The sequence below is a fragment of the Talpa europaea genome (assembly GCF_964194135.1).
Source record: "Talpa europaea genome assembly, chromosome: 15".
Taxonomy (NCBI): domain Eukaryota; kingdom Metazoa; phylum Chordata; class Mammalia; order Eulipotyphla; family Talpidae; genus Talpa; species Talpa europaea.
In genome coordinates, this window is record NC_140083.1 from 68,583,171 (window position 1) to 68,655,259 (window position 72,089).

The 72,089-nt window shown below is 43.8% G+C and overlaps 2 protein-coding genes across 2 annotated transcripts; one reads left to right on the forward strand and one right to left on the reverse strand.

Annotated features, from left to right (window-relative positions):
* Window positions 1-14,785: 14,785 nt before the first annotated feature.
* NANOG (Nanog homeobox) lies at window positions 14,786-37,446 on the forward strand (the record flags this gene model as incomplete). The annotated part of the gene is made up of 5 exons (XM_084256081.1): window positions 14,786-14,936; window positions 17,272-17,537; window positions 21,261-21,341; window positions 21,477-21,622; window positions 37,437-37,446. 5 exons carry the CDS (start codon window positions 14,786-14,788, stop codon window positions 37,444-37,446), a joined length of 654 nt encoding a protein of 217 aa, XP_084112207.1.
* A 332-nt stretch (window positions 37,447-37,778) lies between these two features.
* On the reverse strand, window positions 37,779-46,254 carry LOC311185163 (solute carrier family 2, facilitated glucose transporter member 3; the record flags this gene model as incomplete). The annotated part of the gene is made up of 8 exons (XM_084255659.1): window positions 46,193-46,254; window positions 43,788-44,028; window positions 43,345-43,507; window positions 42,319-42,506; window positions 40,508-40,612; window positions 40,072-40,173; window positions 39,447-39,650; window positions 37,779-37,997 (listed from the first exon to the last, which is right to left on the reverse strand). The coding sequence occupies exons 1-8, from the start codon at window positions 46,237-46,239 to the stop codon at window positions 37,779-37,781; spliced, it is 1,269 nt and encodes a 422-aa protein (XP_084111785.1). The 5' UTR covers window positions 46,240-46,254.
* Between the last annotated feature and the right edge of the window lie 25,835 nt (window positions 46,255-72,089).

Sequence of the window (72,089 nt, forward strand, 5' to 3'; positions counted from 1 at the left end):
TACACCCTATGGACAAAATTCAAGTTAAGCAAATATCTCACAATGGGAGATAGACTATCACTTGCATTTGAATTCAGCTTGACAGATAAACAGGTATGAAAACCTATTTTTTTTTTATTAACAGTCACTTATATAGTATTATTTATATCCTTATTCTGTATTTCTGGATAAATCACCTCCCTTCCCTCGTTTTTTTTTGTAGATAAATCATTGGTTTTGTGAAAAGAGAGAGAAATATAAGGAAGAAATGTACAAGCAGAAATATAAGAAACAGCGTAACAAGTAAGAATGTTCTAGTAATAATGTATGTAGATGTATTATGCTAAGTTGTAATATGTTAAGTATAAGGAAGTGAGAAACAACATTTGGAGTCAGACTGGACACCCAATAAACTACTTTCATATTACAGTCAGTGGTACAAAGAACCCTTTACTGCCCTGTTGGTTTTTTTGTTGTTGTTGTTAACTATTTATTTATTTATGCATACAAGGGGTACAGGCCAGAGGTATGTGGGCTGAGAGGATTCACCAGAGACAGAGTGGGGAACGGAACAGGCAGATTGACTGAAACACACTGCGGAGGGGAGCAGAGGGCTAGTCAGGAGAGATCTGCTGTGGCATGTGTGTTGCTCCCTGGCCTACTGGGGATCGAATTCATGCTGCAGAGGCTGCAGATGGCTTCATAGTGCCTATGCTTAACCCCTTGCGCCACCAGGGAGGCCCTTCTGCCCTGTTTTTCACTCTGGTCAACACGCTAAAATGCAGATGCATGTGCAGACACGGCCTCATTTACCGTGAAGTCTTATTACCAAATGTAGAGCTGTCACCATTAGATTTTATTGATTGCAATATAGAATTAGTAATTTTGTCCTTTTTGTTCCTTAGATGTTGAATATATTTAAAGGTTGTCTTTTCTTTCTATTGACAGAACCTAAAGTGATTGCAAAGAATTAAAATAAGAATAGTATCAACAGTTTTATTTTTTTTTATTTTTTTTTTATTTTTTTTTTTTTAGAGGCATGCTTTATTTATTTATTTTGTTTGTTTTGGTTTTTGTTTATACATGCACTGGGTACAGTCAGAAGCACGGGAGGGCGAGAGAATTCACCAGAGCCAGAGCGGGGAGCAGAGCAGGCAGAAGGACCAAAGTACACTGCTGAGGGGAGCAGCGGGCGGCAGGAGGGGTCTGCGCCATGTGGGACCCTCCTCCGGCGGCCGGGGAGCAGCCGGGGATCGAACCAGCACCGCAGAGGCTGCGGGCAGCTTCGCAACCGAGCGCTCAACCGCTGCGCCACCGGGGAGGCCCAGTATCAACAGTTTTAATAGCACTAGACTCTATATAGAATTTTATATATTATTTATGTGCATTTATGTTTAATTTTTTATGGATGACTTCACTTCAGCATCACCCTAAACTATAAATGAAGGAACTGGATTGCTGGGAAATAATATGATTTCATTTCAACATGTACTACTACCTAAAATGCCTAAGTTTGAATTTGTACTTTTATTTCTCAGCTACAAATGCTATGTATTTTCAGTTGTAACCTGGGAAATATCCTACGCCATCTCAGTTGTGTTTCTTTTCTTTTTTTTTTTTTAAAGATTTATTTATTTATTTATGCATACGACAACTGGGGTACAGGCCAGAGGCGTGGGGGGTGAGAGGATTCACCAGAGACAGAGTGGGGAACAGGACAGGTAGACTGCTGAAATACACTGCTGAGGGAAGCAGCAGGCGAGGCAGGAGAGGTCCCCTGTGCCACGTGGGCAGCATCTTGGCCGGGGATCGAACTCATGCTGTAGTGCCTGCGGACAGCCCCATAGGTTGTGTCTCAACCCTTTGCGCCACCAGGGAGGCCCTCAGTTTGTATTTCATAACTAATGTGTGTATACTCTAGTGTTCTCTATTAAAATTCCAATGTGAAAGTATTTAAAATTTCTTGCATTCTCTTTGCCTCGGTAAACTCTTTACTCCTTTGTAATGTTTAAATGTGTTTTAGGAGGATTCTCTTGTTCTTCAGTGGAAATTGTTTTCCAGATTTAAGATATTTTGACTTAGGTTGAATATAGGGACAGTGTTGTGAAGCATTTTACATGATGGCATTTTCATGGGTTACTGGAGTGCTGAAAGGACAAAAAAATATTAATAATTGTCCACTCTGTGGAGCCAAACTGGATGAGAGGCATGCAAAGGAGTTCCTGAACATTCTATTTTGACTTCACTGTGGACTGGAAGTTTTTATAAGTTCATTGATCTTATTTATAAAAAAAAAATCAATGAAGAAAGTACAATCCTGTGTTGAACTGTTCAGAGACTGAGAAGAGAAATCACAGTAGAATCTAATATGTTTAGTGCATCCTACCTCTCAACAAGCCTTCTCTGCCTTTTCTCTACAAACCTCACTCTGCTCCAGGAAAGATGATTTTTATTTGGTGTGTTTGTCTTACGGAAAGGAGGAAGGTTATTTAGGTCTTGCAAGAGGGATTTCATGGATGGGCCATGAAGGAGGAAAGGAAGGCAGGAAGATGACACAGTGGATGTGAGAATAAGAGATAATGAATTGAGGCCTCCCTAGTGGTGCAAGGGGTTAAGTCTCAGCCTCCCTGGTGGCACAAGGGGTTAAGAACTACACTATGAAGCAATCTGCAGCCTCTGTAGCACTAGTTCCATCTCTGGTGGCCAGAGAGAGACCCACATGGCGAAGCAGACCTCTCCTGTCTCGCCCGCTTCTCCCCTCAGCAGTGTTTTTCAGTCAGTCTGCTGTTCTGTTCCCCACTCTGTCTGTTACAGGGTAGGGAGAGGGGCAGCCCAGACCCCGCAAACCTGCCTGCTCTAAATAGGTTCTGCCATTTGCTGTATCAACACAAAACATATGAGACTTTAATGGGAATTAAATACAATTAGGAAACAATACAGGAAATGCAAAGAATCTAGTTTCTAAATCAAGCACCCAAAATTACCTGATTCCTCATGGGTAACAGTCCATTCAAATGGGACTGGCCCAGAGCAAGGCCCCAAAGCCTGCCACAAGTCTAAAGCATCTTTCAGTGGGGACCCACAGAAAAGGATCAGAAACAACCAAACCAAGTCTGGGAGGAAAGAGCAAAATCAAAATCAAGACAAACACCGCCACTGTCACCTCCCCGGGGTCTCTTACCCACATTTGTGTCAACCGGTTCAAGACCAAAAGGCAAGTGCAGTTTTTTACATGTCTTTCTTTTGCATGTGTCTCCTCCAGGTCTCCTTCCCGCTCTCCATCCTGTGTTTTTTTTTTTTTTTTTTTCTTTTTCAGTCTCCTCTGCAGCTTTTTAATCTCTGCTCAGCTCCACCCTCCCTTGGGTGGGACAAAAAACCTAAAACCTCCCCCTTTACTGGGGACCACCCTGTTACATGTCTCTGGTGAATCCTCTCGCCCCAATCATCTCTGGCCTGTACTCCAGCTCTTGTATGCATAAATAAATAAATCTTAAAATAAATAAATAAATAAAAAGGAGATTAAATCTCTCTCTCTCACACACACACACATCAATAACAAAAACTTACAATTCCTAATGGTAATCTGAATGAATAAGAGATTAGAACTAAGGATGTCTGAGTATTGGGAATTTATTTGGCACTAAGAATAACTTCCATTTTAAATATTTCTGAAGAAAGATATTCCAAAAAGTGGCAAAACTTGCTCAAGGTAGGGATCACAATACTCAATAATATTTTACTATACTCAATATTTTACTACACGAGAGAAAGTTAAATGTTTAATGAATGTTAATGTGTTAGGAATTTTACATATGCCACTTAATTTAAACTTCACGTTAACCCTGTGTGCTGAGCAAAATAAGCCAGTCCAAAAGAGGATGACCATGGGAGATGGAATACCAGAATATATGAAGAGACAGATAAAATGGAACTGCTTAAATAAAACAGACCAACTGTTACAGCCAAGAGTAGCAGAAGGAACTATAATGACTACATGTAATGCAGTATCCTATCAATAGATGGGATTCTGAAACACAAAAAAAAGAAACCGAAGCGCCACTCAAACAAGAGAGAGGCAGCAGGCAGCGGGTAACAAAGCGGAACCCAGACGCGCTAGTGCTGCTGCTTCCGGCGGGCACAGAACGCGATGCACCGCTGGAGTCCCTTACTGCGCAAAGAGCGCGATTCTGAGGTCAGCCGGTTGGCCGTGCGTGTGCGCCTGCGCCAACTCGGAGTCGGAGAACTCTGCAGTGGGCACCCACCCTAAGTAGTTTTAAATGATGGTGTAACATACGTATAGGAGATGGCATCCAAGCTTATATAGCATTCTTGGTTCACCAGAGAGGCCACCCTTTTTTTTTTTTTTTAAGATTTATTTATTTATGCATACAGTAACTGGGGTACAGGCCAGAGGAGTGGAGAGTGAGAGGATTCACCAGAGACAGAGTGGGGAGCAGAACAGGCAGACTGACTGAAACACACTGCTGAGGGGAGCAGCGGGCGAGTCAGGAGAGATCTGCTGCTCCATGTGGGTTGCTCCTGGATGGCTGAGGTTGGAATTCATGCTGCAGAGGCTATGAATTGCTTCATAGTGCGGTGCTTAACCCCTTGTGCCACCAGGGAAGCCCAAGAGTCAGAGATTCTTAAACATGATCCCCAGGCCCCACACCCAGAGAGTCTGATTCAGAGGGGCAGGGGCAATACCCAGCCAGGGAATATGCATTTGCTCACAAGTTCACAAGTGATCCTAACATTGGTTCAGTTTGTATAAGATTTACTGGAAATATAAGGTTCTGGTCTAACGATTTTACCTCAATCCAATGTAAAAGGAGTGGTATTGAACATCCAGGAAGAGATAGGAGAAATGTTAGGAAATAAAATTATAAGTTTTAGCAAATGAAAAAATATATATAAGGTTTTTTCCAAGATTTATTTTTATTATTTATGCATACACGTAGGTCAGAGGTGCAGGGAGTGAGAGGATTCACCAGAGACAGAGTGGGGCGCAGAACAGGCAGATTGACTGAAATACACTGCTGAGGGGAGTAGGTGGCGAGACGAGAGGTCTCCTGAGCCATGTGGGTTAGTTCTCTGGCCTGGGATCTAACTCAGGCCACAGTGGCTGGGATAACTTGACAGTGCTGAGATTTTAACCCCTGTGCCACCAGGAAGGCCCCTATAAGATAAGAATTAATTGACTAAAAAAGATTTATTTATTTTTGCATACAAGAACTGGTGTGTAGGCCAGATGTGTGGTGGAGTGAGGATTCACCAGAGACAGACTGGGGAGCAGAACAGGGGGATCTGCTGAAATACACTGCTGAGGGGAGCAGCTGGCAAGACAAGAGAGGTCTGCTGTGCCTTGCGGGTTAGCTCCCGGGCAAGAGATCAAACTCATTGCTTCAGTGGCTGCGATAGTGTCATAGTGCTGAGACTTAACACCTTGCACCACCAGGGAGACCCCTGATCAATATTCTTTAAATCTTCAACATCATCTTCTCAAGTCTCCTACTCCCACTTGCTTTTTCTTCATAGTATTTAATCACCACCTTCTTAATATATTCTATCTATCTATCTATCTATCTATCTATCTATCTATCTATCTACCTACCTACCTGCCTTCATCATCAACTCTGTGTACTGTCATTGGAATATTTTTATCTCATGCTGTTTTGTTTAGTGTAGTCTTCCCAGCCTAGATAGGGTGGTCTGTAAGCCAGCATCCTTATCCCAGGGAGCTTCTGAGGGATACTAATAGATGAGCTTGACCACACAGTAGCGATAGTAATTTTTGATGGCAGTGACCAGGAATCTGTGCTTAAAAAGTTCTCTAGGTGATTCTTTCCCATACTATTTGAGAACTATTGATCTAGAGCAGTACCAGGCAAATAGGAGATGCTTGACTGTTTGTTGATGAAGGAATGGGTTTGAGATCTAGGGTTTTAAAGACTTATTTTTATTTATTTATGCATACAAGAACTGGGGTATAGGCCAGGTGTAGGGGGTGAAAGGATTCACTGGAGACAGAGTGGGGAGCAGGAGAGGTCTGCTAAGCCATGTGCGTTACCTCCCTACCCTTGATTGAACTCAAGCTGCAATGGCTGGCAATAGCTTGATAGTGTTAGGGGGAAGTGAACCTGTTTGCCTTGTTTGTAGGGTTCCAGAGACCTCCAAAGAAGGTGAGGAAGCTTGCCTCCATTGGCAGGACTGGACAACCCGGCCAACGAAAATGCCCTGGTACCCTCGAGAAGAGGAAAGCCCAGGTGGAGTCTGATAAGACTAACTTTGTACCTGAAGCCTACATCGACCGCATGCCAATGGTTCGCTCTGATCCTATATGGAGTATTTCAACAAAGCCAGCTAAAATTGCTTCTTAGTTATTCTGCCCTGTGATTTTATGCAAAAATAGACAAAATGGTTTAAAAGTAGACTTAATTGCAAACTTTTGCTATGCTGTTAAAGTTTGGGATCAAGGTTGAGAAAATTCATTTTTGCATAAGTTGAACCATTTTAACATTTTTTTTTTTCCTGTGATTTTGACATATCTGCTGTCTTGTTCTGGCTAATGCCTCCAGATGTTTTCTTTCGGCTGGGACTGATGAACTGTTTTTCCAGGAATGGAGGACTTTTGCTTTCCACAATGGACAATACCTGGAGGGATTCGTTTTCTTTCAGACTGAAACCCTGGAAAACTTTCATCTGAGACTGTATCCCAGCATCCATATGTTTGATCTTCATCACCATGGAAATGGTGGCAAAAAGTGAAAGGGGAGAATTGTTAGGGGGAAGTGATGTCCTGAGTTAATCCCATACAGGCTTTGTGGACTCCACCCCCACTCCAGACTAAAACCATCAGGACATTGGGAAAGACAAATCCCATCACCACCAAGGGGAGGGTGGCTGGGACCTGAGGGTGGAGTTGGGCAGCCAGGTTGGATATAAAAAACCAAACACGTGGGCCTTGGGCTCTCTCTCTGGCTCGCGATCGCTCGCCTCCCGGCTTCACCGCTCCTGGCTGGCGGCCAGCTCTCAGAGCGCCATTTTGGGATTCCTGATCGGCGGATCGGGTAGGACTCATTTAAAACTTTGTCTCCCAATTTTCTCCCAGAGCTGTACATTTCCTCATTTCCCCTTCCCTTGTAAATAAACCTTTTATTAACCTTTCACGTGTGCCTGCAGTAGAACATTGATAAGTCCTTTTAAGCGCGCGGGTGAGGACCCACAGTCAGGCACCCCGTTTTGTATCGGGGTTGCTCTACAACAATAGTGTTGAGATTTTAACCCCTGTGCCACCAGGGAAGCCAGAGATCTAGGGTTTTGTAAGCAACTAAAAGGTAGGAGTCATTTCCTTACATTTAAATATTAAATTGCATTTCAATGTGATACCAAATAGCTTTTCAAAAGCAGCAATGCTCTTTGCCTGGGGGCTTCTAAACTGAGTCTGCTGGGTGTGGAGCCCTTCTGAAAGACTATTTTGCAACAAATAATCAATCCTTCTGGCCTTTTGAGGAGATAGATTACCTTCATATTACCAGCTAAACTGAATCACACAAGCACCAAAATGGCTGGTTTAGAGACTACAAATGGAATTACACACATATTACCACTTACTTTGGCTGGTAACAACTGTTAAATGCCCAAGCACATTTTTCTTCTCTATGAGTATTTTCTTTTTTTTTTTTAAAGATTTATTTTATACAAGAATTGGGGTACAGGCCAGATATGTGTGGGAGGGTGAGAGGATTCACCAGAGACAGAGTGGGGAACAGAACAGGTAGACGGACCAAAGTACACTACTGAGGGAAGCAGCGGGCAAGACAGGAGAGGTCTGTCTGCTATGTGGGTTTCTCCCTGGCCGGCTGGGAATCGAACTCGTTCTGAAGTGGCTGAGGATTGCTTCATATGTTGCGTCTTAACCCCTGCACCACCAGGGAGGCCCCTACAAGTACTTTCTTATTTCAAACTTACACAGTGGATAGGATAACCTGCCATAACATACCTATCACATAGTTTCAGTAATTTACTCATGGCCAATCAATGACTTGTTCATTAATGACCTTGCCATCAGACATGTTTTGAAGTCTAATAAAAGAGTCACCCAACAGGGAAGTATGACTCATTGACCCTTTCCCCACCATCCAAACCTTTACTTAGTCAATCAATACTTATCTTACAGGGGTCTCCCTGGTGGCACAAGGGTTAAAGTCTCAGCATTGTCAAGCTATCCCTGGGAGGTCCCTGCAGACCCACTTTAAAATGGCTCCAGTAATGACAATTTTCCACACTCTCCATCTGAGAAAGAAAAAGGGGGATTTTGAGTAGGAATAAGTTGATGTGACATCTTAAAAAAAAAATTCATTCTGGCCAATACATTGAGACTAGGTTAGGTCTAAGATGCAAACACAGAGAGCAGTTGGGAGACTGCTGGGATAATCCGAGAGACAGATGGTGGTTTGGGAAGGGTAGTACTTTGGAGATATTTAAAAAGGCCAGCACAGCCTGGGTTGGCACACTTGCCAATGTCAGTTTGCACTTTTGCCAGAGTGTTATAGAACAACCCCGATGTTAAAACGGGTTCCTGGCTGTGGGTCCTCACCCGCACGCTTTAAAGGGACTTATGGGGCCTCCCCGGTGGCGCAGCGGTTGAGCGCTGGGTTGCGAAGCTGCCCGCAGGCCTCTGCAGCGCCGGTTCGATCCCCGGCTGCTCCCCGGCCACCAGAGGAGGGTCCCACATGGCGCGCAGACCTCTCCTGCTGCCCGCTGCTCCCCTCAGCAGTGTACTTCGGTCCTTCTGCCTGCTCTGCTCCCCGCTCTGGCTCTGGTGAATTCTCTCACCCTCCCGTGCTTCTGACTGTACCCAGTGCTTGTATAAACAAAACAAACGAACAAACGAATAAATAAATAAAAAAAAATAAAGGGACTTATGAATACTCTACTACACACACACACAAAAGGTTAATAAAAGGTTTATTTACAAGAGAAAAGGAAATAAGGAAAATGTACAACTCAGGGAGAAAATAAGGAAATAAAGTCTTTAATGCGTCCTACCCGATCCGACGACCTGGAAACCCAAAATCACTCTCAGAGCTGGCCGGAGCACTGCGAGCTGGCCGAAAGCCAAAAATGGGGGCCCCCAAAGCCCACGTGTCTGCCTTTTATATCCACCTGGCTGCTTAACCCCACCCTCAGGTCCCAGCCACCTTCCTTTGGTGATGATGGGATTTGGAGTTCCCAGTGTCTTTGACTTTGACCTAGGGTGGGGGTGGAGTCCACAAAGCCTATGTGGAATTAGCTTTGGGACATCCTTTTCCCCCTAACAATTGGACACAGGTTACTACAAGCCCTCTGCTCTCCTATGACACAGGCAGTAATAAAATGAACAACTGCTCTTTATTTATTTATGAAATTTTTAAAAAGATTTATTTATTTATGCATACAAGAGCTGGGGTACAGGCCAGAGATGCAGGGGGTGAGAGGACTCACCAGAGACAGAGCAGGGAACAGAACAGACAGACTGACTGATATACACTGCAGAGGGGACCAGCAGACAAGATAGGAGAGGTCTGGTACATCATGTGGGTATCTCCCTGGATGGTCAGGGATGGAATGCATATTGCAGAGACTGTGGATTGCTTCGTAGTGCGGTGCTTAACCCCTTGTGCCACCAGGGAGGCCCAACACCTGCTCTTTAAAAGAAATAATCCTTTCTTGCTGGCTTGCTGGTTCTCCATGCCCTAGTTCATAGGATAATCAAAACTCACTCAAACAGTGGGGGGGGGAAGGTGGAGGGAAAAAATTAAAAGTCAGAAGCAACTGGGTTCTAGCTGTATTTTGTAGGCACAGTCAACTGTAAGATTTGGGGCTGAACAACTAGGAAGGTGGATGGTCACATACTAAAATGGATGACTCGAGGAGGTCTGGTTTGGTCTTTTTGGTCTATTTTGATCTTTGTTATAAATTGTTAGCTTGTCAAAAGCAGAGATGATTTTTTTTTTCTCTCAGGCATATGATAGGCATTTATTAACTATTAGTTGAAAGGCAATAGCCAGATAGTTCCTGGCCAAAAAATGTTTGTTAAATCACTAAGTAAATCTAAATATGTGTACATGTCAACAGAACGATGACTTACAGAAAGGGTTTAGTAGGTTGAGTAAGACAATATAAAAAGTTATACTCAAGTAAATTCAAGTGATAAGTCAATAGTAAATTCAATAATTCTACCTCTGTTTGATGTATATCCTGTGCTTGAGAATTAAGGGCTAATAACATCCATATTACATTTTCCTCTTTACCTTGATAAATAAGCAAAATCTGATGGAAAGTTGGGAGCTCTGTGCTCATAAAGGGAATGACCTAAAGTGCCTATAAATGATGCATATATCTTATCTGAACAATTATTGCTATTTCTAATATTCAGCTTTCTTTTTTCTTCTTCCCAGGTGATGTTCTCACGAAAATAAAGTATAACATCACAATCTGGGTGAGGGGGTAAATGGAATTAAAGGTGACAATGGTCTGTTGAAGATAGAACTGGACTTATTAGTGCCCTCCAGGGACTATATGCACATATGGATTCTCAACAATGAACACCTGAAGCTTTTAGACTGTTATAATGCAATGTTACTTCAATAAAAAAATTTTAATTAAAAACAAAAAGATAATCTGAAACTATATTTGTCATAATGTCACTTCAATTAAAAAATAATAATAAATAAAAGCAAAACTTTTTTCTAATTGAAAAAAGTAAAATCAAGATTTCTCAGAATCATTTTTGCATTTGTGGCCCTAGACTCAAGCCCATTCCAACCTCCCCCTCCACCACTTGCACAGGCAACCCCAACAAGCCCGAAACATTCTCAACCTTATTCAAATTGCTTTCCTGGGTAAAGAATGTAGTAAGTCTGCCTCTGGCTACCAGCCCCCTTCCCTGCAGTCTTTCAGCCTGGGGGCTCTTACCCCAGATACAATGGGACAATGGTGGGGGGATGGGGTGAATTCATCCCAGGCTTTCAAGCAAAGACCCCGGCTGTAAAGAACAAGGCCTTTCTACCTGCAGTTTGGAAAGATGCAAGGGAACTAAGGTATTTGGTGGCCTTGTCTGCCTCATTTATCAAACTGTTAAATGAGAGCCAGAAAGACAAGTTTTTCCCTTTTTTAATTAATTTTTTTAAAGATTTATTTATTTATTTATACAAGAACTGGCCTCTGGTGTAGGCCAGAGTTGTGGGTGGGGGTGTGAGAGGACCCACCCAAGACAGAGGGGGAACAGAACAGGCAGACTGACTGAACACTGCTGAGGGGAGCAGCTGGCAAGACAGGAGAGGTCTGCTGCACCCTGTGGGCCACTTCCCTGGCTTCCCTTTTCAAATTTATTTCTCCCTAACTTTATTAAGACATAGTTGACATATAATGTTGTGTTCATTTAAGGTCTAGTAGGTGGGTATGTTACAGAGCAGCCCCGATATAAAACGGGTTGCCTGGCTGTGGGTCCTCACCCACGCTCTTAAAAGGGACTTATTAACAGGTATACTGTGAAGTTATCATCACAGTAAGTTTAGTTAGCATCCATTGCCTCACATTCCTTCTTCAAAAGAAACCATGCTCGGGCCTCCCCGGTGGCGCAGTGGTTGAGCACTGGGTTGCGAAGCTGCCCGCGGCCTCGGCGGAGCCGGTTCGATCCCCCGCTGCTCCCCGGCCACCGGCGGAGGGTCCCACATGGTGCGCAGACCTCTCCTGCCGCCCGCTGCTCCCCTCAGCAGTGTACCTCGGTCCTTCTGCCTGCTCTGCTCCCCGCTCTGGCTCTGGTGAATTCTCTCACCCTCCCGCGCTTCTGACTGTACCCAGTGCATGTATAAACAAAACAAACAAACAAGCAAACAAATAAAGAAAAACATGCCTCTATTAAAAAAAAAAATCTTTAAAAAAAAAAAAAAGAAACCATGCTCTCTGAGGAGCAGAGACTGCCTGAAGCACAGTGTAGTTCTGCCCTCCTTGTCTTCCTGGGTGCTCCTATTCCTACTCTTTCCCCATTCAGAATGACTGGTCTTGGTAGGGGGAAAAGTATGGCTGCTCCGTAACAGTCTGAGGAGAAAAAGAAAAGGTTACATAGGTTTACATTCCCCATTTTTGGATGGGCTCTCCTCCCTGTGCTCACAACTTGGTCTTTGTGGGGGGGACAAAAATCATATGGCGGGCCTCCCTGGTGGCACAGGTGGTTGAGCACAGTGCTGTGAAGCTGACCGCAGCCTCTGCAGTGTGGGTTCGATTCCAGCCGGCCAGGGAGATACCCACACGGCGGGGCAGACCTCACCTGTCTTGCCGGCTGCTCCCTTCAGCAGTGTATTTCAGTATTTCAGTGTACTTCAGCAGTGTATTTCTGGCATGTACCCCAGTCCTTGTATAAATAAATAAATAAATCTTTTTAAAAAATCATCTGGCAGGGGAGCAAAGCTAGCAGCCCCACTGGGGACCCAGGCAGCAAAATGCCTGGTAGGATTAGTCAAGGGTCGTATCTCAGAAACATAATTGGAGTTTGCTAAGAGTTGGCTCTTTATTTATTTATTTATTTATTAATTTTTATTTATTTTATAGAGGCATGCTTTTATTTATTTATTTATTTGTTTGTTTGTTTGTTTTGTTTATACAAGCACTGGGTACAGTCAGAAGTGAGGGAGGGTGAGAGAATTCACCAGAGCCAGAGCGGGGAGCAGAGCAGGCAGAAGGACCGAAGTACACTGCTGAGGGGAGCAGCGGAGGCAGGAAAGGTCTGCTCGCCATGTGGGACCCTCCTCTGGTGGCCTGGGAGCAGCCGGGGATCGAACCGGTGCCGCAGAGGCTGCGGGCAGCTTCGCAACCCAGAGCTCAACCACTGCGCCACCGGGGAGGCCCCAAGAGTTGGCTCTTTAGAGGTAGGAGAGTGGACAAGAAGTTACTTTGGATGCTGAATTTGGGAATGGGGAGGAAAATCAAAGTGTTGTAGACTGTTCTTTGTCCATAAATACATTGGTGCTGGAACCTGGCTCTAAAATCAGTTACTTTTGGGGCCTCCCCGGTGGCGCAGCGGTTGAGCGCTGGGTTGCGAAGCTGCCCGCAGCCTCTGCAGCGCCGGTTCGATCCTCAGCTGCTCCCCGGCCACCGGAGGAGGGTCCCACATGGCGCGCAGACCTCTCCTGCCGCCCGCCACTCCCCTCAGCAGTGTACTTCGGTCCTTCTGCCTGCTCTGCTCCCGCTCTGGCTCTGGTGAATTCTCTCACCCTCCCGTGCTTCTGACTGTTCTGACTGTACCCAGTGCTTGTATAAATAAATAAATAAAATTTAAAAAAAATTAAAACAAATCAATTACTTTTGAAAACATATCAAAAAAAAATTGGCAAAGTGGGAATGGTGTGAGGTAGGACAGGACAGCATTGCCAAGCTCAGAGAAAGAAAAACTAATTAGAGAAAGGAGCCAGAGGGGAGAAAGCCAGAAAAAGATGACTGCTTGAGAGGGACAGATTGACAGGGGGCCAAACACAGATCCTGAAAATAACCTCTCAAAAGCACTTTGGCAAGTCCATTTACAGTAGTGTGATTTGCCTGGAGGATTTCCTTTCCTCTCTGTTAGGTTGAGTTTAAAGGTCAATAAATTTCATTATTTTGCGTGTAGCTATATCCCTGGTGAAATTAGAAGGTGGTGCTTTCATTTTAGCCTGCTGTTGGCTGGATTAAGATAACAATCACAACAAATAGGTAACTTCAGAGTTGGAAGTCATAGACATAGGATCCTGACAGAATTTCTACTAACTACTACTGTTTGTAGACCATTGGTGTTTTAAGATATTGTGAACAACACATTCATAATATTTGACACTTTAATTTTTACTATGTAGTGAAGGTATTTTCATCCTTATCTACAGATGAGGAGCCTGGGATTCATTCAAGTGGCTGAGTCTAGATTCTCATCCAATGTGCTGAGTCTAAAATCTAATTTTATATCTTCCATAGTAGTGGTATATTAAAATTATTCCCAGGGCACTGCAGTGTCTTTGGTTAGAGGACTGCAGTTCCTTTTCTCTGCTTTTGTTAAAAAGAAAGCCCACAGTTCTAGTGGAAAGATTTGCCTGGCTTTCAAAAGCAGCAAGAAAGAACTGAAGTGCGAGGAGGTGGAATTCAGTTCTATTTCTAACATCCGCCGATGCCTTAGGTACATGCAATATGTGTTTTATTGTGCTCTTAAGGTGAATCAAAGAGCAAAGGGGAACGAGTTGAAGTTTCTATCACAGCTAGAGATTGCAACTCTCTGGGGTCTTCAACCAAGCATTGATCATCTTAATGGAAATTTCCATCGCCCCCACGAAATGGAGGAGCATCTTTTATTTTTAAAGTGGAAACATGGCGAACCCAGAAGTTCTCTGGGTTTATTCTGTCCCCAGGTTCTGAGGTCCCAGTTTTTTAGTACCCCACCCAGTCTGGGTTACCCGGCAGCTACCTTTTCCATTACAATGGCCTTGGGGAGGCTGGCAGACAGGATTAACTGAGAATTTGAAAGGGTGTGTGTGGGCGTGGGGCAGCCCGGAGGGGTGGGCCTAAGGATAGCTGAATCTTATTTATAAATCTAGAGACTCCAAAACTTCCATCTTTTGCTACATTAGGTTTCTTGGCTCCTCTTACTGCTGTGTGGGCTCACTTCACCCCCTCTTTTTTGAATGTTTTTACACCTATAGAAGTTGTGATATTTCTCTTAAGCTCTTCCTCCTAGACACTTAAACCTGGGTCTTTCAGACAATCTAGCTCTTTGGTTTTTTCCCCTCTCCTTCAACTCTACAACATGAGCATGGATCCAGTTAGTCCCCAAAGCCTGCCTTGCCCAGAAACATCCAATTCTGGAGAGTCTTCGCCAATGCCTGAGGTTTATGAATCTGAAGAAAATTATTCATCCTTGCTTCAGCCCTCCACTGAGATGCCCCACATGGAGAATGGTAAGACAAAATTGAGTCCTTGAAAGCCTAAGTTCCTTAAAAGAAAGGAGGAAAAAGGGGGTGGGGGGAGCTAAGGGCCTTCCACTTATTTTGAGCAATTAAAGCCCATTAACATAAGCAAGTGTCTACTAACCCTCAATTCCTCTCTCACTTGTAACTTGGTGAGTGTCCCAGGTCGGGAGCTGTGGACTGAGAGACTAGAGACAGGGACCGTTCCATCATGAGTTAACATGTGTAGGCACTGTAGAAACACGATGCGTTATGATGATTGAGTTGATGTGTAAATCTTAGAATGTTGCTGGGCACACAAACGCAGTACTAGGAAATGTTACTGTTAAGCCAGAAGACATCATCACAGCTTGGGAGGGGCGTGTGTGAGCATCACCTTTTGGTTTGCCCATTACTCTAGGAGTACCAGAAACGCATGACTCACGGTATGAATCTCACGTTGTTGAAATGTTAACCTTTCTACAAAATTAGCCATAGATTCTTCTCACACCCTGTGAATGTGTGGGTGTTCCTGGGCACCTCTGAGTTTGTAAGCAGCTGCTACACTCAAGTGTCCTTTAAGTCCTAAGGCATCTCCCCATTTTATGGTAAAGATAATTACAGGAGGTATTATCTGCTGACAGCCCGTGGCAAAAGTTCAGATTTGAAACCCAGTTTGACTTAAACCCATACCCTAGTAATTAGGCTTCTAAAGTGGCGTGTGTGGGATGTTGGAATACTGTAAAATTGGTACCACTTTATATAAAAAAAAAACCAACTTAGTAATTGTTAAGGTTAGATGGTCAAAAGGTATAAACTTACAGTTACAAGTCATGGATGTGCAATGTATTATATGTAGTATAGCGACTGTAGTAAGTACTGCATTGCATGTTTGGAAATTGTTACAAAATGGATCTTAAACATTTTCATGGCAGGAAAAATATAACTATGGTAACTGATGTTAACTAGATTTGATGTGATCGTTTCGTAATCAATACAAATACTGAATATGTTGTTTACTTGAAGTTAATGTTAATTCTAAAATAAAAGTATGAAAAAGTCAAATTTAAACCAAGAATACTAATTTTTAATATTTATGGTATAAAATAACTAAAAATGATTTGATTCCAATTGTGGAGAAGGAATACATAAGCACAATAAGTGCTAAGTTCAAATGCTTCAAGTACAGCTTGGATTGGCAATGAGCAAGTGGGACATGCCTACTTCAGCAAGTCAAATGCAAGTTTATAGATTGCCTGTTTTTATGCTATAAACCCCATTACAGTCATTAGTAGAGGTATTTTTTTCTTCCTTAGATTTCTTTCAAGAAGCATGTGGTGACTTTTGCTTTTTGAAGGCTGTCCATTTATTCTATGACTAGAAAGGAATTGGAGGTGGGAATACCTGTGCAGATAAGAATGTAAGTGGCTAAGTCTAGACAGTATAGGAAATTAATTTTTTACGAGTTGCAAAAACAATGTATGCCCAGTCCCAGGCTAGACAACTTCTAGCTCTTAAGTCAGTAAAATTACATGAGGGAGGAATAATTTTGAAGAGAGATCACAGATGAATAAAGTCTCAGAATATCAGTAGGTAGGCAACTTCTCTGCCTGCCTGTGGCTATGCAGTTGCTCCTCTTTTCCTAATAGAGTGTCTTTTTAAAATGCTAAAAAAAAAAAAAAAAAGGGCAAAGATTTAAAGATTTATTTATTTATGCATACAAGAACTGGGGTGTAAGCAGAGGTATGGGGGTTGAGAAGATTCACCAGAGAGAGTGGGGAGCAGAACAGGTATATCTACTGAAATACACTATTGAGTGGAGCAGCAGTCAAGACAGGAGAGTTCTGCCCCAGGTGGGTTAGTTCCCTAGCCGGGGATAGCACTCCAGTCCCCTTCCCCACTCATAATTTAGAACTTGGGAGTAAATGTGACTTTATATGCTCCCCAGAATCTGTTTAGCGTGTAGTTTAACATAATCTGGAGGTGATGATTAACCCCACAAAAAGGAGGTTTTGGGAGGGACACAGGTGTGGGAGTCAAGCAATCATTCTGATCTTTATGAATTGCCAAGGTGTGGGCTCTGCTTAAAATGCAGTTGTCGGAAGAGACTGGGATCTATCCTGATTCCCAACAATTTATGACATTAGCTTGTCTGTCAAATTGGTGAGGTTGATCATTTTTTAGATTGGCATTGTACACAGATTTTCAGGGTTCAGGGTCACTTAAGGGTGAAATTGTTACCACCCAGCTGTGAGGACTTCATAAGTGCTTTGGAAACAGTAAAGCTTGTCAATATAATTTAATACCTGAGAAGTTTTAGAGAAAAGTGTCATTTTATTCCCAACAGTCTCTCCTCTTCCTTCCTCCATGGATCTGCTTATTCAGGACAGCCCTGATTCTTCCACCAGTCCCAGAGTCAAACTCCTCTCCACTTCTGGAGAGAACAACACAGGGAAGAGGGAAGATAGGGTCCCGGTCAAGAAACAGAAGAGCAGAACTGTGTTCTCACAGACCCAGCTGTGTGTGCTCAATGACAGATTTCAAAGACAGAAATACCTCAGCCTTCAGCAGATGCAAGAACTTTCCAGTCTCCTGAACCTCAGTTACAAACAGGTGGGTTTGTGCTGCTGTTGTTATTGCAATAAGGCAACTTTGCAGGTGAGGGTTGCTAGTACCTTTCTATGTATTATGTGTTGATGTAACCCTTAATAATTTTATTTTTATTTTTAAGTTTTTTAAATATTTATTTATTTATGCATACAAGAGCTGGGGTACAAGGCCAGAGATGCGGGGGGGTGAGAGAATTCACCAGAGACAGAGTGGGGAGCAGAGCAGGCAGATTGACTGAAATAACACTGCTGAGGGGAGACAGGAGAGGTCTGCTGCACCTTGTGGGTAGCTCCCTCCCCGGGATCTGCTGCAGAGGCTGTGGATTGCTTCACAGTGCGGTGCTTAACCCCCTGCACCACCAGGGAGGCCCTCTTTTTTATTTTTTTTTAAAGATTTATTTTATTTATGTACGCATACAAGAGCTGGGGTGTAGGCCAGAGGTGCAGGGGGTGTGGTGCCACGTTGGTGAGAGGATTCACCAGAGACAAGAGTGGGGAGCAGGGCAGGACAGGCTGATCTACTGAAATACATTGCTGAGGAGGATAGCGAGGGAGACAGAAGTCTGCTGCACCAGGTGGGTTAGCTCCCTGGCCAGGATTGAACTCTTGCTGCAGTGGCTGCTCATAGCTTCATAGTGCTGAAACTTAACCCCTTGTACCACCAGGGAGGCCCCACTAATAATTTTAATATAAAAATATCATCTTTGTAACATTTCATGATCATCTTTCATTCAGTATTGTGTAAATGTCATGATTTACTGAACCAATTACCCTTGCACAAACCAAAATTGTGAAATGTTTTTAGTTTTTCCTTAATTATTAAAAGCCAATCTTGCATCTTCCAGGTGAGGAGAGTCCCAAGCTAACAATGGATTTTGCATTTGAGTAAAATTGGAATCTTTTGCATTTATCTGTGTACATTCAATTACTAATGAAACTAATCATTATTTCTGTATTTATTGACCATTTTATTCAGTCAAATATGTTTTTCTATCACTAATGCCCCATTTAGGAAGTCCTGTTCCATCTTTTGTAATACATACATTTTTTTCCTTCCCGTTTTGTGATCTTATAAACCACTGGGAAATTTCAGTTTATTTTGTGCTACAATATGACTTGCTATTTTCTAAATAGTTGTCCTAGTATATATCTTACCATTATCAGTTTATTTTTTGTTTGTTTGTTTGTTTATTTATTTATTTATACAAGCACTGGGTACAGTCAGAAGCACGGGAGGGTGAAAGAATTCACCAGAGCCAGAGCGGGGAGCAGAGCAGGCAGAAGGACAGAAGTCCACTGCTGAGGGGAGCAGCGGGCGGCAGGAGAGGTCTGTGCCATGTGGGACCCTCCTCCGGTGGCCGGGGAGCAGCCGCGGATCCAACCAGCCAGCGCTGCAGAGGCGGCAGGCAGCTTCGCAACCAGCAGCGCCACTGGGGAGGCCCACCATTATCAGTTTAAATACAAGTAATGTGCTTAGATGGGAGAATCTTTTTTTTGGGGAGGGGGACCTGGAAACAAATTTTTAACATTTCATGTTCTTTATTTTATGTTATATTATATATTATATATTTTTTACACAATTTCTCATTTTTGCACAATGTATGCATTTTTATCTTGGTTATATTTCCCATACAATTCCCACCCCCCCTTATTTTAACCCTAATTCCTTCTCTCCCCCTGTGTCTCTGGTTTATAGTTGTTGATTTTGATTTTTTTTTTTTTAAAGATTTATTGATTGATTGATACATGCATACATACAAGCACTGGGTACAGTCAGAAGCACGGGAGGGTGAGAGAATTCACCAGAGCCAGAGCAGGGAGCAGAGCAGGCAGAAGAACCGAAGTACACTGCTGAGGGGAGCAGCGGGCGGCAAGAGAGGTCTGCGCGCCATGTGGGACCCTCCTCTGGTGGCCGGGGAGAAGCCGGGGATCGAACCGGCGCTGCAGAGGCTGCAGGAAGCTTCGCAACCCAGCACTCAACCGCTGCGCCACCAGGGAGGCCCTGATTTTGATTTTTACTTTATTATAATTATAGTCTTTTTCCTGGTCCCTTGTTTAGGTTTTCTTTTTTTTTTTTTTTTTTAAGTTTTATTTATTTATTTATACAAGCACTGGGTACATTCAGAAGCGCGGGAGGGTGAGAGAGTCCACCAGAGCCAGAGCGGGGAGCAGAGCAGGCAGAAGGACCGAAGGACACTGCTGAGGGGAGCAGCGGGCGGCAGGAGAGGTCTGCGCGCCATGTGGGACCCTCCTCCGGTGGCCGGGGAGCAGCCGGGGATCGAACCGGCGCTGCAGAGGCTGCGGGCAGCTTCCCAACTCAGCGCTTAACTGCTGCACCACCGGGGAGGCCCATTGTTTAGGTTTTCTAAATTACTGTTATGACTGAGATCATCCGGTATTTTTCTTTTTTTTTTTTAAATTTATTGTATCATTTTTATTTTTTTTTCCTTTTTAAAGATTTATTTATACAAGCACTGGGTACGCCAGAGCCAGAGCCAGAGCAGGGAGCAGAGCAGGCAGAAGGACCGAAGCACACTGCTGAGGGGAGCAGCAGGCGGCAGGAGAGGTCTGCGCGCCTTGTGGGAGCCTCTCACCGGCGGCCGGGGAACTAACCCGCGCTGCAGAGGCTGCGGGCAGCTTCGCAACCCAGCGCTCAACCGTTGCGCCCCTGGGGAGGCCCTGTATGGGAGAGTTTTAATTAAAACACCTTTAAAAGAAAACCTGGGCCTCCCCGGTGGTGCAGCGGTTGAGCGCTGGGTTGCGAAGCTGCCTGCAGCCTCTGCGTCGCCGGTTCAATCCCCGGCTGCTCCCCGGCCACCGGAGGAGGGTCCCACATGGCGCGCAGACCTCTCCTGACGCCCACTGCTCCCCTCAGCAGTGTACTTCGGTCCTTCTGCCTGCTCTGCTCCCGGCTCTGGCTCTGGTGAATTCTCTCACCCTCCTGCGCTTCTGACTGTACCCAGTGCATGTATTAAAAAAAAACAAAAAAACAAAAAAACAAATAAATAAATAAACATGCCTCTATAAAAAAAATAAATAAAAGAAAATCTAAAAAATAAATAAGTAATAAAAAAATACCTTACCTTTAACTGTGACTGGTATGAGCGGTTGAACCCTTTGAAAAGGGGGATGAGTAGACACTTGAATGAGAACTTAATCTGTTAGATTTATTTATTTTTTTTTTAGAGGCATGCTTTATTTATTTGTTTGCTGGTTTGTTTGTTTGTTTTGTTTATACATGCACTGGGTACAGTCAGAAGCGCGGGAGGGTGAGAGAATTCACCAGAGCCAGAGCGGGGAGCAGAGCAGGCAGAAGGACCGAAGTACACTGCTGAGGGGAGCAGCGGGCAGCAGGAGAGGTCTGCACGCCATGTGGGACCCTCCTCCTGTGGCCGGGGAGCAGCCGGGGATCGAACCGGCACTGCAGAGGCCACGCGCAGTCTCGCAACCCAGCGCTCAACCGCTGCGCCACCAGGGAGGCCCTAATCTGTTAGATTTATTAAACAAAAAACAGTCACCTGACTTGAGGGACTTGCAATTCTATTCAGCGAATGCTAGTTCAACCAACGACTTTGGTACAAAGGACTCCAGAATTCAATTTTTGTTCCTGAGCTTTAGATACTTGTAGTTTCCAGGGAAAAAATGTTAAACAAATATTCTTCCATCCCTAGCACATTTGCACTATACTAGTATTTTTATGTTTTAGTGTTAAACCTTTTTTCTGCAGGTAAAGACCTGGTTCCAAAATCAGAGAATGAAATGTAAGAGGTGGCAGAGGAGCAGCTGGCCAAAGAGCGGTGTGACTCAGGTATGAGGAAGCATTTATTTTTTCGCTTTCCTTACAATGACCGTTCATTGTTGTCCATTGCTGAAGCAGACCACCCCAACCACAGACAATTCTGATTTTCCTCCAACACTTAGTTAATCCACCATTCTCTTTCAGAAGCTCTCGGCACCTACAGACTACACCAGCCTCTATTCCTATCACCAGGGTTGCCTGATGAACGCTCCTGAAAGCCTTCCAATATGGAGCAACCAGACCTGGAGTAACCCACCTTGGGGCAGCCAGCCCTGGAGCAACCAGCCCTGGTGTGCTCAGCCTTGGAACAACCAGAGCTGGAACCATCAGACCTGGAACAGTCCATTCCTCAGCTCTGGGGAGGACCCCCTGCCACCCTTGCTCCAGCTCCAACAAAATTTCTCTCTCAGTGATTTGGAGGCCACCTTGGAAATTTGTGGGGAAAACCATAACATTATACAGCCACCCACTAAGTATTTTAGTACCCAGCAAAGCATGGATTTATTCCCGAATTATTCCATGAATGCACAGTCTGAAGATGTGTGAAGATGGGTATATTTATATATCCTCAATTTGGGCAGTGGCTGTTACTTCTCCTAGGATTTTTCTTTTAAGAGTTCTGTATATCTGCCTTTATAGCCTGGTTCTCAACATGCCTAGTGTGCCAACGAGTGTGAGGGGGTAGGGTGGGGTGAGGTGGGGGCTGCACATTTGAATACTGAATCCGAAGTTTCAGAGGTTTCTGAGGGCTCGACTGCAGGGCATCATAAAAGTTGTCTCTACTATAGATATCTAGATATGATACTTGTCTGAATATCTTTGGGATCTAGTATCTAACCTCAAAAATAGGAAGCTAAAACACAAAGCTATGTAATATGAAGGATTCTTTTCTGGGATTGGGAGACTAGTTAAAAACCTCAGTTGTTAAGGTGAAGGGTTAAGTTATGATGTGCTTCGTTGATTACCTCTGTCCACTTGGTTCTGTGTTATTATACCCCCTAATTTGTTTGTGCATATTTTAGAAAGTTGTTTTGTGTTGATGCATCCTGATAACAGTACCTCTTGGCTTAGTTGGTTTAGACTATATAAGTACAAATAAAAGATGTTTATTTTGCCATTGTCTCCACCCTGACTTCATTCAGTGGTTCAATGAGTAAAATTTCGGCTAAACTTGGATCTTTTACATTTCTGATGGGAGGGGGGCGGGAAACATGAGGCAGAGAAGTTAACTGAAATTTTCTGACCATGAGAGAGGAGAGCTACTATTTTATTTTTTTAAGATTTATTTATTTATGCATACAAGCACTGGGGTACCAGCCAGAGGTGTGGAGGGTGAGAGGGTTCACCAGAGACAGAGTGGGGAACAAAACAGGCAGATTGACTGAAATACACTGCTGAGGGGAGAAGCAGGTGAGTCAGGAGAGGTCTGCTGCAACATGTGGGTCTCTGGCTGCTGATAGCTTCATAGGTTGTGTCTTAACCCCTTGCACCACCAGGGAGGCCCCAGAGCTGCTATCTTAAAATTGAGTAAAGGAAGATAACCCGGTGTATAGTGCGAGGGAAGTGTGGTTATTTGTGTTGAATGTGGCTGGGAGTACCATATCTGGAAGAATCTGGATAGGAAAGAGATAAGCAGAACTCTTGACCTGTGTCAAGAGGCTAAATGAAAGGGCAGCAGGGGAGAGTCAAAGAGTGTTAAGAAAGTTCACTCAAGCCATAACCTCTCAAGTCTTGCCCATTGTTCCAGCATATTTCAATAAATCCTTTCTATTCCCCCAAAAAACCTCAAAGGAATTTCTAAGTGCCAGCTCTTATTTTTTAGGGCACTGTTAGATTTGCAAATTACAAAGCACAATTTAATCTCTTAAAATGTACAAGTCTATAAATGCATTATAAATGCATATGTGACAACACTTAACAAAATTGGATCAGAAAGCAATATACAAGAAAATTCTAAAGTGAGTTTGAAATTTTTAGGAGTCCTTTCTTAACTGCCCTATTATGGGTTGAGCGATGCAAGCCCTGGATGGGTGCACTGTCATTACTCTTTATTTTTTTAAAGATTTATTTATACAAGAACCCAGGTACAGGTCAGAAGTGAGAGAGGGTGAGAGGATTCACCAGAGACTGAGCAGGGAATAGAACAGGCAGACATGAAACACTGCTGAGGGGAGACAGGAGAGGTCTGTGGCGCCACGTGGTGATCTCGCTGGCTGGCTGGGATGGAACCTGTGCTGCAGAGGCTGTGGACAGCTCCACAGCACTGTGCTCAACCGCCTGCGCCACCAGGGGAGGCCCCTTTACTTAGTTCTTGCCCCAGGGAAACCTCCAGTTTTCTAAGGCAGCAAAGAATCATCAGCAGAGCCCTTTTCCCAGCCTTTTTCCTTGTGGTTCCCCCAAATTCCCCTTATCGCTCTAAAATGGCCAATTCAATTACCCTAGATATTTAGCAAGAGTCAGATAATTTATTTCTTTCATTTTCAACAGTCAGGTATTTGAGTGTTGTGCCAAACTTTGCAGTAGGAACTGTGAATGAATCATAGTACAGAAAGTATTGATTGCACAATTAAACAAGTACTTGAAATCTTTTCAAGACAATAGGTCACATCTGACTATTTTACAGAATTCTTGGCTCTAACTAAATGTACCTAATGAATGAAAGTCTGAAAGCAAGTTGTGAGAGCCTAGAAGCTTTTGAAAATAATGCTGTTAAAGACACAACGTAGGACACCCCGTAGGACACCCCAAGCTCAGCTCTTAACTACTTAACCGTGCAGTTCAACTGTAAGACTTTGGCAATAGACCCAGAGTGGCTAGAAATTTAGGAATTGTTGGTGACACAAAAGGACAGAAGCCCTTATGTTTAAAACATGCTAGATACTTGAGAGGAAAACAAGATAGAAAAGATGGATTTGTGATGTTCATTTTCTTTGTTTTTGGAAATGAGCTTTTTTTAGAAAAGTCATTTATCATTCCTTTTATCAGTCAGTGGATATTTAGCGTGAAGAAGGAAAACCTAGGCAGAGGGCGAGTTATGAACAACCATCAAGAGACTAAAAAGTGTTGACCTAATTTTCTAACAGGATCTTTTGATGGCAAAACAAGTTCTTGCTATCAAAGTGAATTTAGTCATTTCTATTCAGTGATAAACAATAGTTCAGAATATATTCCTACAGATACTTTAGTGTATATATTGAAGAGAACACTCTTTTCTAACATAATATGGGTGGTTTGAATTTAATTGGATATGTTGTAGCAGGATTATTACAGACATTCTCTTAAAGCTAGCTCTTTGACTTGGCATATTTTCAAGTTTTCTGTAAGTCAGAATTTGGATACATCTGTGGAAGTTTTAACCGATAAATTAAAAAACTGATTCCTTATTTTATTTAAATCTTTGTCAAATATTCTCTATCAAAACAAGGATATGAAGAATAGAGTGGAATTCAGGTATTTGAACAAGGGAAAAATAAAGCTTTTTGATTCAGTCTAACACCTAATATGACTTTGTTATTCCCTTAAAGCTATACATGAAAATATTAAAACAAGATCATTGTGTGAAGTTCGCTTCCTCAGCATCACTTAATTTGGGTTCTAGACATTTCCTTAATCACACGGGACACAAATTGTAACACATTTTCGGTCCGATAAGGGATTACATCATGCATTTTGTTCTGCAATTTGTTTTTCTGCGTAAGAATATAAACAAAATTGACTTGGAATTGCACACTGTTTTGGGATTGGCTACCCTTTTGTGCTGATTTATTGAAAGTACAGGCCACAATGACTGTTTTACCGCAAGTAGTCTGTATGTATACGTAGTTATACCAAAAGGGCTAAAATATCACAGAATAAAGTTTGAAATGGTGGAGCAACTTCACCAAGCCACCATAACTTGTAAACGCTGCCGAAAAGAATTAGAAATTAAAATTCAATTTAAAACCTTTTCGCTTACCCCCCCCCACCTTTTTTTGGGGGGAGGGTCACTAGTCACCAAGCATATAAATTAGTATCGTGATAGCTGGAAATAAGGTAAAAGGTAAATTATTAACCAGCCAAACTCCATCTTTTCATATCCTTTCAAAAACCTTAACTTTCCATTCTCCTTACCAAAGGAGAAGGGGTTTGTTACTTATAGTGTCATTTTAGTTTGTTATATTTTAGCTTTTAAAATTCACTTGATTTTAGTCTTCCTCTTGCATTTCCGTTTCAGTTTGTACCGGGAGGAAAACTGCACCCTGTATTGAGTTTTCAGGCAGTCAAGAGTGGGATGAGTATGGGTCTGACTGAATTTCAAGCACCCAATGCTCAGGGCAAAAGACAAGTTTAATTCTGCTCTGAGTCATCCTATTCAGAAAACTTGTTGTCTGCAGGGAAAAAACAACCTTTGACCGCGACCCCAAAGGTGGAGACCGACTCCTGCCAGACAGGCAGGAAGGGGGGGAAGGGCCAGCGGTAAATACTGCTTGCCTCCTGGGGCCCTGAGAGTTTTGCCTCTGGCGGGAGATAAAGGATATTTGTTAAATAAAGAAACCAATTAGGGTAGACAAAGGCTTCTGGCGCAGGAAGTTAGCTCGTGTAAGGATATCAAAATGTGGGCATTTGAATAGGTTCCTCAAGGTGAGGTTGAAGTGAAACCTGGTGGAAAAGAAGAAATGGCTGGTCGCGGTTCCCGGGCGGTTGGTGCCACCTCGGGTCCTGGAAACTTGCCCTTGAGAATTCCGAAACTGAAGAGCCTCCTGCAGTGGTCACTACCTCCAAATAGACTAGCAAGTAGGCCAGCCAACAAAAGTCCACACGGGTCAGTCAGATGCTAGGAGGCCTGGAGAACCAGGCTGTCGCGCCTAACGCACTTAGATGCAAGAGGCCTAGAGAGAGTGGTTACAAGACTAGGTAGGGGCTGAGGCGGGAGAAGGCCTGCATGAGCGAGGGCCTGCATCCTGCAAAAGGAATGTGGCTGGACTTCATGGCCCAGCTTGCTCTGTGAGACACCAAAGGATGCACTGGCCACAGAAGTAGCCCTCTTCAGCTTGAGAGCAGCTATGGAATTGACTTTTACCACCTGGGTAGAATTTATGTGGGGTGGCAGTAAGGCTATTTAATGTTAGACCAAATAAGAGTTTTAAGCCCTCTAGCTCCTCCATGTGTTTCTATGCTGTGTACACACGTGCTCTGCTTAGTCAAATCCAGTCTTACTAGTTACTAACTTATCTAGAGTTAACTTAATGCTTCTTACTTGTTATATAAACTTCCTTTGGTCTCCATAGTCAAAGTGGACATTCTCAGGCAATAAAGTAAAATGCCAATTCTGGGAAATATATAGGACTGAAGTTGTGGATAAATGGGCACCCTCAAAGTTCTAAAGGGAGAATAACTGGGTATGGCCTTCTGAAATAAAATCGTAAAAGGGTGAAGTCCAGGTTTTTCTACAGTTAGAACATACCCAAGTTAAAATCCCAGCTCCACCATTTATGACCTTGGGCACAAGTTTTACTTTACAACCTTTTGGGCCTCAATTTCCTTGTATGTAATGTTTGAGATTATTTCAAAAGGCTTCTGTGAGGATTTACTAATCTTTGACTAAGTTTTTTCTAGCTTATAGAATATATGCAACAAATGTCAGTTATGTTCATGAAATGTAAAATGTATATATTTTTTGGTCCATGCCTGGGAATTTATACTCAGACTTATACACAACCATATAAAGATACTCACTATAAGTCATTGCTCAAAAACAAATTTCTTTCAGTCTAAATGTCCATCAGTTGGACTTTCATTAAATATGTCCTGTTATTTCCACATGTTGGAATATTTACACAGCATAAAAATGAGGCACATATAGATGTATGGGGAAAAATCTATTCTTAAGGTAAAATGGCAAATTTTTTTTCACACTTTAAAAGAGCAGGTTTATTAGGAAAAGGAGAAAAAGACAGGCACCTGCATGTTCAAAGGTAGGCAGGAGAGCTGCCGCTCCTGTTTCACAGAAAGAAAAAAAGGCAACTTATTTTATAAGATAAGCTGATTTTCACATAAATGTGAAAAAAATATATATAAACCAAAAGAAGTGTTTAGCTCTAGAAAGTAAAATCATGAAAAAATTTTCTTTTTATTACTAGAATTTTTTTTTTTTACAGAAGATTAGTTTATTCATTTATTTATTTATTTTACGAAAGATTTATTTGTTTATTTATGCATACAAGAACTGGGGTACAGGCCAGAGGTGTGAGAGGGTGAGAGGATTCACAAGAGACAAAGTGGGGAGCAGAACAGGCAGATGCACTGAAATTCGCTGCTGAGGGTAGTAGGGGGCTAGATAGTAGAGGTCTGCTGCACCATGTGGGTTATCTCCCTGGCTGGGGATTGAACTCATGCTGCAGTGGCTGCCCATAGCTTCATAGTGCTTTGCTGAAACTTAACCCCTTCTTAATCCCTTGAGCCACCAGGAACACGCCCCCTCCCCCCTCCTTCAACACACACACACACACACACACACACACACTTTTGGGCAAAACTACAGAAGCCAACATAAAGTTCACTTGGGTCACACCTCCCCCCAGTGGCCCAATGCTGCTTTGGACTCACCAGACTCTTTTTTTTTTTAATTTTTTTTTTTTTAATAGAGGCATGTTTTATTTATTTATTTTATTTGTTTGTTTGTTTTGTTTATACATGCACTGGGTACAGTCAGAAGCGCAGGAGGGTGAGAGAATTCACCAGAGCCAGAGTGGGGAGCAGAGCAGGCAGAAGGACCGAAGCACACTGCTGAGGGGAGCAGTGGGCGGCAGGAGAGGTCTGCGCGCCATGTGGGATCCTCCGCCGGTGGCCGGGGAGCAGCCGGGGATTGAAATGGCGCCGCAGAGGCCGCGGGCAGCTTCACAACCCAGCACTCAACCGCTGCGCCACCGGGGAGGCCCTCACCAGACTCCCTTTTAGAACTTTTGGGAAGGTTCCTGTTCATCACAATCTCGAGGAAAAGGGAGGATGCTCAGGAATATTCTGTAATTAAAGTAGTTCAAGATAGGACCTCCGCAGTGGCCCAGGTGTTAGAGGCTCAGCGCTATCACCAGCAACTACAGCATGAGTTCAATCCCCAGGCAGGAAGCTAACCCACATATGGTGCAGCTGACCTCTCCTGTTTTGCCTGCTGCTCCCCTCAGCAGTGTATTTCAGTAGATCTGCCTATTCTGTTCCCCACTCTGTCTCTGGTGAATGCCCTTACCTCCTGCATCTCGGGTCTAAACCCTAGTTCTTGTATGCATAAATCTTAAATAAATTAATTTTAAAAAGTTCAAGATGGGCCTCCCTGCTGGCGCAGCGGTTGAGCACTGGGTTGCGAAGCTGCCCGCAGCCTCTGCATTGCCGGTTCAATCCCCGGCTGCTCCCCGGCCACCAGAGGAGGGTCCCACATGGCTTGCAGACCTTTCCTGCCTCCGCTGCTCCCCTCAGCAGTGTGCTTCGGTCCTTCTGCCTGCTCTGCTCCCCGCTCTGGCTCTGGTGAATTCTCTCACCCTCCCTCGCTTCTGACTGTACCCAGTGCTTGTATAAATAAATAAATAAATCTTAAAAAAAATAAATTAAAAAAATAAACAAAATTAAAAAGTTCAACATACCAACCTACAATGGTAATTAGATGTGCCAATATGCTTAATGAATTGGGGTTGAGAGGGGATTCTCCTAAAGGCAACCAACTGGAAACCCTAAGAGGGGGGAAAAAATGTTGAGGCCGTACAAATGACACTCATTTATACAAGTGACTCAAGTACAGAGGTTCTAAATCATGCAATGAAGGAAACTTGCAAACAATCTTGGCAGTGTGGTCAGGTATTATTCTGGGAGTACAAATGGCTGAGGACCAGCAGAAAAGAGATCTGTTATTATCAGATTTTTTTTTTAATTTATTTATTTGTTTGTTTGTTTGCTTGTTTATACATGCACTGGGTATAGTCAGAAGCGTGGGAGGGTGAGAGAATTCACCAGAGCCAGAGCGGGGAGCAGAGCAGGCAGAAGGACCGAAGTACACTGCTGAGGGGAGCAGCGGGCGGCAGGAGAGGTCTCCATGTGGGACCCTCCTCTGGTGGCCGGGGAGCAGCCGGGGATCGAACCCGCGCCACAGAGGCCATGGGCAGCTTCACAACCCAGCGCTCAACCGCTGCGCCACCGGGGAGGCCCTGTTATTATCAGATTTTAACTGAAAGTTTATCGTTCATCTTATTTTTCTCTCATCTATCTTTTTTATTTATTTTTATTTAAAAAAAAAGATTTATTTATTTATACAAGAACTGGGGTACAGGCCAGAGACGTGGGGTTGAGAGGATTCACCAGAGAGATAGAGCGGGGAACAGAACAGGCGGATTGGCTGAAATACACTGCTGAGGGGAGCAGTGGGTGAGACAGGAGAGGTCCACCTTGCTATGTGGGAATCTCCCTGGTTGGCCAGGGATCGAACCCATGCTGCAGAAGCTGTGGACAACTTCACAGCACTGCGCTCAACTGCCTGCACCACCGGGGAGGCCCCTGTCACATCCGTCTTTTGATATATGACCGGGAAGACTGGGGTGGAAAGCAGGAAGAAAAGCTAAACATTATATGCTAAAATGTGCAGGAAGAATATGCACTCCTTGAACAAATGTTAAATTTTTGCCATTTAATATAGACTTTGTTCTCTTTAAATTTGTTTAAATTGAGGTATAACAGACATCTAGTAGTTTCAGTTTGTTCAACAAATAGATTTGGTATTTGGATTCACTGCAAAGTGATCACTACTATCAGTCTAGTTAACACTTACCATACATACAATTGTGAATTCTCTACCTCATTTTTTATTTATTTATTTGTTTGTGTGTGTGTTTTTTTTGTTTGTTTGTTTGTTTGTTTATGCATGCACTGGGTACAGTCAGAAGCTCGGGAGGGTGAGAGAATTCACCAGAGCCAGAGCGGGGAGCAGAACAGGCAGAAGGACCGAAGTACACTGCTGAGGGGAGCAGCGGGCGGCAGGAGAGGTCTGCGCGCCATGTGGGACCCTCCTTCGGTGGCCGGGGAGCAGCTGGGGATCGAACCGGCACCGCAGAGGCCAGGGGCAGCTTCGCAACCCAGCACTCAACCGCTGCGCCACCAGGGAGGGCCGCCTCATTTTTTTTTTTTTAAGATTTATTTATGTATGCATACAAGAACTGGTGTACAGGTCAGAGGTGCAAGGGGGGAGGTGAGAGGATTCACCAGAGACAGAGTGGGGAATAGAACAGGCAGACTGACTGAAATACACTGCTGAGGGGAGCAGCAGGTGAGACAGGAGAGGTCTGCTGTGTTATGAGGGTTATCTCCCTGACTGGGGATGGAACTCATGCTGCGGAGGCTACGGATAGCTTCATAGTGCTGCATCTTAACCCCTTGTGCCTCCATGGAGACCCCGGTTTTGAATTTAATGACTTTTTTTATGATCCAGCACATTGTTCATCTTGGTGAACATTCCACATACATTTGAAAATAATGTGTTCTTTGGTTGTTGAGTGAAAGTGTCTAAAATGCATTTTAAGTAAAGGTGGTTGCTAATGTTGTTCAGATGTATTCCTTGTGGATATTTGATTGTCCCTATTTCTGAGAGGTGGTGGTTAAACTCTATTTTAATTTGTTTCTTCTTTCTTTAGTTTTGTCCATGTTTGCTTCATGATTCTTAAGTAGTTTTGACCTAAGATTAGACATTAGGTCTTCCTGATGTATTGATTTATATTATTTCTTAAAAATTACTTTATAGGGCCTCCCTGGTGGCGCAAGGGGTTAAGCACTGCACTACGAAGCAATCTGCAGCTTCTGCAGCATGAGTTCGATCCCTGGCCAGCCAGGGTGAGGCATGACCTCTCCTGTCTCGCCCGCTGCTCCCCTCAGCAGTGTATTTCAGTTGATCTGCCTGTTCTGTTCCCCACTCTGTCTCTGGTGAATCCTCTCACCCTCTGCCTCTTTGGCCTGTACCCCAGCTCTTGTATGCATAAATAAATCTTTAAAAAAATTACTTTATAATTCTATTATTTTCTTTTAATATTCCTTCTCCCTGTACATTCTCAGTATAGTTTGATATCTTCCCTTTCTATCTTCAATCCATGACAAATCTCCAGCTATCCACCAAAACTGTTCCTGTCAACTCACCTGTGAATTCCATATTGATAAATCCAATGGCAACTCCCAGTTCTTTTTTTTTTTTTTTAAAGATTTATTTATGCATACAAGCACTGGGTACAGTCAGAAGCGCGGGAGGGTGAGAGAATTCACCAGAGCCAGAGCGGGGAGTAGAACAGGCAGATTGAAGAAGTACACTGCTGAGGGGAGCAGCGGGCGGCAGGAGAGGTCTGCACGCCATGTGGGACCCTTGCCCAGCAGCTGGGGATCAAACCAACGCTGCAGAGGCTGCGGGCAGCCTCACAACCCAGCTCAACTGCTGCTCCACTGGGGAGGCCCAACTCTCAGTTCTTATCTTACTAAGGAGGATATCAGCCTTTCCGTAATAAAAAGTAAACCACATGTTAAGATAAAAATTCAATTAGCAGAAAAGATGCTTAATGTTTAACTCCTTATACAAACATAGCTTTGTAGATATCCAATATTACACTCTTCTTTATTCTTCTAAACAGTGTAATTCTTTTTGTTTTCTGTGTGTATTTGGCTTCTTTTCTAATATATGTTATCAGAACCCTTTTCACATTATGTTATCAGATAATATACCTTTCCAGTAACCTTTTTGGAGTTTGTTAATTTATGATAAGGTCTACCTTTTCCTTACCTAAGCATCAAATTGTCTAATCTTTCATACTGATGTCAAGAAACTCCCTTTTCTCTTTACTATTCGACAAATCTTGGTGTGGGTGTGTGGTATTTTCATGTATATAAAATACATACAATATGTAATTTTCATTTAAAAGTCTGGGTGCTTGGCCTCCCTCGTGGCGCAAGAGGTTAAGTCTCAGTACTCTGAAGCTATCCACAGCCACTGCAGCATGAGTTCGATCCAGGGCGCCACCCTCATGGTGCAGCAGACCTCTCCTATCTCGCCCGCTGCGCCCCTCAGCTGTGTATTTCTGTAGATCAGCCTGTTCTGCTCCCCATTCTGTCTTTGGTGAATCCTCTCATGCCCCGCACCTCTGGCTTACACCCCAGTTCTTGTATGCATAAATAAATAAATCTTTACAGATTTACTGAAATACACTGTTGGGGGGAGCAGTGGGTACAACAGGAGAGGTCTGCTGTGCCATGTGGGTTAACTCCCTGGCTGGGGATCGAACTCATGCCATAGTGTCTGGCGATTGCTTGATAGTGTTGAAACTTAAACCCCTGGGCCACCAGGGAAGCCCCAAACAATTGCTTTTTGATCCATTTAGAGGAGACAAGTATGGCCCTTTCTCTGTTAGTAATGGCTGCCCACTCTGTTCTAAAAATGTCTCCCCATATGTTGACTTTTCACAGTGGTAATGGATATAATTCTTTAAATCACCTCTCTTAAGCAAAATGAAATTTTTCAATAAATAGTCCTGGAAGAATAAGAAGACTTTAATAATTTTTTGTTTAATGATTTATTTTTATTTACTTATGAATACAAGAACTGGGGTGTAGGCCAGAGGTGCGGGGTATGTGGGGTATGTGTGAGAGGGTTCACCAGAGACTGAATAGGGAGCAGAACAGGAGGATCTACTGAAATACACTGCGGAGGGGAGCAGCGGATGAGACAGGAAAAGTTTGCTGAGCCATGTGGGTTAACTCCCTGTCCAGGGATCAAACTCAGGCCACAGGGGTGATAGCAGGAATCCTTAACCCCTATTCCACAGGGAGTCCCTAAGGAGACTTCTAATTGTCCCAGGGGCTACACCATAGGTCAACAGCGTAGTGGAGGGGACACCTGGAGTTGTCCCCACTGAGCCCTGCACCCAGAGTGCAAGCTCCCTCAGCCACTCACTGTCCCCCAAACCAGTCGAGGTAATTGCTTTCCACAAACCCTAAATCTGACTGCCTCCGAACACTTACCTATTTGGTAAAAAACTATGGCTCACTGGAGAGTTGTTCCTTGCTTGCCTGGGACTTCACACCAACTTTGGTCAGCACAAGCCTGTATGTTTCTCGCCTAGACAATGAACTGCAACTGCTTCTAGTAGAGCTGAGCTTCAGCATCCAAGTTTGTCCTTCCTCAGATACTATCCCTCAGCAACAGTTCTTACATCTTTTTTACTTTTTTTTTGGCCAGAGATGTGAGTGAGGGGTGAGAGGATTCACCAGAGACAGAGTGGGGAACAGAACAGGCAGATATGGCTGAAATACACTGCTGAGGGGAGCAGCAGGCGAGACAGGAGAGGTCTTCTGCACCATGTGGGTAGCTCCCTGGCCGGGGATTGAGCTCATGCTGCAGTGGCTGTGGATAGCTTCATAGGTTGCATCTTAACCCGCTGTGCCACCAGGGAGGCCCTAGCTTGATATTCTTTAAACTTTCTTTTCTTTTTTTTTTTTTTTTAAAGGCTACATAGTTGTTTTTTTTTTAAGATTTATTTATTTATACAAGCACTGGGTACAGTCAGAAGCGCGGGAGGGTGAGGGAATTCACCAGAGCCAGAGTGGGGAACAGAACAGGTAGAAGGACCGAAGTACACTGCTGAGGGGAGCAGCGGGCGGCAGGAGAGGTCTGCGCGCCATGTGGGACTCTCGCCCGTCCTGGCGGCTGGGGATCGAACCGGCACTGCAGAGGCTGTGGGCAGTTTCGCAACCCAGGGCTCAACCGCTGTGCCACCTGGGAAGCCCTAAACTTTCCTTGTTTAAATCAATGTGTGGTTTCTGTCTTTTGATGGAAGTCAGATTGATACTTAGTAAACATCAAAGCCGATTATGTCAGTGTGCTGGGCATGAGCAAGACAAACAAGGAACTTGCTTTTAGGGACCTAAGACTGCACTGGCTGCTGATTAACACCTAACTCGTAAGCAAAATATTCAGGCAGAACACTCCAAGCACAAGGGAACAGGTCTAAAGAGGAAGTCTAAAGAAATGACAATGAATTTGATATGTATGAGAACAAAGGCCAGGGGCTAGAGATTTCAGTGGATAGAATAACAACAGATGAAGTGGAAGAAGCAAGCCTTAGGTAGGGTAACCATGACTGTCTGCCAGGGCATTTTTGAGAATGAATGCAGCCTATTCAGTCACACCAGGGCAGTAGCAGTAATCTGGGATGTACCATCACCTGATAGGCCATTAAGAAAGGAGTCTGGATACCCCTAAGTGTGATAAAATGCAATCAGATTTTCAGCAAAAGTCTAACATGGTCCAGTTTTAAGAGATTACTTTGGTTATGTGGAGAACGAATTAGAGCCAGTGCTCATTTAAGGGGCATAGATTCCTGGAAACAGCAACTTTAAATAAAATGACATCTGGTGAAGAAGACAGGTTCCCAAATGGATCCACATTGGCAGGGACTTTTTTCTCATCAATATTTTGGTAGATTTGGGGTATTTCATTCCCTCTAACATGCTAAGTACCACAGTGTAAGGCTATCTCTGGGGAGTCAGGAAGGCCTTGTGGAGCTCACACGGGGTCTGAGTAGAGATAAAAGTAGCCATTCACATGTTTGTAGTAAGTAAATGAAAATGGAGGGAATGAAGGCACCGGGATGTTTTCACCTAAAAATGGTAATCAGGGCCTCCCTGGTGGCACAGCGGTTGAGCGCTGGGTTGCGAAGCTGCCCGCAGTCTCTGCAGCGCCGGTTCGATCCCTGGCTGCTCCCCGGCCACCGGAGGAGGGTCCCACATGGCGCGCAGACCTCTCCTGCCGCCCGCTGCTCCCCTCAGCAGTGTACTTTGGTCCTTCTGCCTGCTCTGCTCCCCGCTCTGGCTCTGGTGGATTCTCTCACCCTCCCGCGCTTCTGACTGTACCCAGTGCATGTATAAACAAAACAAACAAATAAACAAACAAATAAAACATGCCTCTATAAAAAAAAAAAAAATGGTAATCACTTGGTCCTGGCGGGGGGAGTATAACTGACAGGGGGAAGTAGGAAAGAGCATAGGAGAAAACCAGAACTTTCACTGGGGAAAGAAAGCAACATCATTAATGTTCAAAGCAACACACTAAGGCTTATTCACTTAACCGGCATCTAAACAATATTGCTGTCTTCATATTCTTCTAAAAAAACCTGCTCAGCCACAGCAGGTCCCAAGCGGCCAAACCAAGACTTAAAGCTGATTTTGTTAAAGGACAAAAACAAAACAAAGCCAGACCTGTGATGTCGTATGTACATTCAGAATTTTTATTTCAAAACAAAGAACCACAGTAACATTAATAGAAAATCCATTTGGAAATATTCACAAAGGGAAAACTTCCATAATGCATTACTACCAAACACCGTTTTTTGAGGAGCCAGAAGCAAAGGTGCAGTTAGAGGAACCTCACCTGTTCCAGCCAAGCCCCATTGCAGTTATAAGACTTACTACGACCAGAGGGAATGAGAACTAAAATACTGTCATAGGCAAGGGTTTGGTTAATTGATCTGAAATATGTAAGCACCAAGGAGGGAAGGGAGATCAAGCAAACTATGAAAAAGGGAAGAGAGGGTAAGTATCTTCAGGGACTAATCTCCATTTATTCAAGCTCAGGGAAACTAGATGATTATGGAGGTGTCCTGTTGAGCTGCGGCAAGCCTTAACCCCTCCATCTCATCCACGTCTCCGAGATGCTCCAACGCTAGAAGTCTTCAGCTTATTTCTTATCCCCTTAAAAGAATGCCTCCCTCTCCCCTAAGACTCCCCCACTGCACCCCCAAAAGGTAACATCCCAATGTCACTCTTCCCTACTCCCATTACCTGAGTCTAGAGTAAGGTGGAGTCTTCCACCTTAATCTCAAGATTTAGGGAGCTCCTCCCTCCCACTCTCCAACAAGGAAAGGCAGCCAGATGAGATGGAACCGTACAGTTCGGAAGAAAACCAGATGCAAATTCCACCCAACAGAGGCAGTGTTATTTCTATAGAGGGCAGAGTTTTAACACAGTCAATCCAAAGGGGCTATAGGAACACAGAGGAAGCAAGTTACCAATACTTCCACCTAGAGCAAAGTGACAGTGCACATACATTCATACTCAAGTGTGGGCCACACTGCACATTACTCACACTAGTTTAAATGTGGTCTGTAGGTGACTCAAGTCCTCCAAGGGCACTTGACATAACACTATGGTAACATGGTAACAAGGGTAACTTGACATGGCAAGCCATCAACAAGCATGCGATGACCCTAAAGTAACATACGAACTAGTAATAACCTTTATTATGTAATAACCAGAGCTGAGGTTTCAAATTCCAAGTTTGCTTGAACATTCTCCTCTGAATTTGTTTAAAGCTACAGGTCAAAAACAACACAACCAACTAAAATCTCCTAAAAAACAAAATGGAGAAATATCGAATACTTGAAAAAAAAAAAAAAAAGAGTCCACTACAAGAGAAAGAAGTTGTTTGGTCCAGTGAGGGGAAGAGAGGATTTGGAGAAATAATATTCCCTTCTCTGGACTCCATTAAAATTAGATCCCATCGACCACCATTACCTACAATGCCCATTTTGGTATGTAATAACCCCAGATTTCAAGTAATAACTACATATAATCTTAAAGAGAAAAGTCCCAAAGGAAACCAGTAGCTTCTTTATACAGGCACATGACTTTTCTGAGAAATAACTCTTCATAGTTTCCATCTGAAATTGTTAAGAGGCACCGTGCAAACTTCCCACACCCTTTCCAAGGCATATTCCATTTCTCGACTCTTCCTCTATTGCACCGTGACCTCTCCAGCAATCTCCCACCATATAACTTCCCTTTAAACACCTCCTTCTAACACCTCCCTCTAACCTCAATTTCCTCATGTTTTCATTATTTGATAAAATTACTTTACTTTACATTTAAAAAAATAAACATTTATGCCATAAAACCAGAAGATAAAATAAATAAAACACAAGTTATTTTGCTCTGCAGAGCTGTATGGAAGTGAGGAAGGTGCTCTTCGATAATCCCTCTCTGCTCACACTCTCATGTATGCGTGTTTCCTGGTAAGTCTAAGTTTGGGGGAGCTGCACCCTCGCTCTTACTCCCCCACAGGTTCTCGTGAGGCAATATGGGAACCTAAGAGAGGAAGAGCTGGCAAAGCGGTCAAATGCCAAGTGGCCAATCCCGCCTAAAGTGAAGGCAGGTTCACTTGGTCTCTCCGAAACAGAAGAGAGTGTCCAAGAAATGGAATATTTAAAAAGCCAGCGAGAATACAACTAACCCCAGAGTTGAGCCCACGAGCACACTCTGAGTGCTCATGAGTGTGTGGGATGAGAAAGGAATCACGTAGCAGCATTCAGAAACAGTCCTGGGTCACAACCTGATGAGGTCTCCCCCTCAGTCAGGGAGAGGTCATTTTTTCATGTCGGGAGGGAGGTGGGCAGGAGATATGGCTTAGACATTGGTGCTGGCCTCTTTAGTAGGCTCGATGCTGTTCATCTCCACAATGTGGCCTTTCTCAGCTCTGTCAGCATCCTGCACCTGATCTTCAAATGCCCGTGTAATGTCTTCGAAAGTCCTGCCACGGGTCTCAGGGACTTTGAAGAAGGTGAAGATCAAGAAGATAACGAGGAAGACGGTGAAGACAATAAAAACGTAGGCTCCTAAGTAGTACTAGTGAAAGAATATGAGAAAGGAGTGTCAATACAAAACTCAAGTCATTGACAAATGCCAGTTGCCCTCATACCCCTATTTCTAAGAGACTTCGTGCATGACTCTTATGAGTCCACTAACTTACCATATCTTTCTGTAATTTTGGGTCATTCCTTGTCCTATTCTTTAAAGCTAGCTGCTTCTAAATGACTGCATTTTAGGACTTTTGATTATTCCTTTTAAAATCTGGGTTGCTGGGGTCTTTCCTGGTGGTGCAAGGGGGTAAGACGCAACCTATGAGGCGTCCACAGTCACTGCAGCACGAGTTAGATCCGTGGCCAGGGAGCTACACCACATGGTGCAGTAGACCTCTCCTGACTCGCCCGCTGCTCCCCTCAGCAGTGTATTTCATTCAGTTGGTCTGCCTGTTCTGTTCCCCACTCTGTCTCTGGTGTATCTTCTCACCATCCTGCATCTCTGGCCTGTACTCCAGTTCTTGTATGCATAAATAAATCTTTAAAAAAATAAAATCTGGGTTTCTGAAAGGCTCATGAAAATAGGAGATGCATTGTAGATGCTGGCTTTTTTTTTTTTTAATTTTTATTTATTTATTTATACAAGCACGGTACAGTCAGAGGTGCGGGAGGGTGAGAGAATTCACCAGAGCCAGAGCGGAGAGTAGAACAGAGAGAGTGACGAAGTACACTGCTGAGGGGAGCAGTGGGCAGCAGAAGAGGTCTGCACACCATGTGGGACCCTCGCTGGTGGCTGGGGAGCAGCCGGGGATCGAACTGGCGCTGCAGAGGTTGCGGGCAGCTTCGCAACCCAGCGCTCAACCGCTGCGCCACCAGGGAGGCCCAATGCTGGCTGTTTTATTTAACCAATTAGCTCTAGGTCATTTTATAATAGGGCCTACCTGATTCATAAGAGCCCATGATGGGTGTATTTTTAAGATCATGAAGGCATTAATGGTAACCCAAATTATGGATTAAGTATTCTGCTGGAATCTTGCAGAACAGGCAGATCTACTGAAATACACTGTTGAGGGGAGCAGCGGGCTAAACAGGAGAGGTGTGCTGCACGAGTAGCTCCCTGACATGGATTGAACTTGTGCTGCAGATAGCTTTGTAGTGCTCAGACATATAACCCCTGTGTCACTAGGGAGACCCTTAGTTGGAACCTTTTGAGGCATATTAAGTACCACCTTTTTTTCTAGGCAGAATTTTGCCTGTACCACCTCACATTTGTGGTCTTTCCCAAGTTCCCAGTCCCCCCGGCCCCCACCTTCAATATTTTGGGCTGTCATTGCTTCTTTTCCTGTGTGTCATTGAAAACAGGGCCGGGGGTAGGGAGAGGGGCTCTAGTTTAAAACCCTAGACATCTGATCCTTCATGGCACCAGTCACCATTAAGGTGTCTCTCACACACGTTGGCCTAGGTTGCCAGGTGAGTCTTATTTTAATGTACTTACTGCAGCCGAGGGGAAGAGCAGTCCAACCAAAAAGTTGGAGGTCCAGTTGGAACAACCAGCCACCGCCATGGCAGCTGGGCGGGGTCCCTGGCTGAAGAGTTCGGCCACAATAAACCATGGAATGGGACCTGGACCAATTTCAAAGAAAGCCACGAACACCAAGATAGCTGCAATGCAGACAAAGCTCATCCAGTTGTAATGATCCTGTAAGAGAAAGGAACAGAAGAAAGTCAAGCGCAAAGTCAGCAAGACCGAGGAGAATAGACAGATAATGAAGAGCTCCTCTCATCCTGTAGTATAATGGAGGCATTGGACTTAAACGTGCAAAGTTTTGAGATTTTTGAATCCTAGTTGTATGATTGCACATGTCATGCACTGAGACCAATTCATCATCTGTAAATGGGAATGGTAATTGTCTCAGATGACTGTAAGCATTAAATAGTACATTTATGAGCCCTATGCTATGTAGATAACTGCTATAAAGATTATAGCAGTTTAATTATCTCCCTCTTAAAATTCAGGCCACATGCGTCTCCCAAAGTTGACTCCCATCTCCAGCATCAACTGCCCACACTGTCCCAGAGACTAAACTGTCATCTTCCTCCCCTGAATTCTTTTCACTCACCTTTAATAACAAGGAAACAGTCATGAGGAGGGAACAAACAGCCATCCCTCCAAGGCCTATTATGTGGAGAGTCCTCCTCCCTGCTTTTTCCACCAGAAATAGCTGAAAGAAAATAACACAAAAATATGGCCAGTGGTCCCTGAATCTGCCTTCTCCACAGCAGGACCCTCATGATAGTCACACTCCCCCTTTCTGGTTCTAAGTTCAAAGCCCTACAGTATCCCTTCCGTAACCCCCTCTTTTCCATCCACTCCATATTTGTGTGAAGAGAATGAAGACTACTTATACCCATATTCATTATCTTTTCCCCAAGGATGAATTAAGTGCCCCCTCCAAACAAGTATGGTAGGGAGGTACAAGGACATGCTACCCATCTTTGAACAGGTGTAGCCCAAATTCCTTTTGCCCCACCAAACTGTCAAGTCATCCAACTTACAGAAACTACAGTGAATAAAGTGTTAACCACACCCGCACCAATGGTGGCATAGATCGGCTCCTTGACACCTGCATCTTTGAAGATTCCTGTGGAGTAATAGAATACCTGGTAGGAAACAAAAGCAGACGCAACTTTGAAATAGCAACTGTGCACAGCAGTTAAATAAACTCAAAAGTCCCAGGAGGCAGGGAGTCCCTTCCAGGTTTTATTTTTATTCAGTCTTTTCTGCGAGTGAATAATCTTTAGTATTTTATCAATGATGATATAATACTTGCAATGAATATGCCAATTTTCTTCCCTAGAGAGAAGCATGCACACCAAAAACCTAATGGACACACACACTCTATTCTCTCTCTCACTCCTCTGGCTTTTTTTTTTCTCTTTTTAAAAGATTTATTTATACAAGAGCTGGGGTACAGGTCAGAAGCACAGGAGGATGAGAGGATTCACCAGAGACAGAGCGTGGAGCAGCGGGCGAGTCAGGAGAGGTCTGCTGCACCATGTGGGTAGGTCCCTGGCCAGCCGGGGATCGAACTTGGGCTGCAGTGGCTGTGGATTGCTTCATAGTGCTATGCTTAAAGTCCCTGCGCCACCAAGGAGGCCCTAATTTACACAAATTTTTATTTATTTATTATGATTTATTTATTTATGCATACAAGAGCTGGGGTACAGGCCAGAGATGCGGGGGGTGAGAGGATTCACCAGAGACAGAGTGGGGAGCAGAACAGGCAGACTGATGGAATACACTGCTGAGGGGAGCAGCGGGCGAGTCAGGAGAGGTCTGCTGCACCATGTGGGTTGCTCCCTGGCAGGCCAGGGACGGAACTCATGCTGCAGAGGCTGCAAATTGCTTCATAGTGCAGTGTTTAACCCCTTGTGCCACCAGGGAGGCCCTACACCAATTTTTAGACTGTAAAGTCCAGGCTGGGGGTGGGTAGAATGCCAAGGCACCCAAGTTCCCAGATCTAGTTTGGGGAAGGGTCTGCATTACCACTGATGATATCTTATAAAACAGATCAGAGAGGATCATAAATTTTAAAAGTGAGTGGCCCCAAGAGGACTAATGAAAATTAGATAAATCTATGATGCTCCATATATTCAAAGAGTCTGGAAGAGGATAAATCCTAAGTCCCCAAACGATAGGTGATGAATTTTACCTTTTACTTATTTTCTAATTTTTCCATGTGTGAAATGTGTTGTAGAAATAATTTGAAGAGATAAAACATAACCTGGGCCTCCCAGTACCACAAGGGGTTAAGACACAACCTATGGGGCCTCCATGGTGCCCCAAGGGGTTGAGCACCACACTGTGGAGCGATCCACAGCCTATGCAGCATGAGTTTGGTCCCTGGCCTGCCAGGGAGCGGCCCACATGGTGCAGCAGATCTCTCCTGACTTGCCTGCTGCTCCCCTCAGCAGTGTATTTCAGCTAATCTGCCTGTTCTGCTCCCCACTGTCTCTGGTGAATCCTCTCACCACCCTCCACCACCTCTGGCCTGTGCCCCAGCTCTTGTATGCATAGACAGATGGATCTCTCAAAAAAAAAGGGACACAACCTATGAAGCTATCTGGGGCAATGCAGCCTGTACCCCAGCTCTTGTATGCACAAGTAAATAAATCTTAAAAAAAAAAAAAAGAAAAAGAAAAAGAAAAAAAAGAAAACAACCAAATCCAAAGAGGGATGACAGACATTTTCAGAGTGGCCACTACATGGCAAGCACTAGAAGGACTGTCCATAGGTGAGGAGGTGAGCAACAAGCAGCACTGCTCACTGCTGGGCAGGTGTTCTATGGAAACGAGTAGATACTCACGGCATTGATCCCAGAGAGCTGCTGGGAGAGCTGTAACATGATGGAGATGATGATGGGCTGCCGGTAACTGCGCACACGGAACAACTCCAGGATGGTGGCTTTCTTTTCTTGCGCCATCCTTACACTCTCGTCTTTCATCTCCTGGATTTCTGGAGTCACATCCTGGGTGCCCCACAACTTCTGGAGGACTAGCAAGTAAAGTATAAAGATAAGGTGCCATCACTGGTTTTTTTTTTTTTTTTTTTAAGATTTTATCTATTTATGCATACAAGAGCTGGGGTACAGGCCAGAGATGCGGGGGGGGGGGGTGGCCAGAGAGAGCATCTACCAGAGACAGAGTGGGGAACAGAACAGGCAGACTAACTGAAATATATTGCTGAGGGGAGCAGAGGGCAAGGCAGGAGGTCTGCCTCGCCGTGTGGGTTTCTCCCTGGCTGGCTAGGGATCGAACTTGTGCTGCAGAGGGTGCGAATTGCTTCATAGTGCGGTGCTTAACCCCCTGCACCACCAGGGAAGCCCGATCAAGTGCCATCCTTAATTCACTTTTCCACGAAGGCAGCTAGAAAGAGTCCTGAGCACAGTGATGAGCCAGCACCAGTGCCTTAACATGCTTTAAGGCACCTCATTCCTGAAGGGTTGAAAGTCCGACTTAGGGTCATTAGAAAACTTTCCACACTTGGATTCTGAGGGTCCTCACCTTAACACAAATCACAACCCCACAATATATATATTTTCTTAGCATAGAAGACCTGGGGTGTAGGCCAGAGGAGGGGGGGGGAGGGTGAGAGGATTCGCCACAGACAGAGCGGGGAGCAGAACAAGCAGACTGACTGAAATACACTGCTGAGGGGAGCAGCGGGCCAGACAGGAGAGGCCTGCTGCTCCATATGTGGGTTACCTCCCTGGCCAGGGATTGAACTCAAGCCAACTCAGCCAGTAGCGGTGATACTGTGATAGCGCAGTGACTTAATCTCTAGGCCACTAGGGAGACTCACTTCTTGTCATGAAGGTGTGAAGGATACTTACCCTCCTTAGCTCTGTCTTCCTCCCTTCTGTTAATGAGCAAGAATCTAGGACTTTCAGGGCAAAATGGAAGGGCCGCACTTTGGATGACGGCTGGAACAATGGTCAAGCCCAGAAGCACGGGCCAGAGGTCTTCAGTTCCCAAGATGCCTTTCAGACCGAAGATCTAGAAAACAAACACGGATAATACTATCAAGCCCACACTAGACTGGCCACAAATCCATTTAAAAAAAATTCCAGAAAACAATTTTTTCTTTTTATCACAAAATAAACTGCTCCTTTTCCTTTCTCTGCCCTGCCTGCTTCCTTAGCTGCCTGTGAACTAGTTAGAAAAATAACTGAAACTTAGGTTAAGTTGAATATGTGCCAGACATTTCATGTTTTTATCTGTTAATTCATCCTATGAACCATGAATTCACCCTCATTAAGTGTAAGTCTTAGATTACCTGCGCCACCAGAATTCCCACGACGATGCCCAACTGGTTGAGGGTACCAAAGGCTCCCCGTAGGGCAGTCGGAGACACCTCTCCAATGTACATGGGCACAAAACCAGTGCAGAGTCCGCAGAAGAGACCAATGATCAGCCGACCGATGATCAGCATTTCAGCTGACTGTGCTAATTTGCAGAAGCCCATTAAGCAGCCTCCTGTGATGGCCAACAGGTTGACAATAAGCATTGAATTGCGTCTGAAAGGTTAAATAAGCAAAGTTAGCATAACAGTCCTTCTCATGTGACTCCAAATTCTTATATCTTCTTTTTTGGTTTAACTTTTCCAGTTTATTTTTTAATTTAATTTTTTAAAGAAGATTTATTTATGTGTACAAGAACTGGGGTACAGGCCAGAGGTTCAGGGGGTGAGAGGATTCACCAGAGACAGTGGGGAACAGAACAGGCAGACTGAAATACACTGCTGAGGGGAGCTGCAGGCGGGACAAGAGAGGTCTGCTGCACCATGTGGGTTAGCTGCCTGGCTGGGGGTTGCACTCATGCTGCAGTGGCTACCCATAGCTTCATAGTGCTGACAGCCCTTTTCCAGTTTATGAGGACATTTCTAGTTAAGGTAACCAGGATCAATGGTTCTTACACCCTATATGCATCAAACCCACCTAGAATACTTGCTTAAGAGCCTACTCTCTAAGTCATATAAGTAACGCAGGATTTTAGAAAATCCCAGGCCAATAGTTCTCCAAGATGTCCACAAACTAACAATATTAGCTAGAAATTAAAATAGTCCTACCTTGAGCCTCCCTGGTAGCCTAGGGGTTAAATCTCAGTGCTATTACCAGGACAGCCTGAGTTCGATCCCCAGGCGGGGAGATAATCCACATAAGGCGTGGCAGACTACTCTAGTCTCATCTGCTGCTCCCCCTAGATCTGCCCTCCACTCTTGTCTCTGGTGAATCTTCTCACCCCTCTGGCTCCACCCCAGTTTTTGTATGCAAAAATAAATGTAGTCTTTAATAAAATAAAAATAGTCCCATCTCCTTCCATATTGACTAAATCACTAGGTCTGACTCTGAGGTGGGCTCCGGCAATCTGTGTTTTAAAAAGCCCATCAGATAGATCTTCAACTAGCTGAAATAAAACACCATGGTTTTCTAGGTAACTCTGATAGAGACGCTCCAGAAACTCACTCAAGAGAAATGTCTGGGCCAGTGTTGATCTTTTTGATTTCTATCGCATCTTGTTATAGCACAGTTGCTCAGATGTCACCAACATACTAAGGATGACAGTTTAGACTAAACTGTGAAAACTACATAAGACAAAATTGTTTCTGCAACACAGAAAATTTTATGCAAAAAGCAGTCAGTTTCATGTCTCCTGCTGTAGACTAGATAGGTCATGCCATTAATGATTACTGATAACTAGTATAAAATAATAAATCCCTGCATTTATGTGCTAAGTGTGGGAGGCAAAACAGCTGATTTGAACAGCTGATTGAAGACAGAAAAGATCAGCGTTGAAAAACTACTGGAGCTGTTGGAGAACGAGCACCCTGATAGCTCAAAGGTTTGATTGGGGACACTGGAATTGGAATTACTTGGGGAACTTTGAGAAAGTACTTAGAAACATGGGGCTTTCTCCCCAGATATGATTTAAACTGACTTGGGGCATGGGACCTTTAAAATCTCTCACAGAGAGAACCTCTGTGAAAAAGAAATTTCTTTCCCACTTCTTACTTTTACCATCTCTGCATTGCTTTTCCTTTCTACCCCTCCTCTATTAATTCCTTTTGTTAATAGAATAATAGGAAGAAAGGCATAATAGTTATGGAAAGAAGATCTTAAGATTCTAATGGCTTTAGTAGACAAAAGACTGTCAGAAAAAATTCAAACATTATAAGACAGGTTGCTTTAAAATTTTTTTAAACTTGAAGTCCATTGCAGAACATGTAATTAGCAAGTTAACGGTTCCCTTACCGGTCCTTACTGAAAGTATTCTACCCTTTAAGACATTTTATTTAGCTAGCTCACAGTGCAAGAAGATTCAATTTTCTTCTCTTGGTAAAAGAACTTCAGTTATTTGGCTGTTATCCTCATTTGCCACAGACTAAGAACTATAAAATATTTCCTACCAATCTGTTATGTGAATCAATGAAAACACTTGCAGCAAAACTCCCAAATGTAAAAAAAGCAAACAACTTCTAACCTTGTAAATAAAGTATGTTTCTGGAAAATTCCAGTGGACTTTACTACCTGGCAGAGTCAGGACCAGTTGGCCTAGGTTTCCCCTAATCAGAATGGGAGGTACCCTTATTCAAATACATCATCACTTCCAGACCCTTATTCTCAACACCTGTCCTCAATGCAACCACAACAGTCGTTTTTCTTGCCCATTTCTGGTCAATACCTGCCAAAGCGGTTGACAAAGAGTCCAACGGAAAAGGAGCCAACCATACCACCAACGGAGAAGATGGCTACAGACAAGGACCACACGGTCGTGAGCAACACGGTACTGGGATACTCATTTGTTCTCATTTGCAAAGTGATATTCAGATAGTCCTTTATGATCTGCAAATTAAAATGGTTGGTGGGAGGCAGATTGTTAAAATTGGATTAGAAAAATTATCGATTACCTTCCGCTTCCTATGAGAGAATCCTAATAATTACTTTATAGGTAGAAGACTCAAGGAATGAATAGATGGGGATGGAAGAAACAGATGACACATCGGAGTAAATGTTACTAGTTCTGAAAAGAATAAAACTTTTATTTGTCTTGAAGATCCCTGTAGGTAGTTGCACAGATGTTCAGTGGCTACCCCACTCTCTCCTGAGAGCTACCCCTTTCTTTGTAACTAACCCCCAGGGAATAACATTGTATCACCATGGGGTGAGAGAAGAACCGGTAAGTGTTCAGAGTCTAAGAGATCCAGTGAGCTTTTTTGCTTCAACTAATGATTCAACTACACTTTCCCATCAACATACTGTCCCACTTCAACCTTAGCAAACTAGACACCAAATCTGTCTTAAACTCTTAATTCTTGAAAGCCTGCTGAAAGGAGAATCATCCCCCTATTCTAAATTCTAACTCCGCGTGCCTGGCACTCACCATCTCGGGAGCATTGATGACTCCAGTGTTGAAGCCAAACTGGAAGGAGCCTATAGTGGCGGTGGTGATGGCAAAGACCAGGTACGCGGTCACCTGAATGGGAAGGAGGAAGGAAAGAAACAGTCGGTATAACTTTTCATTGGGCCTATGAGTGGCAGGAAAATAAAAATCTAATGAGATTTAGGCAATGAATGGGTAACAAAATACGTTAGAATGAAGACCTGATCTGGAGATACAGACTCAGTAAGCGGAATGCACCTGGGGAAAAGGGTAAGAAAGGAGTAAAGAGGAACCAAATTAGTGGATTTGGAAGCATTCAAAAAACTCCTCAGGAAGAAACAAAGAGTTGGGCTCGAGTATAAAGGATTTAGGCCAGTAAAGGAAAACACAGTCTTAGAATTCTTTTCCACAAAAGCCCCGAGCAGGGAGGGAGGTGGTGGTGCTGGGTGCCTTCACCACTGGGATGTTCTGAGAGCATCCTTCTGGGTCTCATACTCCACAGAATCTACCCACAGCATCCAGGCCGCATTTGAAATTCTTTACTGACTACAGTACTGCTATGGCCCACCCAGCAGGGGGCGAACATAAGTCGTGTACAAACCAACAGATTATTTCTTGGGGGGGATGGGGAGAGAATGAGCATCTCTCACCTCCCCCAAATAAAACAAGTGGGTGTTGTCATAACTTTCAACCTCAAGATAGCCCAATTTTTTATGCCCAAGGACATCCTCTACGGACCGTTCCTTATCTTAAACTCTTTCTCTCTCAGTGGCAAGCTAGGAGTTTCCGTTCTCCAAATTGACCTTGCCTCTGGGCAACCAGGGTAAGTAAGTGCCCCAGGAGGTCCCCAGCCAGTGCTAAGCTTTTTGTTTAATCCTTTCCCCTTTCCGAAAAGCCTCCTGCTTTCCTCTCAATACCTACTACCCGTTAGGGCCTCTTCCTTCCCATTTTTCATCCCTTTTATTTTCCTTTATTTTCCAATAAGTTTACGTGTAGCATAAAAGCCTTTCTCCCTACTAATAAGGAATACAGGACACAAAACAGCCTCAAGAGATTCTGCACGCTTAACCCACACAATAGCAAGGGCAATGGGAATTCTTAGTATCCAGGGCATCCTGTACGTTACTGAACAGAGGGTTCGACACTTCCACTATCCCCAAACAAATCCCAGGTCCCCTTTTCAAGGTCTAATACTTCCAGGGAAATTCTCAAGTTGGCTGAGACCCACACTTAAAATCAATATGACCAAGCAGCCCCTGAGTACTCGTCATACCAGCCTCAGTGCCTCTAATTACGTAAACTCAGCCTGGCAAGGAAATAAATACTACTCCAGGTGACATTCCCTGCGACCAAGGATGAACGGAGCTGGCATAAATCCTTGATGGGGCTTTGACATGTAAAAAGAGCTGCTTTGAGCCCCGTAGCATTGTCGGCAGCAGAGAAATGGAAAGGCCTTACATTTAAGATGGCTAGGTGACTTAGAGTAAAACACAACATTGCCACCAGCATGAAGGCTTGCCTTTCTGATAGCCCCCAAACAAGCAAAAATAATCGTCAATTATATCATCCTTACCCGATAGGTCCCCATGGCCCTAATTACATTCGTCTCAAATCTTCACGACAGCTGTAGGAGTGGGATTCCAGCGATGCCTCTTCCAGCCAGCAAAGCCTTCAAGATGTCCTCGTCCTCCGCAGCAAGTTTCCCCGAGCCCCCCGCAGCGCTGCCTTCTCCTTCCCTCTCATCGCTAAGAGGCGATCCATCGCCCATTTATAATCTCCGCAAAGGGAGGAGCCTGGACCAAGCCTCCCAGCCCCACCCCAAGCCCCCGCCCCAAGTAATCTCGTGACCTCCCAGAATTTTGTGACACCAAACTCGGCCCCCACCTTAAGCAACAACTTAATCCCTCCCTTTTCAAAACGACATCCTACAGCCTCCCCTACTCCGTTGTGTTGGGTTTTTTTTTTTTTTAGTAATCGGTTCTTTATCCCCTCTTTTTTCTCTTTTCCTCTTTTCCTCTTTAAAACGCTCTCTTTTCCTCTTTAAAACGGCGAAAGCCTCTTAGTTTCACAGACAAAATGCCACCAGAAAAGCCTCGAGGGAGGGCAAATACACTTTTTTGCTTCTGGCATCCGCTCAGAATTGAATCCATCTATTCCGAGGTGAGAGCAAATGCTGTCTCTGTGAGACTAAGTCGAGAGGGTGCTACTAACCGAGGTAAGGTTGTTTAAAGGACACGTGTAAGCAGAAAGGATTCAGTAATTCTATGAACTTATCAGCTGTTTTTTTTTTTTTCTTTTTTTTTGATTGTAGGCTCATGATTGCAGGATCATGAAGGCAACTGTCTCAAAGCAAAAGGAGGCAAAATTTGGGCCCGTTTGGGGCTCTGCTTGTCCTCTGATCAGCATCACTTCCCCCAGGAAGAGGGGGACCTGCCTGAGTGGGAGGCACACCGGGTCTCCTGGGCTTTAGACTGCCTTCACCACCCATCCTGAATTCTGTCATTTCTGTAACGTTTTGCTTCTAGTCTCAGGTTCACAGCATCTAGAGACCGACCAACCACCAAATTCAGTTGAACAGGTATCTGCTGAAAACACTCTATATGGGGTACTTGCCCCCCCCCCCAAAGTCTTGATCCTTAAAGCATTGCTAGCGTTTCTCTTCTTCCCCTTAAAAAATGAAAAAGGGACAAGGCCAGTTTGTGATTCTTACACAACTGGAGAGAATGGTCAACATCCTACTAATTACGCTGTGATTTTCTTGAAAGTGGGGGATAAAGAACCGATTACTAAGCTATAAATGCAAATTGAAGGAGTGGAGCTGACAGGAAAAACGTGGAAAAACACAGGCGGAGGATAACAGTGGTCAGGGGAGAGGCGTCAGCTCGCGAGTCAACAAAACGGAACAATTTAGCTGTGGGTGAAGAGTTGGGTAAAGGAGAGATAACATCGAGGCTCGAAGGGAAGCGAGTATCAGTGGTCAAATCCGCAACACCCTTTAAGTTGCAGCCTAGCAACGCTTTCGGGCTAGGGGGAGAGAGTGTTGAGAGCAAAAACCCCAGTAAATGGCTCCACTCTTTCCAGATGGTACACTGTAGGAAGTGCATCGTCCTTTGGGGTTTTGGTTGTGGGTTTAGACTTCAAACTGCTGGTGCGGAACCAGAAACAACCGGATTATGCTGTCTCCTCCCCTTAAAAGAGGATTTTTTTCTAAATTGGTAAAGTGGCTGAAAGAACGAGTGAAACGAGTGAAACGTGACAAACATCGAAGAAAACCTCCCTGAAGTCACACCTCCCCCTGCCCCCCACCTCCCCTGTCCTTCCAGGAAACTCTGAACCCAGCGGCCCCTTAGTTACCAAGGCAACTGATTTGTGCAGCCAAAGGAAAAAAAAGAATATCCCATGTAGCTGGTCTGCCCAGTAGATTATAATTTGGGCCACTTGTGTAATATAAAATTTCTAGTAGCCACTTTAAAATTTTTTAAAGAAACAAAAAATTAATTTTAATAATTATTGCATGTGACCTGAATTATTCCAAACAATTGCCTTTCAGCATGCAATCAATAGAAAAACTATTAATAAGATAGCTGACCTTTTTTCCCACTGTCTTCCTCCCCTCCCACCGAGCTTTGATCTTTATCAAAACTCTATTTTAGACTCTAAGGCTTCTACAGTTAAAGTAATATGTCATTCTGGCAAGAAAGCAAAGTTGTGTATAATGGGAAAATATTTTAATTGCTTCCATTTTAATGAGTTAAAAATGAAAAGTCCATAGTCCCACCAGCTCCATGTAGGAGCTCAACAGCTAGTGAGCTGGTGGACCTGGTGGTTTAGAGTAAGACTGATGTAAGAACTCATATTTTCCTCCAGCTTTTTCTCCACTCATTTTTTTAATCTTGGATTTTCAATATTTGTTTCACAATATCATTTTTGACTCTAAAGCACTTTCTTTTCTTTTTTTTTTTTAAAGATTTATTTTATTTATTTGTGCATACAAGAGCTGAGGTGCAGGCCAGAGGTGTGGGAGGTGAGAGGATTCACCAGAGACAGAGTGGGGAGCAGAACAGGCAGATCTACTGAAATACACTTCAGTGGGCCAGTCAGGAGAGGTCTGCTGCACCATGTGGGTAGCTCCCTGGCTGGGGATAGAACACATGCTGCAGTGCTGCTGATAGCTTCATAGTGCTGAGACTTAACCCCTTATGCCACCAGGGAGGCTCTATTTTTTTTTTTAATTTTTTTTTTTAATTTTTTATAGAGGCATGTTTTATTTATTTATTTGTTTGTTTGTTTGCTTGTTTATACATGCACTGGGTACAGTCAGAAGCGCGGGAGGGTGAGAGAATTCACCAGAGCGAGGAGCAGAGCAGGCAGAAGCGAAGTACACTGCTGAGGGGAGCAGCGGGCGGCAGGAGAGGTCTGCGCACCATGTGGGACCCTCCTCTGGTGGCCGGGGAGCAGCCGGGGATTGAACCGGCGCTGCAGAGGCCGCGGGCAGCTTCGCAACCCAGCGCTCAACCGCTGCGCCACCGGGGAGGCCCCAGGGAGGCTCTAAATTACCTTCTTTTCTTCGTCCCTCTCCCTAATCTTACAATAATTATTCTTTACATTTTGTAAGCACCCATGGCACCCATGAAAGAAGAGACTACTCTGTTCTACACTTCGCATAAATCAGAACTGGTTCCCATGTCATTCCACAACAGTCTTCGCCCTGGTAATTATATGCTCAGTATTTATTGAAAGAATGCATGAGTTAATTGTGAGGGCCCAGAATTAGACCTATCTCAAATGTGTACAACAACTATGGAGAAAGATAATGCTGAAGATCAAGTTTTAGATATTTGAAAATCTGTCCATTATTTTCTTCTTGGTTAAAAACTTAAAAGGGTGGGGGTTGAAAAAGAGAGTTCTGAAACCTGTTTTCTCTGGCTAATCCTCACTCTGAGAAAATTATCTTTGAAGAAGCTAAGTAGGCTAGCTAGTAGAGAGAGAAACTTCTACTTCTATCTATATATGTTATATATGTATAATATATAACAATATTATAACTTATTAAGCTGAATCTCAAGAATCTCAAAATGTTCTGAATATATTGAATGAAATGTTCCTTAAGCATGCAGGACCTAATAAACTCTTGTCCTTCAGAAACCTGTTCAGTACTGGGCTTGTCCCAACCAAAACACCAATTTAGGCATTCCTCGCCCCAGGCAACAGATAATCATTGCTCAATACAACTCTTTGTCCATGTCCTTGAGGAAATGGGTTGGTTGACTGGAGTCTTTGATGCACTTTGGGAGTCGCCCACTAGAGTCTACTCTATTGTAGCCCTAGTCCCATCAACCTAGAAGGGAGTATGCTGGGGAGGCCAGCAAGGAAACTTCTTAAAACACATACCCTGTGTATTTGGTTCCTGGGAGATATACTGCTATCTTTTCTAAGAACAAAGGAAGAAGAAATATGGTGGATATATTTTAAAATAGAGTAGGCTGGGAAGGAATGTTGCAAAATTACCACCCAGTAGTTTAATATAGGTCTGCTTAGAAAAAAGTAAATGAATAATGGAGCAGGATCTCCAAATGCAGATTATCTGCAAACCTTTAGTCTCATCTAGCTTTGTGATCCTCTGGGAGAAGGATGTTTGCTAGTGTGATAACCAAGTGGAGAAACAAACAAACCAAAGTCCTAAAATCAGAGAAAACAGGGCTTTAAACACTTTGAGGTAATAACAGGGAACTGCTTCTTTTACACAATAATGTAATGGCATTTCGAGGCACACAAAAAAGCACTGCTCTAAAAACTGCTCAAGTTAATCCTATTCTTTGTATTTGTAATATTCGTCATAAAGAAGAACTTTATACCTATCTTATTAAGATAGGTATAAACAGAGTCAATTTTGAATCTGAAAACACTGTAGAAAATAAACCCCCAGGGTGAAGAAGGCAAAAATTTCAGAAATGTTGATTTTCCTGTCTAAACTGGGTTTCAACCATTCATTATTCTAATTGATCCTCAAGGACTTAATCCCAGTTCCCAGACCCTTAAAAGGGGTCTTCCCTCCTCCAATTTCCATTAAAAAATAAATCCATCACACACTAGTGCTACATGAATTACACGAAATCAAAATTCTAATTGTATCAATCTTCTACTCATATGTCTTCAATGGTTATTGAGTAATATCTAGACAAGTGCCGTGCAAAAGAAGTAAAATGTGAACCATATAGGAAATTTAAAATTTTCCATTGGTCACATTAAAAATATATTTAAAATGAGTGGTTCATTTTATGTTTTTAAACTAATGTACCCCAAATATTCTCATTTCAACACGTAATAAATATAAAACATTATCAATAAGTTATTTTACAAATTTTGGTAGTAGATCTTTGAAACCCACTCTATATTTTACACTTGGCAAACACATTTTAATCAGGACACTAAATTTCCAACAATCAAGGAGAAACATCCTCTTAAATTTGTATTTCACGGTCTCCCCGGCGGCGCAGCGATTGAGCGCCACGTCGCAAAGCTGTCTGCATCCTCTGCAGTGCGGGTTCGATTCCCTGTTGGCCAGGGAGAACCCCACATGGCGCAGCAGACCTCTCCTGCCCCGCCCGCTGCTCTCCTCAGCAGTGTCTTTGGTCCGTCTGCCTGTTCTGCTCCCAGCTCTGGCTCTGGTGAATTCTCTCACCTTCCCGCGCTTCTGACCTGTACCCCAGTTCTTGTATAAAATAAATAAATCTTTAAAAAAAAATTTGTATTTAACAAAAATATTTTACACTACTCCAATTTTTATGTTCAAAACTAAATGACTTGTAAAATGGGATAGAATTAAGTCAGAGTAGAAAAATAAATGCAGGATGATTTCATTCATATGTGGAATACAGAGAAACAAAGTAAAGGAACAGATAACCAAACCAAAACAAGTCCTTGAAATTTGACTGCCATCAGTGAGGCTGCCAGAGGGGCAGTATTGAGGGAGGAGGTGGGAAAGCAAAGAAGCAAGAGGGTCCTGTATTCTAAGGTGGAGGGATATTGGCACATTTGAAGAGGTGTGAGCCTAGACCCCTAAAACCTAATGTTGCAAATGGATGTAAACGCAACAAAAACAATTTAATTTAATTTTTAATTTTTTAATTTTTTTTTAAAAATAATAAATTTTATTTTTATATTCCCCCATACAATTGCAAACGCCCCATTCTGACCCCAATCCCTCCCCTCCCGCCCCCCACCCCCCAAAAAGTGTCTCTGGTTCATAGTTTTGTTTTTTTTTTTTAATAGAGGCATGTTTTATTTATTTATTTGTTTATTTGTTTGTTTTGTTCATACATGCACTGGGTACAGTCAGAAGCACGGAGGGTGAGAGAATTCACCAGAGCCAGAGCGGGGAGCAGAGCATGGTTCATAGTTTTTTGTTGATTTTGATTTTCACTTTCTTATATTCATTTTCCTGGTCCCTTATTTAAGTTTTCTAGATTCCTGCTATGAGTGAGACCATCCGGTATTTTTCTTTTTCTTTTTGGCTTATTTCGCTGAGCATGATCCCTTCCAACGCCATCCATGTTGCTGCAAATTGCATGTGTTTATCTTTTTTGAATGCTGAGTAATATTCCATGGTGTATATGTACCACATCTTCTTGATCCAGTCATCTATTTTTGGGCATTTGGGCTGTTTCCAAAGCTTAGCTATTGTAAACAGTGCTGCTATAAACATAGGGGTGCAGGTGTTCTTTGGAATTGATGTTTCTGTGTCCTTTGGGTAAATACCTAGGAGTGGAATTGCTGGATCATATGGAAGCTCTATGTTTAGTAGGTCCAAACATCTCCACACAGCTCTCCATAGTGGTTGGACCAGTTTGCACTCCAACCAGCAGTGCAGGAGAGTTCCTTTTTCTCCACACCCTCGCCAACATTTGTTGTTGCTAGTTTTTTTAATATGTGCCATTCTCACTGGTGTGAGATGGTATCTCATGGTAGTTTTGATTTGCATTTCCCTGATTACAAGTGATGTTGAACATTTTTTCATATGTCTGTTGGCCATTTGCATTTCCTCTTCAGAGAAGTTTCTTTTTAGCTCTTCTGCCCATTTTTTGACTGGATTATTTTCTTTGTTGTTGCTGAGTCTCATCAGCTCTTTGCAGATTTTTGTGATCAGTCCTTTATCATTAGTGTTGGGTGCAAAAATGTTCTCCCAGTTGGTGGGGTTTCTCTTTGAAAAACAATTTAATTTTAAAAAAATAAAATGGGGGGCCTCCCTGGTGGCATAAGGGGTTTTAAGCATAGCACTATGAAGCTATCAGCAGCCACTGCAGCAAGGCACAAGTGAATACCTTAAGAGCAGGGATTTTGTTTCATATTCAATCTCAGGTGTTTCAAATTGGACTGGACATATGAATGAATGAATGCATGCATGAACAAAAATTTATCAACACTTGAGTTCCTACTAAAGCATTTGGCTTAGGAATATTATACAGTTATGTTTACTAGCAAACACTTGGCAGTGGAACTAAACTTAATGAGTACGTTAACCATTATGTAGGGTTTTCTTTTACTTTCTCTATATCCCTGAGGAGTTATCATTGAATTCATAATATGGTGCGACTGGAAGACTCAAGACACAAAGTCATCATGCTCATAATAGACACATTCAAATCATTCTACTTGTTCTGGTGACAATTACTGGACATGGGACAAAATACTGACATCAGGATGATCCTGAAAAATCTGGGGCATCTGGTCATTGTAAAATATAGTCTTACTATGAACTCTCTGTGTAATTTTTAAACTATGAAAGTTTAAGTGGTTGGTGCAAAAAAGTTTCTTTTTTTTTAAGATTATTTATTTATGCATACAAGAGCTGGGGTGCAAGCCAGAGGTGCTGGGGGTGAGAGGATTCACCAGAGACAGAGTGGGAAGTACAATAGGCAGATCTACTGAAATATACTGATGAGGGAAGCAGCGAAGGAGACAGGAGAGGTCTGCTGTGTCATGTAGGTCAGCTCCCTAGCCAGGGATAAAACTCCTGCTGCAATGAATGCCTATAGCTTCAGAGTGTTGAGATTTAACCCCTTGCGCCACCAGGGAGTCCCCAAGATTTCATGTTTTTTGTGTTAATTACTGAGCATAAATAGAAACCACCAGCATCTTTTTCTTTTTCTTTTTTTATATGTTGCAGTACCACTTCCAGTCATAGGTCACTCATAGCATTAAAACACTGTCAGTAATTGTAAAACAGTATATGTCTTAATGTTGAGCAAAATTCTCTTTAATTTTCATTCAGCAGCCTCTCTGGTGGAGCAAGGGGTTTAGCGTCAGCACTGTGAAGCAATCCGCAGCTACTGCAGTATGAGTTCTATCCCTGGCAGGGAGCTGACCCACATGGTGCAGCAGGCCTCTCCTGTCTCACCTGCTGCTCCCCTCAGCAGTGTATTTCTGTCAATCTGCCTGTTCTGTTGCACATTCTGTCTCTGGTGAATCCTCTCACCCCCTGCACTTCTGGCCTACACCCCATTCTTGTATGCACAAATAAATAAAAATAAATCTTTAAAAACAAAATCCGGTATATCTTTTGACTCCCTGAAAACTTAGCTACTAATAAATAGCCTACTGTGGACTGGAAGTATCATGGATAACAAAAAGAGTCAACACATAATTCGTATGTTAAGTATATAATATACTGTATTCTTACCATCAAGAAAAAAAAAATTGTTACTAAGAAAATCATCAGGAAGTGAAAATACATTTATAGTGTTGTACTGTATTGAGACAGCAAGCTTACATTGTCTGTTTACAAGAAAATCTGTGTTAAAGTGGACCTGTGAGTTCAAACTCAATCTTATTCAAGGGTCAAATATTCTAAGAAGAAAGTGAACAGAAACAGAATGTTTTTGCCGCATCTTTTTACTGAAACATACTCCTTTATTCATGAACAATATAACAACATGTAGCTGCAAATGTTACCCATGAGAAGGCATTTTCAGACCCTGGGAAATCTTGGTAGAATGGCTCCATGAGGATGACCTTGGGTGAAAGACAGACTGAGTACCCTACATTTAAGTGGCTATAATTTTAAATATTCTTAGAAGTTGCACATTCCTGAGAAAATGAAAGAATGAAAAATTCTATCAGAGCCAAGATCTTTAAAGTTCTATTTCTTAGAATGGCCACAAGTTTTGCCTACTGTAATATAATAAGGGACCTGTGGCTTTTAGAACTAAAATTCCTTTTTTTTTTTTTAAAGATTTATTTATTTATTTATACAAGCACTGGGGACAGTCAGAAGCATGGGAGGGGAGAGAATTCACCAGAGCGGGGAGCAGAGCAGGCAGAAGGACCAAAGTACACTGCTGAGGGGAGCAGCGGGCGGCAGGAGAGGTCTGCGCGCCATGTGGGACCCTCCTCTGGTGGCCGGGGAGCAGCCGGGGATTAAACCAGCGCTGCAGAGGCTGCGGGCAGCTTCACAACCCAGCACTCAACCGCTGCGCCACCGGGGAGGCCCTAAAAGTCTTTTTCAAAAAAAATTTTTGGGGCCTCCCCGTTGGCGCAGCGGTTGAGCGCTGGGTTGCGAAGCTGCCTGCGGCCTATGGGGCGCCGGTTCGATCCCCTGCTGCTCCCCGGCCACCGGAGGAGGGTCCCACATGGCGCCCAGACCTCTCCTGCCACCCGCTGCTCCCCTCAGCAGTGTACTTCAGTCCTTCTGCCTGCTCTGCTCCCCACTCTGGCTCTGGTGAATTCTCTCACCCTCCCACACTTCTGACTGTACCCAGTGTATGTATAAACAAAACAAACAAATAAATAAATAAACATGCCTCTATTAAAAAAATTTTTTTTTTGGATTTTATTGCCTTATAAGAGTCTTTTTTTTTTTTTTAAAAAAGATTTATTTATTCATGCATACAAGAACTGGGGTATGAGCTAGAGGTGCGGGAGGGTGAGAGGAATCACCAGAGACAGAGCAGGGAACAGAACAGGCAGACTGACTGAAATACACTGTTGAGGGGAGCAGTGGGTGAGACAGGAGAGGTCTGCTGCACCATGTGGGTATCTCCCCTGCTGGTTGGGATCAAACCAGTGCTGTGGAGGCTAGGGACAGCTTCACAGCGCTGCACTCAACCACTTGCGCCATCACGGAGGCCCAGAACTAAAATTCTAAGGTTACTAATTTTTAGAAAGATTTCATATCATTTTCATCAATGCTATATGAATCATTCAATACCTATTTATTAAACACTGTGTTGAACTCAGCCACTTGAAGAAAACAAGAGCAGGGCAGTAAATATGCCTTATCTACCAATGACTGATAGAACACAAAGAATCCATTTTATTAATGAGAAAATAACTTGCCCGGGTTTAAGGCTTTGCTCCTAGAAACCAAGTGTGTTTCCTTAAAACAGTTTATAGCCAGTTAGAAGCCCTGGTAACAAAATGGTCTTGTGAATGGTGGCTGAGGGGGCGCTCTTGTGAGACTGTGCCCCTAACTTGTGGCATCTGATGCTTTCTCCAGGTAGACAGTTTCAGGGTTGAGTTAAGTAGGGTGACCGATTTGTTTCGATGACCCCTGAAAATCACTTGGTAGTGTGGGGAAGTACACAATGTGGAGACTGTCCTGACAATACACCAAAGACTGTGTGACTTAAACTACAGAAATGCATTTTGGTGCTGAAGTCCAAGGCAAAGGTGTTGGCCTGAAGCCTTTCCCCTTGGTTTGTGGACTGCTGGCGTCTCCCGTGTCCTTCTCACACGACCTTTTTCTTTGTGTGCGTGAGGCCCTGGTGTTCTAGTGTGTGTCTGAATTTCCTCTTCTTATAAGGACATCAGCTAGATTAGATTAGGGCCTACCCCAAAGACTCATTTAACTTGATCTTCTTTACAGGATCTACCTCCTAATACAATCATTCTGAGGTACTAAGAGTTAGGACTTCAATGCAGGAATTGGGGGGAGGGGGCACAAATCAGTCCATAATACCATGTTATTGGGGACATTTTTTTATTTTCTTCCATCTTGAATAGCCTGTCCAAATGGCTGCTGGTCATACTTCAATAACCAGCATTTCTTCCCCTTTGTGAAACTTACCCAGACAAACCTAAGAATATGCAATTTCTTTTGTGTCACAATCTACCTCAACATATTGTGTATTATAGTGCTTATTAAATCCCATAGCAATTACTGGCTTATAGACATGCTTGCCATTCTAAACTGTAAGCCCTCAAAGGCAGAGACTTTATTTTACCTATCTTTACATCCCCAGTGTTCAATGAGTAGGTAAACAAAAATGTTTGTTAAATTAACTGACTATAACATGTCTGAAATATATCTCTGGGACTACTGAGTATCTCAGCAAACTATAACTTAGTAAATGATATCACATGATTATACAAATGATTCATTAATCATGGTAGTAACTGATAGAAGTCTCAAAAAATGTACATTAGGTAAGAAAATCTCTTTAGGGATTTAGGTGAATGGGCTTGAAAATTCAGTTAAGATGATTCCATTTTCTTTATTTCCAAAAAATCCTTCCTTCAGTATTTGACCATCACAAATACACTAGCACCCTCAAAGCTTTACTTTTCATTCATAAAGCATGAAGCTAATTTTAATAATTTAGAGTCTTCTGTCCCTTTGGCACCACCAATCTCTGAAACTGATCATTAGTTAAGCTAATGACATTAAAAGACCACTTGTAATAGTCTAGGCTAGTTCAAGTTCCCTTAATTGGTAAGCTGTCAGGACAGGCCATGCTTACTCTAATGCTCTAGGCCATACTCCTGTTGACCTGTGGTAGCCCCTTCAAAATGGTTTTTGTGCCCTTGCCATGTCCCTATCATTGATTGAACATTTGCTTGTTTTGTGGTATAAGAGGATTCGTTTGTACTTTCCTTTCTCCAGACCTGGAATCATCCATTTCTATAAGAACTCCTGGTCCCCTTAAAAAAAAAAAAAAAAAAAATTTAGAAGCCAAAGTCTGAGCTCCAGGAGTTGCTATTGCTTTTAGAATGTCACTGGTCCCAGGCCTCCCTGGTGGCCCAAAGGGTTAATAATGCACAGCAAAATGAAGCTATCCACAAACTTTGCAGCACAAGTTCGATCCCCAGCCAGCCAGGGAGCAACCCACATGGTGAGGCAGACCTCTCCTGTCTCCCCCGCTGTTCCCCTCAGCAGTGTATTTCATCAGTCTGCCTGTTCTGTTCCCCACTCTGTCTCTGGCGAATCCTCTCACCCCCAATCTGTACCTCAGTTCTTCTGGCCTATACCTCAGTTCTTGTATGCATAAAAAAATTAAAAAAAAAAAAAGGGCCTCCCCTGGTGGCGCAGCGGTTGAGCGCTGGGTTGCGAAGCTGCCCGCGGCCTCTGAGGCGCCAGTTCGATCCCCGGCTGCTCCCCGGACACCGGAGGAGGGTCCCACATGGCCGCAGACCTCTCCTGCCGCCCGCTGCTCCCCTCAGCAGTGTACTTCGGTCCTTCTGCCTGCTCTGCTCCCCGCTCTGGTGAATTCTCTCACCCTCCTGCGCTTCTGACTGTACCCAGTACATGTATAAACAAAACAAACAAACAAAACAAATAAATAAATAAAACATGCCTCTATAAAAAAAAAAGATTTATTTATTTATGCATACAGTAACTGGGGTACAGGCCAGAGGTGCAGGGGTGAGAGGATTCACCAGAGACAGAATGGGGAACAGAACAGGCAGATTGACTGAAATACACTGCTGAGGGGAGCAGTGGACGAGTCAGGAGAGTTCTGCTGTGCCATGTTGGTCACCTCCCTTGCCCGCTGGGGATCGAACTCATGCTGCAGTGGCTGCGGGTAGCTTCAAAGTGCTGCATCTTATACCCTTGTGCCACCAGGGAGGCCCCCATTTTAAGTTTTTAAGTCTGTTTGCCAATTTCATCACCAGCCACTGCGGACAGGAGAGGAGGGGAGGGGAGGGGAGGGGAGGGGAGGGGAGGGGAGGGGAGGGGAGGGGAGGGGAGAGGAGAGGAGAGGAGAGGAGAGGAGAGGAGAGGAGAGGAGAGGAGAGGAGAGGAGAGGAGAGGAGAGGAGAGAGGAGAGTTCAATCCCCCACCAAGGAGCTACCCACATGGTGAAGCAGACCTCTCCTGTTTCACCCACTGCTCTCCTCAGCAGTGCATTTCAGTAGATCTGCCTGTTCTGCTCCCCACTCTGCCTCTGGTGAATCTTCTCACACACACCCCTCCCACCTCTGGCTTACACCCTGCTTCTTGTATGCATAAATCAATGAAGATAAACATTAAAAAATATCTAGAAATATAAAGGTGTCAGTATAGTTGGCAAGTGAAGGTCTGAAGAAAAGGAAGAACCAGGTTACTAAGAGGGAGAAGTGTGTCTGTGTCATAATTCAAGCTAAAATAAACCATTACCTTATCCAGCAGCTGCCTACAACTTCAACCCCAAACTCTCCCCAGCTCCCATATGCTAAACTAATTCTGAGAGATAAGCAACACACACACACACACCCCAAGTTTATATTTATAGACTTTCCCCAGGGCTTTCATAAATGTTTTTTCTCTAAGATTAGATGTGATACTCTCTCCTTGCAGAACCTCCAGGGCTCCCCTCAAGTGATCTACCTTCAAAGCAGAAGCTCTTTATCTTAAACTTCCCCTTACTGATCACAGCTGCTTGGGTATGGCACAAATTTTCTGTTCACTCCTGGTACCCTTTTTATTTTTTTAATTTTTAAAATTTAAATTTTTAAAAAAATATAATATTTATACAAGCACTGGGTACAGTCAGAAGCGTGGGAGGGTGAGAGAATTCACCAGAGCCAGAGCAGGGAGCAGAGCAGGCAGAAGGACCAAAGTACACTGCTGAGGGGAGCAGTGGGCAGCAGGAGAGGTCTGCGCGCCATGTGGGACCCTCCCCGGTGGCCGGGGAGCAGCCGGGGATCGAACCAGCACTGCAGAGGCTGCGGGCAGCTTCGCAACCCAGCGCTCAACCACTGCGCCACCGGGGAGGCCCTAAAATTTTTTAAATTTTTTAAAAAAGACTTACCCATCCATGCATACAAGAGCTGGGGTACAGGCCAGAGATGCGGGGGATGAGAAGACCCACCAGAAACAAAGTGGGGAACAGAACAGGCAGACTGATCGAAACACACTGCTGAGGGAAGCAGCGGACGAGACATTAGAGGTCTGCTTCACCACATGGGTTGCTCCCTGGCCCACCAGGGATTGAACTGGTGCTGCAGAGGCTGCAGATTCCTTCATACTGAGGTGCTTAACCCCTTGTGTCACCGGGGAGGCCCTGGTACCCTTTTTAACACTCAGCTGAGACTTGGAATTATTATGCTTTCTTTTCTTTTTTTTTAAAAAGATTTATTTATTGGGCCTCCCCTGATGATGCAGTGGTTGAGTGCTGAGTCGCGAAGCTGCCCTCAGCCTCTGTAGCGCCTGTTCGATCCCCGGTCGCCGGCGAGGGTCCCACATGGTGCACAGACCTCTCCTGACGCGCCCGCTGCTCCCCTCAGCAGTGTATTTCGTCAATCTGCCTGTTCTGTTCCCCACTGGTGAATTCTCTCACCCTCCCACGCTTCTGACTGTATCCAGTGCTTGTATAAATAAATAAATAAATAAATACATAAATACATAAATACATAAATAAACAAACAAATACAAGAACTGGGGTACATACAAGGTGCTGGGGTGAGAAGATTCACCAGAGACAGAATGGGGAGCAGACCAGGGGGATCCACTGAAATATACTGCTAAGGGGAGCAGCAGGCTAGACTGAAGAGATCTGTTGGGCCATGTAGGTCAGCTCCCTGGCCAGTGATTGAACTCATGCTGCAGTGGTTGGTGATAGCTTGATAGCACTGAGACTAAACCCTTTTTCCACCAGGGAGGCCTCCAAGTTTCTACTCTTATAGCACTTAAATTTTGATATAGAAGGCTTATGGGGGGCCTCCCTGATGGCGCAAGGGGTTGAGTCTCAGCACTATCAAGCCATCCGCAAAAAACCACAAAAGTTAGAACTGCCATATGATCTAATAATCTCACTTCTAGATATCTATTCAGAGAACTGAAAGTAAAGTCTCAAAGAGATATCTGCGCCCCCATGTTCACAGCAGCATTATTCAGAACAGCTGAAGGTAGAAACAAGCAAACACCCATGCCTGTGTGGATGGACAAACTGGCAGATCAGCAGGAACAAGATTCAGTCTCAAACATAAACCGTGAGGCCGTTATGCTAAGTGAAATAAGACAGCCACAAAAAGACAATTCATGCATGACTCCACCATTAATGAGGCAGCTAAAGTAGGAGAGGAAATAGCTGAAGGTGGTGACATGGAGTCAAATGAAAGGAGAAAGGGAAACTGTTGGTTAATGGGTAGAGAGTTTCAGTTTAGCAAGATGGGAAAGTTCTGGAGAGGTGTTTTACAACAGTGACCACTACTGAATTGTTCATTTTAAAATGCTTAAGATGGACAATTTTACGATTTTTTTAGCCACAGGAAGTAAGAATGAACACAAATTTAATGAAGTTTCTATAAGTCTTAGATGTGTATGGCACCATTACCGCTTTCTTCTTTCAAATTTCTCCCTTTTTTTTTTTTAAAGATTTATTTATTTATGCATACAAGAACTGTGGGACAGGCCAGATAGATGTGTGGGAGGTGAGAGGATTCACCAAAGACAGAGCAGAGCACAGAACAGGCAGAATGACGAAATACACTGCTGAGGGGAGCAGCGGGTGAGTCAGGAGAGGTCTGTTGCGCCATGTGGGTAGCTCCCTGGCCGGGGATTGAACTCATGCGACAGTGGCTGCAGATAGCGTCATAACTTGTGCCACCAGGGAGGCCCAAATTTCTCTCTTTTCTAATAGGAATGTTTATCCTGTGTTTGCCCTACCATCATATTTTGGAGGCAAATAACTTTTTTGATTTCACAGGCTCATGCGGGAGAGGAATTTTGCCTCAGGATACATCATACCTGAATGCTCACCTGTATCTGATTTAGACAATATTCAGATGAGACTTTGGAGTTGGAATTGATGCAGGAAAGTGTTGATTCTGGGGAGCTGTTGGAATGGAAATGAGTGCCATTTGCATGTAAGAAAGATCAGAATTTAAGAAGACCCCTTGGGAAGATTTCATGACTCAATTCTGTGCTCTGAAAGTTAATATGTTGAAGCCCTAACTTTCAATACCTTTTTTGGGGGAAAGATTTATTTATTTATTTATACAAGAACTGGGGTACAGGCCCGATGCGCGGGAAGGTAAGAGGATTCACCAGAGAAAGAGCAGGGAACAGAACAGGCAGACTGACGAAATACACTGCTGAGGGGAGCAGCGGGCGAGACAGGAGAGGTCTGCTGAGCCATGTGGGATCCTGGCCAGCCAGCAGGGATCGAACCGGAGCTGCAGAGGCTGCGGACAGCTTCACAGTGCTGTGCTCAACCGCCTGTGCCACCAGGGGAGGCCCTCCAATACCTTAAATGACTATATTTGTAAACAGGAGCTTTAAAGAGGTTATGCCGTTTAAATGATGTTACAAGAATGGATCTGTAATCTAAATGACTGGTGTCCTGATAAGAAGAAAAAGAGATGTGCACAGAGAAAAGGTGAGGTGAGGTCCACCGGTGGTGGCCTAGGGGTAAGTCTCAGCCCTATCACCACTAAGACCTGAGTTCCCTCCCTGGCCAGGGAGCTAACCCATATGGCACTGCAGACCTCTCCTGTCTTGCCTGCTGCTCCCCTCAGCAGTGTACTTCAGTGAATCTGTTACGGAGCAGCCCTGATATAAAACGGGTTGCCTAGCAGTGGGTCCTCACCCGCGCTGATGGAATTTGTAGTTCCCAGTGTCTTTTGGCTTTGGTATGGAGTGGGGGTGGAATCCACAAAGCCTGTATGAAATTAGCTTTAGGACATCCTAACAAATCCTCCTGTTCTACTCCCCACTCTGTCTCTGGTGAATCTTCTCACCCCCTTCACCTCTGGCCTACACCCCAGGTCTTGTATGCATAAAAAAAAAAGCTAAAAAAGAAAGGGTGAGGTATAGATAGTGAGAATGCAGCCATCTCAAGGAGAGAGCCCACTGGCACCTTGAACTTCAGCCTCCAGAGCTGTGAGAATAAAATTGTGATTTAAACAACCAGTCTGTGGAATTTTGTTTTGGCAGTGTTAGTAGATTAACACAACAAACAAATATATAACGTCAACTATAATAAATGATAAGGGATCACTTTGAAGAATAACATAACAAGGTCAGGTAATAAAGAACTGGAGAGGTAGATTAAGACAGGGTGGTTGGGGTTGATCTTAGTAGAGATGTTTTGACATTTAAATAGTCTCTGGTGAATCCTCTCACTCCTCCCTACACCCTCTGGCCTACACCCCAGTTCTTGTATGCATAAATAAATAAATCTTAAAAAAAAATGAACAGAAACCTGAATGACATGAGGGAGCAAGCCTTGGGAGCATTTGTGAGGACAGCATTTCAAATACAAAGACATGCATAGGAGGCTTGCTGTCAAAAGGAGTGGAACAATAGGAGGGGTAGAACAAAAGGAGAAATGATGTTGGAGAGATCCCAGGAGTGTGATTGTGAAGAGCACTGTAGCAATAGTGAACTACAAAGACATTTTCAGGATTTCAGGCCAAGGAGCAATGTCAACAGACCATGTGGGTCACCTCCCTGGCCTGGGTCGAACTCATGCTGCAGTAGCTGTGGATAGCTTTGTAGTCTTGACCCTTAGCCCCTCACGACACCAGAGAGGCCCTAGATTTGTTTTTTAAACAAATATTTGTTGGGGGGCCTCCCCGGTGGCGCAGCGGTTGAGCTCTGGGTTGCGAAGGTGCCCCCAGCCTCTGCAGTGTCGGTTCGATCCCCAGCTGCTCCCCGGCCACCAGAGTAGGGTCCCACATGGCATGCAGACCTCTCCTGCCGCCCGCTGCTCCCCTCAGCAGTGTACTTTGGTCCTTCTGCCTGCTCTGCTCCCCGCTCTGGCTCTGGTGAATTCTCTCACCCTCCCGCGCTTCTGACTGTACCCAGTGCTTGTATAGATAGATAAATCAATCAATCAATCAATCAATCAATCTTAAAAAAAAAAACAAATATTTGTTGGGCCTCCCTGGTGGTACAAGAGGTTAAGATGCAGCACTATGGAGCTATCCACAGCCCCTGCAGTATGAGTTCGATCCCTGGCTGGCCAGGGAGCTACCCACATGGAGCAGCAGACCTCCCCTCACTCACCCGCTGCTCCCCTCAGCAGTGTATTGCAGTCAGTCTGCCTGTCCTGTTCTGTTCCCCACTCGGTCTCTGGTGAATCCTCTCACCCCCACACACCTCTGGCCTGTACCCTAGTTCTTGTATGCATAAATAAATCTTTAAAAAAAAAAAGTATTTGCTGTTGACTAGAGAAGATGCTGGAAACTCAGACCTACCTATAAGGAGGCTATTGGTTCAAATAGGAAATGATAGGGGTTGGACACTGGTAGTAGTAGTTAGTGGAAGCAGTGAGTTGTTGTTGGATATGAAATATAGTTTCAAAACAGATGCAACAGAATTAACTGATAATCCCACAGTATTTATTGACAATCTAGATGTTGGTCATGAAACAAAAAAATAGGACTTGATATTGATCCTAAGGGTTTTGGCCTGAGCAACAAGAGAATAGCTATTTACTTTGACCAGGAAAGCAAAGAAAAGAGCACGTTTGAGAGGTCAAATCAAGAATTTTGTTTGCTACACTCCTATAGAAAATATGTTTATTGCAGCACTATTTACAATAGCTAAGAATGGAAACAACCCAAATGCCCCCAAACCGAAATGCCATCCAATCCAGATGATTGGATCAAGAAGATATAGTAGGGCCTCCCGGGTGGCACAGTGGTTGAGCGCTGGGTTGCGAAGCTGCCCGCAGCCTCTGCAGCGCCCTGGCCACTGGAGGAGGGTCCCGCATGGCACGCGGACCTCTCCTGCCGCCTGCTGCTCCCCTCAGCAGTGTTCTTTGGTCCTTCTGCCTGCTCTGCTCCCTGCTCTGGCTCTAGTGAATTCTCTCACCCTCCCGCGCTTCTGACTGTACCCAGTGCTTGTATAAATAAATAATAAATAAATAAATCTTTTAAAAAAATAGTGAAAGAAGATATAGTATATACACACAATGGAATACCAATCAGCAATCAAAAAAAGATAAACTCATGCCATTCATAGCAACATGGATGGAGCTGGAAGGGATTATGCTCAGTGAAATAAGTCAAAAGGAACAAGAAAAATATCAGATGATATCACTTACAGGAGGAATATAGGGAAACCGAACAAATGGTCAAAAAAAGAAAAAATTGTAGGCAACTTTAGTTAATTAATTAATTAATTTTTATATTTATTTATGCATACAAGAACTGGGGTATAGGCCAGAGGTGCGGGGGGTAAGAAGATTCACAAGAGGCAGAGTGGGGTGCAGAACATGCAGATCTACAGAAATACTCTGCTGAGGGGAGCAGCGGTCAGGACAGGAGAGGTCTGCTGTGCCATGTGGGTCACCTCCATGGCCGGGGATCAAACTCATATTGCAGTGGCTGCGGATAGCTTCATAGTGCTGGGTCTTAACCCCTTGTGCCACCACGAAAGCCCCCTGATGCAGATTTTCAACTGATTTAGATAAGTACCAAGAACTGTGACTTGGTAGATCATAAACAAGTGTTGTAAATATCAACTTCTATACAAGCGCTGGTGGGGAATGCAGTCTATCGTTTGAAGGAAGCAAAGAGCTTTCTCTAGCAGTACTCTACAACTATAAATGTCCTTCCTGTCTGTGTGGTTATGAGAGTGACACTATCACCAGGAAAACTCTGCCTAACTCATTTACAGGAAGAAAGTTACTGAATACTGATAATGGAAGTGCTCACGCTGACTCATATCCATCCTGTCAAAAAACCATAAACTAGTGCCAATATGTGGGCAAGGCACAGAGACCAAAGAATCTCTTCCAGTCTGTATCTACAGGGTAAGTTAGCTCTTCATCTACTGGGTAAATTTCATGCTGATGTGACTTTTAAAAAAAAAAAACATTTATTTATTTATGCATACAAGAACTTGGGTACAGGCCAGAGGTGTGGGTGGTAAAGCCATTCACCAGAGAAAGAGTGGGGAACAGAACAGGCAGATTGACTGAAATACACTGCTGAGGGGAGCAGTGGGCAAGACAGGAAAGGTCTGCTGTGCCATGTGGGTTGCTCTCTGGCTGGCCAGGGTTTGAACTCGTGCTGCAGAGGCTGCAGACAGCTTCATAGGTAGTGTCGTAAACCCTTGGGCCACCAGGGAGGCCCCTGATGTGACACTTTTCCATCTTGCATTTCATCATTAAAGTTCTGTGTTCTTTTAGCAGGGCTCTTCCCCAACTTTGGTGAGTCTCCAGCCTAGCAGAGCTCAGCAAATAATTGAAGTTCTCTAGGAAGAAAAAGGCTATGGAAGATCTAGGGTGGTGTTTAGTAATGTAAGACTCTAGGATGACTGGGCAGGTACTCAACCCCCTTGAAAGAGAATGCAAATTAATTTTCAGTGTACTTTTCTGAGGGGGGAATTACAATTTCTTTCCAGTCTTAAATGAAAGTACAAGACCTAGAAAGCAGCCAAACACTGCGTGTGGAAGGAAGGGGGAGGGGAAGAATCTGGCTTTCCTGGGTCATCAAAAGAATGATAGTGTGTAAACTGCAGCCATTGTCCAACACGGGTTCTCCTCCCACACTCCGGAAGGTCTGGGCTGCAGATGGAATCATAAAGAACAAGCTCTTTTCAAGCCAGAGGCGCTAATTCCTTGGTGGGGGGTGGGGGTGGGGGTGGGGCAAAGTTAAAAGAGAGCAATCCTCTCAGAATGCAAGAATAGTGTCATTTATTATTAGGATTCTTGAGCAAAAAGGACAACCAATCCTCAGAACAGGGCATGATTTGAAGATTAAAAACCTTCACCCTGGGCCTCCCCGGTGGCGCAGCGGTTGAGCGCTGGGTTGCGAAGCTGCCCGCGGCCTCTGCGGCGCCGGTTCGATCCCTGGCTGCTCCCCGGCCACCAGAGGAGGGTCCCACATGGCGTGCAGAACTCTCCTGCCGCCCGCTGCTCCCCTCAGCAGTGTACTTCGGTCCTTCTGCCTGCTCTGCTCCCCGCTCTGGCTCTGGTGAATTCTCTCACCCTCCCGCGCTTCTGACTGTACCCAGTGCATGTATAAACAAAACAAACAAACAAGCCAGCAAACAAATAAATAAAGCATGCCTCTATTTAAAAAAAAAAAAAAAAACCTTCACCCTTAGTCATCCAAATTTTCACAGTAATAGTTCATTATTTTTTCCTTTAGCATCTCAAAAAAGGAAAATATGTGAAGCAGTGGAGATTAAAGCTCTCCTGAGCTAAAGCGAGAGTCATGTATTCACCCTATCAAATTTGTCCACACTACAGTCATCCAACAAATCCTACGGAGTGCCTCTTATGTGCTGTCCAGTGGGCTAGCCACTGTACCGACAATAATTTTACGCCTCTGGTATACGCTTCATTTACAAGTGTTATGTGATTTGGGCAGTGAAAAATCAGATGATATCACTTACCAGGATTTACACATCTTTCTCACAAACCAAAAAGCTGAGATCATTGGCTTTCTTGTTTTCGGCCTTAAATTGAATCAGGCAGCTACAGAAATATTTGGGTGAGGCGGGCCCGGAAACCAAAGAAACTCTTCTGGTCTGCGTCTACCAAGTAGGTTAGCTCCGCCTGCCTGCGTGTTGAAGGGGAGCTAGTGCAGACGTGCTTCGTGGACCGTCATCGGCCACATCTCCGGAGCGACCAGTCCCATCACTCAAAGCTAACCAAAGGCTCCTGTCTCATCTTTATTCTTCTGCTTCTCCCCTCCTCCAACGGAATCTATTTTCATGCTGATGTGACCCAGGGATGCAAAACCATTATCTCCTTCACTGCCCAGTTTTTTCTCTTCTTTGGTCTTCCTGTTTGGCATGAATCTGCAGAATCTCAGGGTGTGTAAAACCCTGAGTGATAGCACAACTGAAACAAATGCACTGAATGAATGTGTACCCATTTCAAAAGTGTGTGCAACTTAGGTTGCACTTGATGGCCCGATTCTATAATCCTACACCTGTTTAAGTGTTCAAATGTGATAAAGTTCCTTTGATGACAGTCAGAATCTAAATATTAGGTTCTAGGTGGGCTTTTAATCCAATTTAATTTCAATTACATGTAAGTGGCTGTTTTAAGTGAATACTGCAAAGATACGTTTGTACATTTTTACAAAGTTAACAGAAAAGAGATAATGGGTTAAGTCTCACACCCTTGACAAGTGGCCTTTTAAGGGATTTGGCCTCTGCTTGATATTTTCTGGTCAGCTTCCTCTTGATACCACTAATAAGCAGCCACATATCAACATACTGGCAGCAAGAGAGAAGAAATACAAATGGCCTGAAAAATCCATAATTAGTCTGGTCATTTCATTTATTCATTCATAGAGTCCTATGTTACTGGACCCAGGTGTAGATTTGGGGGCCATTGTGGAGAAGGTATTAGAACTCGATTTCCTGCTTGCATGGAGTTTAAATTCAAGTAGGTTGGGTTATAGACACCTTTTAACTTTTCATTTCCATTAAAAAATTCACTCTAAAGCAAGTGAGGCTAAGAGCACAAATTCTGGAGCCAGATATTCAGGGTTTGAATCGCAGCCACTTACATGTGTGATCTTGGGATCACACAGTCATTTAGATTCACTATGGGCCTTTCTGGTGACATAAGGGTTAAGTCTCAGTGCTACCATTGTAAAGCCCCCCATGACCACCTGAGTTTGATCCCTAACCAGGGAGCTAACCCACATGGTGCAGCAGACCCTTCCTGTCTCTCCTGCTGCTCCCCTCAGCAATGTATTTTAGGAGATCTGCTTGTCTGCTCCCCACTGTGTCTCTAGTGAGTCCTCTCACCCCACACCTTTGTCCTGCCACCAGTTATTCTACGCAAAAATAAATAAAATCTTTAAAAAATAATAGATTCACTGTGCTATTTCCTTGTCTGTAAAATGAAGATAATAATAGGCTGCTTCATAAGGCTTGTTATGAGGATTAACTTAAATTAGTTTATATATGTAAATAGCTTAGGTCAGTGCTAGTGGATATCAAGTGCTATAATAAATGTCAGATTTAAAAAGATGAAATAAACACATCTATTTAATTTCATTAACATATATGACAGAGAGAGATTACTGTGGGCAAAGAATTTAAGTCTAGATCCCTATTCTCTTTAAGAATCTAAAGACTTTCCAAAGACTCTTCAATTACACATGAGAAGTTCAAACAAATCATCACAGTAAACTATTTTTCTGTAATAGTGATAGTAGGTTCTGGGTATCTTGAAACTGTTTTTATTAAGTGCTCCGTTCTTATCATGTTATCTCATTTACAATTCACAACTATTGTTTAAATTTAGCATGAACACCCTGATTTACCATGAGAAATCTCTAAGTAATTTGCTCAAGGACTTGCTTTGGGATAAAACTAGTTGGCTGGACTACACCACATTCCTATAAACTAAGAGAAAAATACAGCCAATGTAGGTTTAGAAAAAAAATATCTGGCATAGCCAGTGTTTCCCATCCCCACTCCCCACCCCTTTCCTCCTAGAAATGGAGACTGTTCTTTGCTCCCTACTTAAGCAGCTCGTCATAAACAGGAAGGGTGACCGGGGAGCAATAAAGCTGAGATTGCTGATAAGTGCCTGTTCAAGAATCATAGGAAAAGGGAGCCATCCCAACGGCCCCCATGCCCTCTACGACCCCTGACTCAGTAAAGATCCTTATAGTCAGGCTACACAGAGATGTCATAGGTTGAGTGGAGATGAGGACAGCAGGCAGAGGCTGTGCAAGGGATGGAAAGCTCTCGCCACTTCTCAGTGTTGTCTCTGTCAACAAGAAATACCGAAGGGAAAAAAGGTGGGGTTTCTTTCAAGAATAATGGAATTGTGGAGTCCACCCATAAACTAAGATTAGTTCTTACAATTTTTTAATGGTTGGGGAAAAAATTAGTTATTTCAAGACTTGTAAAAATTATATGAAGTTCACATTTCAGGGTCCATAAATCGAGCTTTTTGGAATACAGCCATAATCACCTGTTTACATATTGTCAATGCACTGATAGACTATAGCAAGGAAATTCCCCCTTCTTTTTTTTTTTAAGGATTTATTTATTTATGCATACAAGAATTGG